The sequence below is a fragment of the Oryx dammah genome, unplaced genomic scaffold, assembly GCF_014754425.2.
Source record: "Oryx dammah isolate SB20612 unplaced genomic scaffold, SCBI_Odam_1.1 HiC_scaffold_19, whole genome shotgun sequence".
NCBI lineage: Eukaryota > Metazoa > Chordata > Mammalia > Artiodactyla > Bovidae > Oryx > Oryx dammah.
The window spans coordinates 50068965-50141053 of record NW_024070203.1 but is presented as its reverse complement, the minus strand read 5'-3'; the positions used below and the strand labels follow the sequence as shown (position 1 = coordinate 50141053).

The 72089-nt window shown below is 37.9% G+C and overlaps 1 protein-coding gene across 2 annotated transcripts; it reads right to left on the bottom strand.

Annotated features, from left to right (window-relative positions):
• Window positions 1-28730: 28730 nt before the first annotated feature.
• Window positions 28731-64698, bottom strand: PI15 (peptidase inhibitor 15). 2 transcript variants are annotated; one of them, XM_040262072.1, is made up of 6 exons: window positions 64536-64698; window positions 63671-64010; window positions 39582-39700; window positions 38287-38419; window positions 38050-38165; window positions 28731-34825 (listed from the first exon to the last, which is right to left on the bottom strand). In XM_040262072.1, exons 2-6 carry the CDS (start codon window positions 63941-63943, stop codon window positions 34690-34692), a joined length of 777 nt encoding a protein of 258 aa, XP_040118006.1. In that variant the 5' UTR covers window positions 63944-64010; window positions 64536-64698; the 3' UTR covers window positions 28731-34689. The 2 variants fall into 2 exon arrangements, with proteins under 2 accessions (XP_040118006.1, XP_040118005.1); XM_040262071.1 differs by having other exon boundaries at window positions 63671-63983.
• Window positions 64699-72089: the final 7391 nt, after the last annotated feature.

Here is a 72089-nt window from a genome sequence, read left to right as displayed (position 1 = left end):
AAACAGTGTCAGACTTTATTATTTTAGGCTCCAAAATCACTGCAGATGGTGACTTCAGCCATGAAATTAAAAGACGCTTACTCCTTGGAAGAAAAGTTATGACCAACCTAGATATTATATTCAAAAGCAGAGACATTACTTTGCTGACTAAGGTCTGTCTAGTCAAGATTATGGTTTTTCCAGTGGTCATGTATGGATGTGAGAGTTGGACTGTGAAGAAGGCTGAGCACCAAAGAATTGATGCTTTTGAACTGTGGTGTTGGAGAAGACTCTTGAGAGTCCCTTGGACTGCAAGGAGATCCAACCAGTCCATTCTGAAGGAGATCAACCCTGGGATTTCTTTGGAAGGAATGATGCTAAAGCTAAAGCTCCAGTACTATGGCCACCTCATGCAAAGAGTTGACTCATTGGAAAAGACTCTGATGCTGGGAGGGATTGGTGTCAGGAGGAGAAGGGGAGACAGAGGATGAGATGGCTGGATGGCATCACGGACTCGATGGATGTGAGTCTGAGTGAACTCCGGGAGATGGTGATGGACAGGGAGGCCTGCTGTGCTGCAATTCATGGGGTCGCAAAGAGTCAGACACGGCTGAGTGACTGAACTGAACTGAACTGAACTGAACTGAACAACCATAAATTAACCAAGCAACTATGAAATTGAGAAGTAATCAGTTATGAGTGAGAAAGCTCTGTGTATAGGCTTTATTCTCCCTAATTATAAGCAGTGGACTTAAGATGCATGTTAATTTCCCAGCTGTGGTGCAAGGAAAGAGAAAAGGGAGATGAGAGGCATAAGGGGCTAGTAAAACATCACTACCATTGTGATACACACTGTCACACACACACATACACAAATATAATTGTGTAATTCACAAAGAACAAATAAGACATAAAAATGAGCATTTTTCTAGTTACTGTATTAAAGGTGACTCAAGAGGACATTTGGGCTTCCTAGGTCGTGCTAATGGTAAAGAACCCATCTCCCATACAGCATACATAAGAGACTAAAGTTCAATCTCAGGGTTGGGAAGATCCCCCGGAGGAGGGCATGGCAACGAATCCAGTATTCTTGCCTGGAGAATCCCATGGACGGAGGAGCCTGGTGGGCTACAGTCCATAGGGTCCCAAAGAGTCAGACATGACTGAAGCCACTTAGCATGCAGGCCCTCAAGATGACATTTAAATAATAAGTATCTATTACAAAGTAGAGAAGGCATTTTGAAAAATATTTGGGCTGTTTCTTACAAAAATAAACATGCTCTGATCATACAACCCAGTAATCACACTCCTAGATATTTGAAACTTATCCATGTAAGAAGCTACACACAAATGTTTATAGCAGCTTTATTCATAGGTGCCAAAAGTTGGAAGCAACCAAGATATATTTCACTAGGTAACTTTATACTTCTTTTGGCCATATTGCATAGTATTTGGGATCTTAGTTCTCCAATCAGGGATTGAATTCACGCCCTCTGCATTGGAAGCACAGAGTCTTAACCACTGGACTGCCAGGGAAGTCTCCACTAAGTAACTAAGATGATGTTAACAAAGGCCTGAGAGGTATCTCTTTGATTATTAAGAAAGATAGGCATCAAACCAGAATATGTTGAACACTTAGAACCTGACATTACTGTTGAGTCTCTAAGTATGAAAAAATATATTTATTTTCTACACATTTTTAGGCATTTTAAAGGAATATTTTTTTATTTCTTAATCCATTAGTTTTTTAAAGAGCTTGGTTTTAGACAGTTAAGATACCTTACAACTGCCTACATTTCAGGTAATGAAACTGAAAAAGTGAGTGTTAGTAGCTCAGTCGTGTTCAACTCTTTGTGACCCCATGTACTGTAGTCCTCCAGGCTCTCTGTCCATGCAATTCTCCAGGCAAGAATACTGGAGTGGGTTAACATTCCCTTCTCCAGGGGATGGATCTTCCTGTCTCAGGGATCTAACCTGGTCTCCTGCATTGCAGGCAGATTCTTTACCATCTGAGGCACCATATTTCTCGTGGATGGGTACACAAATATCTTGTATGAAAATTCTGCTTTTATATACTTGAAAAATGAATGTTTTCATTATTTCATAATCAAAATACACTATGGGTTGCAGATTCAAACAAGGCCATATGGTCCATTGATAGAGTCCTCCAACAATGCCACTATAAAGCCCAATAGTCTACTGGCTTTCCAGTTTTAGAAGCCACTTTTTTTTTTTTTAAACTGGAGGATAATTAATTTACAATGTTGTGGCAATCTCTGCCATACATCAATGTGAATCAGTCATAATTGTATACATGTATACATATACATATATACATCCTCTCGCACTTGAGCCTCCCACCCCCATCCCACCTCTCTAGGTCATCACAGAGGGCCAGCTGAGCTCCCCGTGTTGTAGAGCAGCTTCCCACTAGCTATCTGTTTTACACATGATAGCATATATGTGTCAATTCTCTCAGTTCATCCCACCATCTCCATCCCCCGCTGTGTCCACAAGTCCATTCTATGTGTCTGCCTTTCCATTTCTCCTCTGTAAATAGTATCTTCAGTACTGGTTTTCTAGATTCCATATATATACACATAAATATGGGATATTTGTTTTTCTCTTTCTAACTTACTTCACTCTGTATAATAGGCTCTAGGTTCATCCACCTCACTACAGTTGACTCAAAGGTGTTCCTTTTTATGTAGAAGCCACTTTAGCTTTGTTAAATGTTAGAAGATATCTTGATCCTTGCTCTTTGGATGTGGTTAGATGTCAGTACATGACTTCCTCAGAGGGAAAACGGCTTTTGGCCATAAGATAACTCTTACCAAAGTCTTGATGAGTTAAACGTAAATGAATCAGGAATGTATTATATTTCCCTTGAACTACACAGGGATTTAAAAATTAAGGGAAAAAATCTTGGCAAAATGTGTTAGGAGGATCTGCCAAACCCCAAACATTTGATATTCTCAGAATCCGAACTGCCACCAGTTGTGCTGGTCCTTAAGTTTTACACAGTCTGACATTTACTCATGGAATCTGGTAGAACAGTAGTGAAGATTTGCGGGGAAGTGGGTTACAAACTAATTTCCATTTAGTCTGTAAAACTGTGTTTTTTTGTAATCAGCTATTTAACAAAATCTAAATCTGCATTCAGAGCAACAGATTTTCATTCTGACCTGGGTTCACACGCTGCTTCTTACAGTTAGCAGCTGTTTGACCTTACCACAGAGTGACTTAACATCTCCGTGACTCAAATTTCTTATCTTTAAAATGAACATAATTATACAATAGTGTTGTTTAGTTGCTCAGCAGTGTCCAACTCTTTTGCAACCACATGAGCTGTAGTATGCTAGGCTTCTCTGTCCATGGGACTTCCCAGGCAAGAATATTGGAGTGAGTTACCATTTCCTATTCCAGGGGATCTTCCCGACCCAGGTTTTGAACCCACGTCTCCTGCACTGGCAGGCAGATTCTTTACCAGTGAGCAAGAAGGAAGCCTGTACAATGTTATCTACATATATAATATATTTAAGAGCCTAGGAACATAAGAAGTATTCAATAAATATTAACAACTATCAGACATCACAACTGCTATGGTTATTGAAGACAAGCCACTTAAAAACTTTTCTTTCTTAGTTCCAGGGTTTTCCCTAGTAGCTCAAATAGTAAAGAGCCTGTCTCCAATGCAGGAGACCTGGGTTCAATCCCTGGGTCAGGAAGATCCCCTGGAGAAAGGAATGGCAACCTACTCCAATATTCTTGCCTGGAGAATTCCATGAGCAGAGGAGCCTGGCAGGCTATGTATAGTCCATAGGGTCACAAAGAGTCAGACACAACTGAGAGACTAACACTTGTCTTAATTTCTACTGAAATTATAGAAATTAAACATCCAGACTCTAGTTATGGTGTATGGTTTGAAGCCCTAATCCAGTTTTATTCTAAATTCTTCAGTTCCTTATCTCCACTGTATATTGACACTTTTCTGAGAGGTTGCTCTACCTTCTGTCTGCAGAGGAGGAGGTGTAGGCAGTTGGAATCAGGCACTGTTCCTCTGCTGGGCCATCTCATGGTTTACACTATTGCAACAGCTCATTCCTGGTTTCTTCTAGTGTTCTTTCTGGGATGAGGGGTGCCATCACAAAACCTCCTCCTCTCCAATTCTTGACATCACCAATAGAAACATCAGTACCAGAAAGAAAGTCAAAATCTTATCTTGAGGTGGTAGCTTTTCCTTGAGATGGTTCTCAAGACTGACCTTTTATCATTCATGCATTGAATCATCAAATATGTATTGAGGATGTAACAAATGGTTTGATCTATTTCAGAAACCACACTTCATGAAACACAGGAAAGTTATTGTATCATTGCCATTCAAAATGAGTGATCTAGTGAGGAGATGGCAAGTGGCAAGTGCTCCCTTAGTCATGCTGATTCTTTGTGATCCCATGGATGGTAGGCGTCCAGGCTCCTCTGTCCATGGGATCCTCCAGGCAAGAATACTGGAGTGGGTTGCATGCCCTCCTCCAGGGGGCCTTCCTGACCCAGGAATTGAACCCACGTCCCCTGCATCTCCTCCATTGGCAGGTGGGCTCTTTACCACTGAGCCACCTGGGAAGGTGATGGATCCATAAATCTTGATGTCACGGTGCAGACTACCTCTAAATGGACTGAGGCGAACAGAACATAGTGCTGGAGAAGAGGACAGTGAAGGTGCGAGCTTTTTGAAAACTGAAGGGATCCAGAAAGGCCCTGGGAGAGGTGAAACTTGAAAGCTAAATCATGTCAAATCAGACAGATATTAAATGGATTAAGGAAGGAAGCAAGGACATTCTGAGAGTCCAGAAGAAGCAAGCTGAGAATAAAGTCAGGGAGTTTACATGTGACAGTAATAAGACATAGCTGGAAAGAGTAGAGTAAGAAAGTGTACATTCATGTTTTCTGAGGATGGTCTGCATATAGGGTATATCTATCTATCTATCTATCTATCTATCTATCTATCTATATATATATGTATATAAAGGGCTCAATGCTTGAGCCGTTGAGAAAGCATCTGCCAACAAAAGAGGAGACACAGGAAATGTGGATTTGATCTCTGAGTTGGCAAGATCCTCTGGAGGAGGCATGGCAACCCTCTCCAGTATTCTTGCCTGCAGAATCTCATGGACAGATGAGCTTGGCGGGCTACAATCCATGGGGTCCCAAAGAACCAGACATGACTGAGTACACACACATACATGCACACACACACATACATGCACACACACACACACACACACAACTTCCTAGTGAAATTGAATGTTTAAGACTCTTAATTTTGATGCTCTGATAGTCTGATCATTGACCTCAACTGTTCTGACATTTGTCACCCAGGGTACAGGGGTATTATGTGCAAACAAACTCCAAATGATCTATCTGACACACTGCAGTTCCCAAATTCAGTATATACTGCAAATACTGACTCCCTCCTGCTTCCTTCTCTTAAACTTCAAATACAGAGAATTTGCAAAAATGATCCTTGGCCCTTTCACAACTCTGGTTTCCAAAACATTTCTTAAACCCTATGAAAATGAATCTCTCGTTAACTATTTCATGTAGTTTCTGAAAGTTTGCTGATTTGAATTAAATTTTTATGGATCTCTTCTCACTAGGACACAATCAAGCCAGAAATTTTGCAATATTTGCAATTAAATGCAGAGAGGGAGCAAATGAAAAAAGTGGCTAAGGTCAGTTGGATATTGCCAACATTTCTAGGAGAAAGAATCTACTTTTATTAATGAAGAAGTGACATATGTCAATTGATTAATAAAAATCAGTGACATGTATCACTTGATTAATAAAAATGCTCTTTAAAATTTTAGTGAGATAAATCAAAGTTGAAGAAATAATTGTTTTTTTAATTTAAACTTTTTATTTTGTATTGAAGTATAGCCTGTTAACAATGTTGTGATAGTTTCAGATGGACAGCAAAGGGACTCAGTGATACATATACATGTATCTATTCTCTCCTGAACTCCCCTCCCATCCTGGCTGCCATATAACATTGAGCTGAGAACCCTGTGCTATGTAGTACAACTTTGTTGATTAGTCATTTTAAATATAGCAGATTGTACATGTTGATCCCAAACTCCCTAATCGTCTCTTTTCCCCATCCTTCCACCTGGCAACCATAGGTATGTGCTCTAGAAGAAATTTTAACAAAGATTTTTCAAAGGTTTGCAAAAGTCCAAGAAGAATTGTATCACTAATCAAAAGAATGTGTTCTGTTAACTTTGCAAATGCATTTGTACACGTTATTCCTTAGTTCTGGAATGCCCTTCCCTTTAACTGGTGAAGTTCTTATCATTTGCAATTCATTTTATTATCTACCTTTTCTTCTCTGATAGCACGCCCATCTATAATTCAGTACAATTCTATGTTCTCATAAAACACTGAGATTTCCTCTGTTAAGGATGTTTTAAATCAGAAACATAACAACTGAAATCTGACTTTCTCTTCACCTCTATTCTTCATCACTGGTGGACAGTTTGTCTTGAAATCTGTATGTTTCTTAGCTACATGATAAGGGAGTCTTATTAGAGAGTCACCAATCTTTCCAGGCAGATATGGAAGTTTTAGGATTGGAAATTATGACCACCATCTTTAGACTGAGATATAGGTTGAGATGTAATATGGTCTTTAAGTAGAGATCACAAACGGATTATAAAAGCAACGAATCCAAGGGGAATAAATTAATTAATTTACACATGCATGCAATCAATCCTTCAGCCTTCATTTAGTTACCCATACATTGAGATGTGTCAATCAGCAGAATTAAAGTTATTATAATCACTTAAAAATTATCTAAACATATAATTTAGGAGAGTAGAATTGCCTGTCATTAAAGAATTTGAGAATTTTGGTCAGAGTTCTCATGGAAAATCTGAGATCACTGAACAGAGATGAGGCATCTACAATGAAAACATAAAAATAATATTTTAATAATTTGCTCAAGATGAAAAAGAACATTGCTCTTTCAGGCTTCCAGTAGTTTTTCTCACTGGCAGGATTTTTACTAAGAATCTTGCAAGTCAGGTTCAATAATGTCCCATAAAAAGGAAGAAACTGACATTATATTTTTTAGTTTTCATTTATTCTCTTCTGAGATTTTTGGCTAAAGTTGAATTATAGAGTATTGAGTTGTTCTTACTATCACTTTTTAAGTAAGGTTATCAGACTATGAAGCCTTACTGAAATTTAAATCGTTAGATCTAAGACATTGGAGGATTCACCCCATTGATTCAACCACTTGTTTAAGATTATAATTCCTTTTCCTCCCTAATGATACTGACCATGTCAAATTGGTCCCTGACTAGTGGCTTTCTATCTGGTGTTGTTAGTGCAAATAGAATGAGACCTAGTTGAGTTAAGAAGCAAAAGAAAGCTTTACCCTTAAAAAAAAAAAACACTAATTTTTATTGGATATAGTTGCTTTACAATATTGTTAGTTTCTACTGCACAGTAAAAGTGAATCAGCTATACGTATACATGTATCCCCTCTGTTTTGGATTTTCTTCCCATTTAGGGTCACCATTGAGTGGAGTCGCCTGAGCTATACAGAAGATTCTCAATAGTTATGTTTTATGCATGTGTGCTAAGTCATTTCAATCCTGTCTGACTCTGTGACCCTGTAGACTATAGCCCACTGGGCTCCTCTGTCCATGGGATTCGCCAGGCAAGAATGCTGGAGTGGGTTGCTATGTCCTCCTTCAGGGTTTTCCCAGCCCAGGGATGGAACCTGCATCTTTTGTGGTTCCCGCACTGCAGGCTGATTCTTAACACTGTCACCAAGGAAGCCCCATCTATGTCATCCGTGCTATCAAACATGTATATGTGTTCATTCCAATCTTTCAATTCATTGAACCCTCCCTTTTTCTCCACTTGGTGTCTCTATTTGTTCTGTATATCTGTGTCTCTATTTCTGTTTTGCAAATAAAATCATCTATACCATATATGTGGAATCCAGAAAGCTTTCTTCTTGGATTAAAGATTGAAGAAGTGTGGCCTTATGTTCTAGAGCAGTAGCCCACAACATTTTTTGGCACCAGGGACCAGTTTCATGAAAGGCAGTTGTTCCACAGACCAGGGTTGCGATGGGGGTGGTTTGGGATGATTCAACTGTGCTACGTCAATTGTGACTTTATTTCTATCATTATTACACCAGGCTTCACTTGTGCCTCAGCTGGTAAAGAATCCACCTGCAGTGTGGGAGACCTGGGCTCAATCTCCCGTCTGGAAGATTCCCTGGAGAAGGCAATGGCAACCTGCTCCAGTACTTTTGTCTGGAGAATTCCATGGACAGAGCAGCAGGACAGGCAGCAGTCCATGGAATCGCAGAGTTGGACATACATGAGTGTGCGACTAACTTTCACTTCCACGACTCCACCTCAGGTCATCAAGCATTAGATTTCAGAGGTTGGGAACCCCTACTCTAGAGCACACACTTCCCGCTCTCCCTGGCGAGGCTGCTTTATACTGTCTTTTCATCCCGAGAGGGGGCGGAGTTCTTGCGAGCACTGCCGTGCTGCCCAAGGCTCCAGATCTCAGTGCTGGGCACGTTGTCTCTGCACGTGACCCGCCACTGCTATCTTGACTTGAGTGCCGTGTGCAGCGCTTCTGCACACAACCCGCAAAGCTGAGGTGCTGACACGGCCACTTCCAACCTTCAGCGCCAGTCTGAAGTGCCAGATTCAAGGTCTCTGCATATGACTCCCAGTGAGTAAGTGACATTCAGCTGAGCACAAAGGAAAACAAAAAAGACAATTTTATTACTCAAAGTCTGTTTTTACTCCCAGGGAATTGTTAACAGGCTTTGCTGGTGACACTAACTTTGAAAAATTATTAGAATCTTTTATTTTTTCAAAATTAATTGCGTTTACTAGACTAATTATAAGGTCTTCTCTTGATAAAACAGGTTTCCCAGGTAGCTCAAACGGTAAAGAATCTGCTTGCAGTGTAAGAGACCCGAGTTTGCTCGCTGGATTGGAAGGTCCCCTGAAGGAGGGCATGGCAACCCTCTCCAGTATTCTTGCCTGGAGAATTCCATGGATTGAGGAGCCTAGCGGGCTACAGTCCATAGTGTTGCAGAGTCAGACAGGACTGAGCAACTAACACTTTCACTTTCACTTGGCCATTAGCTAGTTTCTGTATAATTGATATACATAAGGTTTTGCTAGTGACATTAACTTTGCAAAATTATTAGAATTTTTATTTTTTTTTCAAAATTAATTGACAGTTTACTAAACTAATTATAAGGTCTTCTTTTGATAAAACATGAACATAAATAGTACCATAAAACTCCCTGGATTGAAAAACTACTGAAAATATATTCTTTTCTTGTTTGGCTTTTTTTCACTCAGCATAATTATTTTGAGATTCATCCTTGTTATGAATATCATGTATACCATATAATTTATTTACATAAAACTCTACCAAAATACACACAGAAAGCCAATTATAGGCTGCCTAGGAACAAGAAGTTCAGAGGAACCCAGGATAGAGAAGCAGAGGGAATTTTGGGAGCAATGGATGCAGAAGTTCCTTATCTTGATCATGCTGAGTATATTATATATAGATGTCATTGTTGTTCAGTCACTAAATCATATCTGACTCTTTGCAACCCCATGGACTGCAGCACACCAGGCTTGCCTGTCCTTCACTATCTCCTGGAGTTGGCTCAAACTTGTCCATCGAGTCGGTGATGCCATCCATCCATCTCATCCTCTGTCGTCCCCTTCTTTTGCCTTCAATCTTTCCCAGCATCAGGGTCTTTTCCAAGGAGTCGGCTCTTCGCATCAGGTGGCCCAAGTATTGGAGCTTTAGTTTCAGCATCAGTCCTTCCAATGAATATTCAGGGTTGATTTCCTTTAGGTGTATTCATATGCTAAATCATCTGCCCTGTAATTTAATTCTGTGGTTTATTGTATGCTAATTACAGCACCAAAAAAGCTATTAGAATACTGTTTAAAACATGAAAAAAGTTTTCACACTTTTTTAGATAAATTGCACCAATACTTCTTATGGTTCAAGTTCATTAAATTCATTAATGGTGATCTTGTTTTTAAAAATTTCACCTCCCAGAACCTATAAAAACAATAAAATGCAATAGTCAAAGTTTTCACTATTATATATGAGCAAACATGCATCCAAATGACAAAACCTCAGTCCAATTTATGGCTCATTTTTGAGCCATACCTATCATCTGAGCCAATATGGAAGCCATAGCTAATTGTATCCATACTTTGGAAAACATTTTTCAAGAGCAAGATTTAAATGTTGAATGAAATAGTCTAAGTTAAAAAAAAAGTGTCCAGTGGCTCTATGTAAAGTAACTATGTCATAATGGTAGTTAAGTAATATTTTTCACTTTTCCTTCTCAGCTGTGATAATGGAATTATCATAGCATATTTAGTATATATTTTAGTTATCTTTTTGGTATATGTGAACTGGCTCAGACAGTAAAGAATCTGCCTGCAATGCAGGAGACCCAGGTTTGATCCTTGGGTCGGGAAGATCCCTTGGAGAGGGGAGTGGCAACCCACTCCAGTATTCTTGCCTAGAGAATTCCATGGACAGAGGAGCCTGGCCAGGCTACTGTCCGTGGAGTCGCAGAGTTGGACAAGACTGCGCAGCTGCTAACGCTGCTAAACTCCTATTAGATTCTGTCCTTGTAAAGTGCAGGGCGTGGGTGCTCAGTCATTTCAGTTGTGTCCCATTCTTTTTGACCTGATGTTGTAGCCTGCCAGGCTCCACTGTTCATGGGATTCTCCAGGCAAGAATACTGGCGTGGGTTGCAGTTTCCTCCTCCTTTGGATCTTCCCAACCCAGGGATTGAAACTGCATCTTCTGCAGCTCCTGCATTGCAGGAGAATTCTTTACCGCTGAACCGTCAAGCAAGTCCCTTATGCTTGCTGTGCATGTGTGCAAAATTGCTTCAGTCTTGTCTGACTTTTTGCGACCCCATGGACTGTAGCCCACAAGGTTCCTCTGTCCATGGGATTTTCCCGGCAAGAATACTGGAGTCGGTTGCCTTTTCCTTCTCCATGGAATCTCCCCAATGAGATGAGTGTGGAAATGAGGTGCATTTCCACACTTAGGGAAGAACTTGCATTGATTATAGTCTGGCACCATCAATCCCAGTTTTTCCTGGGTCAGGAATAGAAGTTCATTTGACAGTGGATCATACTCTACATAGTGACTTAGGTCTACTGCAGTGTGACATTGAATTTAAATTCAAGCTCAAGTGTAACAAAGTTAGAATTTGAAATTCAAAAAATCAACAAGATCATCAAATATTAAATCAATATAGAGCTATTTGAGAAAAAGCCGATTAAACAGTGTTCTGAGGTTTTTCTGAATATCTACATTTTTTCTCCAATTTCCCTCAAAGAAGCAAGTATAACATGTATGTGTCTTTTTGAAATTTTTGATGGTCTTGCAGCATTTCAATATTCATTCAATATATATCAATATCTATCTGTCTAAAACTTAGTCTCTATTCTCATTAAATTTGCTATCCTGGGGAGGAAATAGACCAAAAACTGTTAACTAGCAAATTACTAAAATAGTAATAAATTGTGCTGTGAGGGAAAAAATAAGAGCAAATATAGAAAGTAGGCAGAAACAACTTTAGAAAGCAAGGCCAAGACGGGTCTAATTGACAAGGTACTGCTTAAGTGGGGTTCTGAACGATAAATGGTAATTCATGCAAAAGTCTGGGAAAAGAATTCCAAGTTCACTGGATATAAATACAAAGGGAGATATAAAGCCAGCATACCAATTAAAAGAGAAATACACAGGAATATACAGAAACTGTGAATAAGGCATTTCACATTCTGGTACTTAGAAGTGCATCTATTTATTAGTGGTAGCTTGAACCAAAAAGCAAAGCAGAAAAGGAAAGATATAAGCATCTGAATGCAGAGTTCCAGAGAATAGCAAGAAGAGATAAGAAAGCCTTCTTCAGTGATCAATGCAAAGAAATAGAGAAAAACAACAGAATGGGAAAGACTAGAGATCTCTTCAAGAAAATTAGAGATACCAAGGGAACATTTCATGCAAAGATGGGCTCGATAAAGGACAGAAATTGTCTGGACCTAACAGAAGCAGAAGATATTAAGAAGAGGTGGCAAGAATACACAGAAGAACTGTACAAAAAAGATCTTCACGACCCAGATAATCATGATGGTGTGATCACTAATCTAGAGCCAGAGATCCTGGAATGTGAAGTCAAGCGGGCCTTAGAAAGCATCGCTACGAACAAAGTTAGTGGAGGTGATGGAATTCCAGTTGAGCTATTTCAAATCCTGAAAGATGATGCTGTGAAAGTGCTGCACTCAATATGCCAGCAAATTTGGAAAACTCAGCAGTGGCCACAGGACTGGAAAAGGTTAGTTTTCATTCCAATCCCAAAGAAAGGCAATGCCAAAAAATGCTCAAACTACCACACAATTGCACTCATCTCACATGCTAGTAAAGTAATGCTCAAAATTCTCCAAGCCAGACTTCAGCAGTACGTGAACCCTGAACTTCCTGATGTTCAAGCTGGTTTTAGAAAGTCAGAGGAACCAGAGATCAAATTGCCAACATCCGCTGGATCATGGAAAAAGAAAGAGAGTTCCAGAAAAACATCTATTTCTGCTTTATTGACTATGCCAAAGCCTTTGACTGTGTGGATCACAATAAACTGTGGACAATTCTGAGAGAGATGGGAATACCAGACCACCTAACTTGCCTTTTGAGAAACCTGTATGCAGGTCAGGAAGCAACAGTTAGAACTGGACATGGAACAACAGACTGGTTCCAAATAGGAAAAGGAGTGCATCAAGGCTGTATATTGTCACCCTGCTTATTTAACTTCTATGCAGAGTACATCATGAGAAACACTGGACTGGAAGAAACACAAGCTGGAGTCAAGATTGCCAGGAGAAATATGAATAACCTCAGATATGCAGATGATACCACCCTTATGGCAGAAAGTGAAGAGGAACTCAAAAGCCTCTTGATGAAAGTGAAAGAGGAGAGTGAAAAAGTTGGCCTAAAGCTCAATATTCAGAAAATGAAGATCATGGCATCCGGTCCCATCACTTCATGGGAAATAGATGGGGAAACAGTGGAAACAGTGTCAGACTTTATTATTTTGGGCTCCAAAATCACTGCAGATGGTGATTGTAGCCATGAAATTAAAAGATGCTTACTCCTTGGAAGAAAAGTTATGATCAACCTAGATAGCATATTCAAAAGCAGAGACATTACTTTGCCGACTAAGGTCCGTCTAGTCAAGGCTATGGTTTTTCCTGTGGCCATGTATGGATATGAAAGTTGGAATATGAAGAAGGCTGAGCGCCGAAGAATTGATGCTTTTGAACTGTGGTGTTGGAGAAGACTCTTGAGAGTCCCTTGGACTGCAAGGAGATCCAACCAGTCCATTCTGAAGGAGATCAACCCTGGGATTTCTTTGGAAGGAATGATGCTAAAGCTGAAACTCCAGTACTTTGGTCACCTCATGTGAAGAGTTGACTCATTGGAAAAGACTCTGATGCTGGGAGGGATTGGGGGCAGGAGGAAAAGGGGACAACAGAGGATGGAATGGCTGGATGGCATCACTGACTCGATGGACGTGAGTCTGAGTGAAATCCGGGAGTTGGTGATGGACAGAGAGGCCTGCTGTGCTGCGATTCATGGGGTCGCAAAGAGTCGGACACGACTGAGCGACTGAACTGAACTGAACTGAGCCAAAAAGGGTGCAGAATCAATATGAGAGTTCAATTTTGATTGTATGTATATGGTTTCACATATTTTTTTTCCAATTGATGATAGCTATAGTCATAAAATGGCTAGAGTTCAGAGATGGGATGTTTTTCAGAGTGAGACAGAAGAACCCAGTCAAAGGGGACCTAAGAACAAAGGGACAATCCATGAGAAAAGATGAGTTCAGATACTAGAGAAATGGAATATCAAGGACCTAGACTAATCAGTAGTATTATAGAAGTTAACCTATTATAGGCATAAGTTTCTTTGTTGTCTTCTTGCCTAGGTAGAAGACCTCAGACTTTAAGTAATAGTCTGTGTGTTAACTGACCAAATCTGAGAATCATGCAGTTAAAAACTAAAGAGCAGCTAACAGTATAGGGTACCAATGCAGAGGTTAGTCAATGTGTAAACGTATTTTGAGACCCACCATGTGCCAGGCAATGGATTACTTCCTTTGTGGCTATCTCCTCAGATAAGCCAGTGGAGGGACAAAGGTACCCCTTAGACTCCTCTTGACTATTCCTCCCCAAACTGGGCTCTTATAAATGGGAAGATAAGTAGGCACAGAAACTACTTTACTTGCAAATAAACTACAACAACATTGTACAAAACTTGTGCTTTCTGTCAGTTAGATCCTCCTGAATGGATCTTAGCCAAAATTTTGAGAGTATAGAACAGTGAAAGAACAAAGATGCATAAGAGCATTTGATGGTGCCAGAACAAGAGGTCATCACGGTGTCTCATAAATCTTTCTCTTATCTCAACCCATATTCCAGAAATCTCCAGTCTATTCTTCTATCACCTTGTCCTGCTGTAGGGGTTGAATCTATGTGGAAAAAAGGACAATGCATTCAAGAAGACAGCTTTTCCCACTTATAGAGAAAATAAGTGTGGCTGACCCCTCTGGAAACACTGCCCTGATTCTTCTTTATCCACAACATCCAAAGAGGCTATGTTTTGTGCTATTATAAGCTGAAATTGCACAAAGTGCCACAAAGATATCCCTGAGATAGTTGTATGTGCAAAAAGACAGACGATGAGGACAGGGTATTATTTGTAGTGTGTGGAAAATCTCACATATGTACTCCTTAGGAACAATTTGCCAAGACTGACAATAACACCAAATGAAAAGGGAGATTGGGATAATCAAAACAATACTCCACTCAGGGCCTGAGCTCCACTTCAGCATCACATTTAAGCTTAGAAACAGAGCAAATCATTTATGCACTGAAACCCTTTTCCAATCACTGTTTCAATAAAGTAAATGTATCCTTAAAGGACATGAAGAGCTCATGAAATTTTAGAGTAAATGCTGTCCAGTTTTCCATTCACTGTGATACAGAAAGTGAGGAAAAGGGGGCTAATATATTAAAATCAGGTGAGCCCACAGACATAGTTGCCATGGGAGGCTGAGGGAAAGTTCCTTGCTCTTTAGGTTCTCAAATAATTAATGGACTACCAATTTGAATGCAGACAAGCATTATATGCAGGGCAAATAAAGTGCAAACTTTTCCCCTCTAAGCTAGAAGCTGGTTTTCTACCTTTTGAAAAATTACTGAGTATGAGCAGGCACTAAGACCTCTGCTCAGGAACCAGCCAAACTGCAGGCCGTGGTTAGTAGAAATGCTTATTTGTTCTGGGAAGCAAAACTAGTGGGAGGAAAAAGGGCAACTTTTGAACAAAATACCAAAAAGAAACAGATCTGAGGAATCTGGTAAAACTGAAACTTTAAGTCCAAAAAAGATAATAATGACTGAATGGAAAATAATCTTCATACTCTCATATTTTAATTTAAAACATTGGAAATTCTTTTATGGTCTAAAATTGCTGCCATTGTAGTGTATAATTGTGTTCCATAGATAGTTGTTTCTTGGAGTTTTTTCTTCTCTTAACCTCAGGTTAACTGATCGCAGCAGAAGAATTAGTTGAGGGAATTTACTTCAAAGATCGTTGTTTCGAATGAGAGGCTGTCAACTCATAATGGTCTCCTTTTGGCTTCCAGTGGCAGAAGATCCTGTTATAAAGTAAGGAAGAAAACTAAGCATAGCATGAAGTGTCAGTTGCTCAGTTGTGTCCGACTTTTTGCAGCCCCATGGACTGCAGCCTGCCAGGCTCCTCTGTCCATGGAATTCTCCAGTCAAGAATATCAGAGTGGGTGTCATTCCCTCTGCAGAGAATCTTCCTGGCCGAGGAATTGAACTCAGGTCTCCCTCATTGCAGACAGATTCTTAACTGTCTCTGCCACCAGAGAAGTCCAAGCATAGGCAGGGCTACTTTGTAATATCAGCAGCTGAGCCCTGCCCGTGAGTGTCTATCCCAGCTACTGATGGGGTCACATTGGCTACGTTTTAGGGGAAATATCAGTGTAAACATGTGTCCACTCATAATCCTTGTCCAAAAGCACCATGTTCTCGTTTTGGAAAACCCAGTGGGAAAATGATATATACTATGAATTAAAACTAGAAAGATAGACTTTCTAGCTTGTTGCTCATACCTGATGGTGATTCCTTGATTGGATGTTTTTAAAACACCATGATGTGGTTATATATGTTAAGCATGAATTTTAATTTTTATCTAAAGCTCTGTCAATCCTCTATAGAAACGTTGCAGACATTTTTTTTTCAAAGTGAAAACCGTAATTGAAAGCGTAATTAAAATTATATCCACATTTTAAAGGGAATTAATGTTTTGTAACTTGAAGTAATGGCTATAAGGGCTTCCCTGGTGGCTCAGATGGTAAAGAATCTGCCTGCAATGTAGGAGACCCAGGTTCAATCCAAGGGTCTGGAAGATCCGCTGGAGAAAGGAATGGTTACCCACTCCAGTATTCTTGCTAATAGCAATAAAGGTATCTTGTGTGATTTCCTTTCATTGTTTCATGAACCATTTGCTTTATCAAAGTATTTATTTGAATTATTCATCAATATAAAATGTAGTATCTCTAATGCCTGTGCGCCTGCGTGCCCAGTGTGCCTTACTCTTTGCGATCCTATGGACTGTAGCCCGCGAGGCTCCTCTGTTCATGGGATTTTCTAGGCAAGAATACTGGACAGGGTTGCCATTTCCTTCTCCGTGGATCTTTCCTGCCCAAGGAATGCACCAGAATCTCCTGCATCTCCTGATTGGCAGGTGGAGTGTCTCTAAGGCAAGTCTCAAATTCAACTCTTTCTTTAAGTAAGGGTGAGTCTGAGATAACCAGTAGAAAAATTATATTTCATCATGTAACAACAATAAAGTATTCTAGAAAGAATGTTAACCTATTTGGTGGAACGGGAGTAATTATAATAGCTTTTTATTATAAAAATTTTACCTTACACATTTTTTGACTTTAATATTCCCCAACTCTGTCTACCCTTTGCACAACAGCAGACATCCAGTTAGTCTTTTGGAATTTCAATATAGCATTTAGCCAAAAAAACCTAAAGCCACCTAAATTTTATGCTATTGTACTTAAATTACATATTATTTCCATTTCTATGTTCTTATTGAAACCTGGTTAGTTTCAGCATTTACAGTTATAGATTGGGCAACTGTTTCTACTCTTTCGAAATTTTAGAATCAAAAAATATATTCAAAGCAACTGAAACCAAATTTTAGTTATGTGCTAAAGGTTTTTAAACTGACACAAATGCACTTTAATTATCATATTAAAGTATTGTGTATTGGGATTTTTTTCTCTACCATCAGTCCATGAAAGCTCAAATTACTGGACCATATAGCACTCTTTCAACCAGTGGAGAAAATCGCTCCTTGACAAGATTATTAAAAATTTGATGAGCTCTCTAAAAGGGAAAAGTGTGAACAGTAGAATTACCTACCAATATTGAAATGGAGAATGTAGGCAAGTTATGGTAATTTCATAAATGTTTTACAAAATTCAAATTGCAAAAATGAAAGATTTACTTTGACTTAGGAGGAGGAAAGTCAAAATGTAAAAGACATTTTATTCTACAAATAATACGAGTATGTAAGAAGTTAAATTATACATAGTGCCTAGTTTCAGGAAGGATCAAAAACATATCGATGCATAAGTATTTGATGATTTACTGTCAGATGGTGGATCCAAAAGCAAGATCATTTTTCTTGATGCAATTTTGGGTGAACACATGCAAAATCCATCTAAGACAGAGTTCCTTGGTTTTCTTCAAGTGCTTTCACATCTATAATCACTCATGTGTTTTTACTTATGATAATTATTGCTATTATTTATAACCAGTTATTTGATCTTTATTAGAAATAATGCCATTGTTCCATATTTATCAACTTTCCACTAATTTATTAGTAACCATGTCAAGAAATCTATATACAAAATTGAGTAGTGGTTGAGAACACAATCTGGAGTTAACTTGTCTGGGTTCAAATCCTGGCTTTGCCACTTACTGGCTGAAGAACCCCTTGCTCATGTTGTGTAACTGTTGGTTCAAATCCTATTCAGATTATGCAAAGTTACAACTCTTTCTAATAGTGTGGTAAAAGACATGCTTTGAAAACCCCTCATACTATTAAAATCCTGCATAGAAAACTTATTTGTCTTAATTCATTACTGAGCTGACACAAAAGGAAAAAATAATATGAGGAATGTTATAATAAAAGAGGAAGCAGGTTGTCTCATAGGGGACTTCGCCTAAAGCTGGACCCCATAGGTCAGTGTAAGAGACAAGTGAGAAATGAACCCACCACACAGAAGAGGACAGCTGAAAAACTTGCCTGACTTGATCTTGGCACTAGGTGATAAGAAAATAAAATCCTCCTTGAGAATTTGTAACCACAACCTAGCCCTTACAGGACAGATGTTTCTAGTCCAAATCCATTCTGTCTTTGTGGTTTGAAAAATCTGAATCAAGGAACTTCATTTAAAGTAGTTTCAGATTGGTAGTATCCCGGTGGGACTAACTGGAGTGAAGAAGCTCATCTTAGTGGGACTGGGCTTCAGCCCAGGCGTAATAATCTAGATAACCTTCCTGGTTGTGTGAGGTGGAGGGAAGGGAAAGAGAGCTTTGGCAACATCACCTCAAAAACAAACCAGTGAGAAATTCAGATATTCGAATTAGCAGATATAGAGTCTAAGATAACTATATTTAATTTCTTTAAGAAATAAAAGCCTATAAATACATAAAGGGAATAAGATGTTATAAACACTGACTAAGCAATTTTGAATAAAAACCAATTACATCTTGAAAAACAAAAATACAAAATATATCATCATTTTTTAGTATTATGTCTGTCTTTTTCTAATTGGTTTATTCAATAATTCTGGATATAAAAACTTTCAGAAGTGCATTATAGACTGTTTCTTCCAGTTCATGCTTTGCCTGTTCTTTTTTTAAATAATTGAAGTTGATTTACAGTATTATATTAATTTCAGGTATAAAACATAGTGTTTCAATATTTTAGATTATATTCCATTTAAAGTTTTTACAGTATAATAGCTGTATTTCCCTATGCTATACAATATATCCCCATAGGTTATATATTTGATACCTAGTAGTTTGTACCCCTAATCTCCACTAGCTATTTTGCCCCTCATTTCCTGTCTCCACCGGTAATCACTGGTTGTTCTCCATAAGTCTCTTTCTGTTTGTTATATATGTGTTTGTGTTAGTCACTCAGTCATGTCCGACTCTTTGTGACCCCATGGACTGTAGCCCACCAGGCTCCACTGTCCATGGAATTCTCCAGGCAAGAATACCGGAGTGGGTTGCCATTTCCTTCTCCAGGGGATCTTTCCAATCCAGGGATTGAAGCCCTGTCTCCTGCATTGCAGACAGATTCTTTACCATCTGAGCCATCTTGTTTTGTGTATATATATATATATATATACATACACACACATATATATATGTTTGTTTTATTATTTAGTTCCCACATATAAATGATAACATACTCTATTTGTCTTCCTTTGTCTGACATTTCACTAAGCATAGTACCTTCCAGGTCCTTCTGTGCTGTTTGTTGCAAGTGGGAAAATTTCCTTCTCTTTTATGGCTGAGTGTTATTGCATATTAAATACATATATATTGAGTAATAATATATAATTGAATAATAACTGAATAATATATGATATATATGATATATATTTAATTATTTATTCATTCATTTATTGATGGAGCCTTGGCTTGTTTCCATATCTTGGTTATTATAAGTAATGCTGCTATGAATATTAAGGTGCATGTATCTTTTCAAATTAGTGTTTTTGCTTTTTTCAGATGTATACCCAGGGGTGGAATTGCTGGATCATACAGTAGTTCTATTTTTAGCTTTTTGAGGAACTTGCATAGTGGATTCACCAATTTGTTGTACAGTCCCATCAATAGTGTTCAAAGGTTACCATTCTCTACATCCTTCTCAATATTTGTCATTTGTAGACTTTTTGCTGATAGCTATCCTGACAGCTGTGAAGTGGTATCTCGTGGCTTTGATTTTCAGACCTCTAATCATTAGTCATGTTAAGCATCTTTTCATGTGCTTTTTAGCCATCTGTATGTCTTCCTTGGAAAAGATGTCTATCCAAGTCTTTTGTCCATTTTTTAGTTGGATTGCCTTTTTTTTTTTGATATTGAGTTGTATGAGCTATTTATATATTTTGGGTTTTAAGCTTTTGATATCATTTGTAAATATTTTCTCCTATTTCATAGGTTAACTTTTCATCTTGTCGGTGATTCCATTGTGATGCAAAATATTTTAAGTTTAATTATGTCCCACATGTTTATTTTAACTTTTATTTCTTTTGCTTTACAAGACAGATCCATAAAAAAAATCTGACTGTGGTTTATGTCGGAGTGTTCTGCATATGTTCTCTTCTAGGAGCTTAATAGTTTCAGTCCTTACATTTAGGTCTTTAATCCATTTTGGGTTTATTTTCTATGTGGTGTGAGGAAATGTTCTAATGCCATTCTTTCATGTGTAGCTGTCCACCTTTTCCAGCACAATTTATTGAAGAGACTGTCTTTGTGCTTTGCCTTTTCATTCTCTTGATGCCATCTTTTGACAAGAAGGTCTTACTTTTGATGAAATTCAATTTCTGAATCTATCATTTTAGGTTCAACATTTGTTGGGCCCTGTTTAAGAAATGTTTGTCTACCCCAAAGTCATGAAGTTACTGTATTAGATTTTAGTCTAGAAAGTTTATTGTTATCCTTTCCACTTATGTGTCTATGAATCTATCTCAAATTAATTTTTGTGTATTGTGTAAGGTAGGGTTTAGTATGTTTTCAGATGGATTTCAGTTTGACAAGGAGCCACTTATAGAAAATATCAACCTTTCCCTAGTGAACTGAGGTGGTGACTATGTCATACATCAGGAACCATATATGTAAGAATTTATTTCTGGACACTCCATTCATTTTGATTTGTGTATCCTTATGCCAGAATCACTCTGACTTCAGAGTAGTTATAAAATTAGTCCTGAGATTGGGTAACGTATTTCCTCCATGTCATTGCTTCTGCATGCATTCAAGATTTTCTTGAGTATTCTGGATTTTTTGCTTTTTCATATAAATTTTCAATTCAACTGATAGACTTTCACAAAAAAAACACACACGGATTGCAATGAATTTGTAGATCAGTTTGAAGGGTATCGGCATCTTTAAAACATTAAGTTTTTCAATACATGAAAAAGACATGTACGTTTCAATCAATGATTGAATCAAACTTTGTTCAGCATTTGCTTTTTGTATATTATTTTTTACACTAAAGGTCTTACACATGTTTCATTAAATTTATAGCTACCAAGTAATTTGGTACAATTATAAGTAACTTTTTAAAATTTCATTTAGTTTTTGTTGCTAATAAGAAATTCTCACTGGCATTAATATATTATATATTATAATATGTTACATCTTAATATAATGGTATTTAATGGTATGTTGTTGTTGTTGCCCTCAATGGTATTTAAATACAACAGTTGAATAAGATATAACTATTTACATTATGAAGTTATATTTTGCCAAAAATCATTAAATTTACTTAAGGGGACCAACTCTTACAATCAGTTTCTAAATTTTTACTAAATAAAAATTACCTGTATCTGATTCAGCTTTAAAAATACTTCTTAGTAAACAGAAAGTATAGCAGGGGTCACATATGGTTGTCAGAGCTGAACCTTAAGAAGGCAGAATGACAGGGAATTGATGCCTTTGAACTGTGATGCTGGAGAATACTCCTGAGAGCCCCTCGGACAGCAAGGAGATCAAACCAGTCAATCCTAAGGGAAATCAACCCTGAATACTCGGTGGAAGGACTGATGCTGTAGCTGAAGCTCCATCCAGTATTTTGGTCATCTGATGTGAACAGACGGCTCATTAGAAAAGTTCCTGATGCTGGGGAAGATTGCGGGGAGAAGAGGGCGTCAGAGGATGAGATGGCTGGATGGCATCACCGATGCAATGGACATGACCTCGGGCAAACTTCGGGAGATGGTGAGGGACAAGGCGGCCTGGTGTGCTGCAGTCCATGGGGTTGCAGAGTCAGACATGACTGGGTGACTGAACAACAACAACGTAGCATTGAACCATTTTTAATATTCACAATTCTATGTCAATTATTCGAAGTCTTAATTAGTCAGTATTTATCTTCAACTTTATTCTGAAATATCTTTCAGAAAATTGCCACCCACTTGCCAGTACACCTGAAGAATGAATTGCATTACTTTCTCAAAGGTTGGGAAACCTAAAATCATTCACATAGTTTCTGTAACATGCCCTGACTGTCACTTCTGTATTTAATATAAGTAATGCAAGAGAAATACTAGATGTTCCTATGATATAAGCCTTCTAAATTCCTGTAAATTTTCAACAGAAGTGTGCTGCTACAGATAATTACAAGAGCGGCCTCTGTTGGTCACTCATGTACCTGCAGATCTGTGACTACAGCAGAAATACTGTGGCAATTGACTTGACCACTGCTACTGCTACTGCTAAGTCACTGCAGTTGTGCCCGATTCTGTGTGACCCCATAGACGGCAGCCCACGAGGCTCCCCCGTCCCTGGGATTCTCCAGGCAAGAACACTGGAGTGGGTTGCCATTTCCTTCTCCAATGAGTGAAAGTGAAAAGGGAAAGTGAAGTCGCTCAGTCGTGTCTGACCCTCAGGGACCCCATGGACTGCAGCCTACCAGGCTCCTCAACCATGGGATTTTCCAGACAAGAGTACTGGAGTGGGGTGCCATTCAAGTGCTATTGGTGCTCAGAAGAGACAGTACAAGGTTTCAACTGTGGGAAACCAAAGATCTCCAAACAAGGTAACATTAAAGCCATATGAGAAGAGTTTGTGTTATGAAGGACACACATATAACACACACACATACACATCCAGACAATGTAAGCCACCTAAGACCAGAAAGAAATGTTGGCAAGTGTAGGTTAGGATATGAGTGATTCCGTTAGAAAAGGTGTGTAAAACATAGCAGGAAAAAACTGTAAATATAAACCTTCTCCTCTGCATAAGAGAAGTTAAATGAAGGAAATGTTGTTTGCATTTATTTGATAATAGGTAAGATGCAAAGGAAAGTATTCTAACAGGGGAGTTAGTTACATGTCAAGGCTGGCCTCAGAAAGACTCATTTAGTAATAAATTTAATTTTATAAACTCAGTTTAGAACTTCATTATTTCTCATCTGAACCACTGAAGATCCCATTCTGTACTCTCCTTGGCCATTCTGTACTTCTCGTCTGGCCTCAGAACGCAAAGAGAAGAGATTTTAAAAATGGAATGAATTACTATTTTGGATGCAGCGGAAAAGTTGAAGAAAATAAGTGCTAGCTATTTTTCAATAACTGTATCACAGAAATCTTCCCCAGGCAGGTTCATCTGATGAAGAACAGACATCATTATTGTATTTCCTCACATTTCACCTCCTCAGTGAGGTCTTTCCGGACCATCATTGTCTAAAAACATCTCCATCCTCTCCCTCCTTCCCCTGTTTAATTTTCTTCATAATAATTATCTCCACTGGGATTTTAATTATGTATTTATTGGTCTGTTTATTTTTCCCCTTGTCACTGCAATGTAAGCTTCTGGTGTGCGGGACTTAGTCTGACATTTATCTTTAATAGTACCTGACATGTAAAAGGTGCCTGATAAATATTTGTGGAATAAATGAATTAAAAGACCTCAAGGATTAAGGCTAGGCTTTCCTGGTGACTCAGACGGTAAAAGAATCTGCCTGCAATGCAGGAGACTTGGGTTTGATCCCTGGATTGGGAAGATCCCATGGAGAAGGGAATGACTACCCACTCCAGTATTCTTGCCTGAAAAATTCCATGGACAGAGGAGCCTAGTGGGCTACAGTCCATGGGGTTGCAAAGAGTTGGACACGATTGCCTGACTAATACTTTTCTTTCAAGGATTAAGTGGATAACGAGTATCTGAAGTCAATGAATATAAATGGCATATTTATGATTCTGAGTAATGAGGGTCTAAAAAGTGATAAGACAGTGACTGTTGTGTTATCCTGGGCTTGGAAGAAGAATGGAAATACAAGAGAAAGAAAGGATAAATGTTCTCTCTGTCTCTCTGACTCTATATGGCTTATTCAAACATAGTAGCCAGAGAGGTCCTTCTGAATGTGTCAGATTATGACACTGTCAATGACTTTCCATTTCATTCAGAATAAAAACTAAAGCCCTTGCAATGGTCTGGCCCACTGAACCAAGGATTCCACGACCTCTTTGCCCTCCTTCCAATACTGCTTTCTTTCTTTACTCCATTGAGTCTGTGGACCAAGCAGGCTTCAGGGCTCCCTTCTTCCTCTGCCTGGAAACTTTTCCCACAAAGCTCCACATAGTATGTGCCCAGGAATAGATTCCACATGGCTATCTCTCTCAAATCTTTTACATCTTTGCTTAAATGTTACCATAGTTGGGCCTTTCCAGACCCCATATGTGAAACTGAGTCCCCTCCCTTCCCACATTTTCCATGCCTCATCCTGCCTGCTCTTTTCTCCGTAGCATTTATTGACCTCTGATAACGTTCCATGTCTTATGTATTTGCTCATTATTGATCCTCCTCTCCAGAATGTAAATTGCATGAGGCATGGATTTTTATCTCTTTTGTTCAGTGCATAGCTCCCAAAGAGTATGACGCATAGTTGAAAATAAAATACACCATGAAGAAACTGTGTGACTGTGCATAATTACAACATACAGGAATGAGCAGCCTATATAGGAGTTTGATGCATCAGTCAGACTTGCTTGGTTTTGATTTTTCACTCATGAATGTCTCTATCAGTGGTTTTTACTTAGGGGTATTACTCCACCCTTACACCTCCAGGAAGAATGTATACAGGTAATTTGGTTGTCACATTTTGGGAAAACTGGAGAAAATTCTAAAAGGCATTTTGTGTTTTGAGGATTCAGGCATGGTAAATGCCTATTGTGAATGGGAGTCCCTCAGGACAAAATATTTTCCCACCCAAGTGTCAACATCATTTCTATTGAGAAGCACTACTGAAAAATCATGTTTCCTTATCCATAAAGATAACAAAGGTCTACCTGTTACTATTATGAGGCTGCTTTTTAATAACTGGGAAAAATATTAAAATACATAGACATTATATTTTATGAATTATTTATAATTTACCTGAAAGCATTAATATAAATATTATTTATATCATAATTATACTATATAATATGATGTCATTTTGTTTTCTATCTCCAAAAAGGTATCTCATGTTCTTAGATTTTTCTTTTCTATATGACTGTTTCAATTGGTTTAATGTCTTAAGTTCATGAATCCAGTTGAAATAGAATTCTTACTCCCTCTGTGTTATGTGCTCAGCACCTCACTAAAGCTACAGGGAAAAGACCCAGATTTCAAACATAGAAATCAATTCTATTATTTCCTGATTTGATTCAAATGGAATCACTGAGCAAATGCAGCCCTTCACATACTTCTCACTTGTTCTTTTTTTTTTTTTTTTTCCCCTCTCTGGCCTACCCTCATTCTACAGCACAAATAATGGAGGAAAGACTGAAGAACTCCTTGCTCTTTTCTCAAAATCTGCATAATTTGCCTCATTCTTCTTCAAATAAAAATGAAGTCTTATCTATTTCTGCAGTGTAGTGGTTGCCACATTCATTTGACATATGAGGGTGAAATCAGGGGCCAACATAAAAATGTTTCTTCAAGCAATCCATATCTTAAGTTAACCATTTAGACTGCATGGACCTATTCTTCAAAAGACATTAATTCTGATTTTAGCTTCAGACTTTTAAAAAAGTCATTTAAAGGATAAAAAATACTGCTTTTCTGAGAAAATAGGGTTCTTTAATTGTTTATGTGGTAAACTAATTGTGTTAGCACATACTCTCTAGGGATAGAGAACCCATGGATCCCTTGTCATATTTAAGAACACCATGAAAAAATTATAGTGATGGCAAAAATAATGATTTTTTTTTTGTTTATTCCTGATCAGGAAGAGTGTGCATGCAGTGCTTTACATAATTACTTCATTTAACCTTTACAACTGCATTCATTCATTGGTCTGCCTAACAAATATTTACTGGGCCCTTACCTACTCATTGGAAAAGACTCTGATGCTGGGAGGGATTGGGGGCAGGAGGAGAAGGGGAAGACGATGGCTGGATGGCATCATCAACTTGATGGACGTGAGTCTGAGTGAACTCTGGGAGTTGGTGATGGACAGGGAGGCCTGGCGTGCTGCGATTCATGGGGTTGCAAAGAGTCAGACACGACTGGGTGACTGAACTGAACTGAAATGAACCTAGGGTCTGGACATACATCAATAAATACAGCAATAAATAAGCAAGTTTCCTTCCTTCAAGAGGCTTACATTCTGGTGGGAGAGATATGGAGGGCAGAAAAGTGTCAATTGGAAGGGGGCCCATGTTGAAGTGAGAGAGAAAGAAATCCTTGTGTCTGTCTGGCAGAATAATGTCCCAGTCTGTTTGTAGAACAAGAGAAAAGTTTGAGATGGGGATGAACTTGGCAAAAGGGAAGAAGAGAAGTCGGTGCACAGTGAGCTGCAGGGAGAATAGGAAAGAAGGATGTTGGAGAAAGAGGTAGAAGCCAGCCAAGCCATAAGTGGTGATAAAGCAATGTGGTTTATTAAATGCTTGGGGATGTCTTTGGAAGGTGTTTTGTAGGAAAGTCATTAGATGTGCTTTATTTTCAAAAAGAGCAATGCAGATGCCATATTGTGGTGGGCTTATCAGAGAGAAAGGTGGAAGCAGAGAAACATGCTGGGAAGCTGCCAGCCTTGAGACCTGTTTCCTCCAAACTGTTTGGTTGTGCACCCTTGTTTGTAGAAAGTTCTGGATCTTGCATCCCACTATATACAATATAAACATACCACATGCTAATAGACACTAGACAGTTTTCTAGGCACTAGTATGTGTGCACTATGACACAGAGATAAGTAACATATTTAAACAAATGTAGGAACCAGAAATCAAATGGCCAACATTCGCTGTATCACGGAGAAAGCAAAGGAATTCCAGAAAAACTCTACTTCTGCTTTATTGATGACACTGAAGCCTTTGATTGTGTGGATCACAACAAACTGTGGAAAATTCTTAAAGAGATGGGAATGCCTGATCACTTTACCTGTCTCCTGAGAAATCTCTATGTGGATCAAGAAGCAACAGTTAGAACTGAGCATGGAACAACTGGTTCAGAATTAGGAAAGAGTACAACAAAATTGCGTCCTGTCGCCCTGTTTATTAATAACTTAGATGCAGAGTACATCACGCGACATGCTGGGCTGGATGAATCATGTATCACAAGCTGCAAGTAAGATTGCTGGGAGAAATAACCACCTCAGATGTGCAGATGATACTATTTTAATGGCAGAAAGTGAAGAGGACCTAAAGAGCCTCTTCATGAGGGTGAAAGAGGGAAGTGGGAAACCTGGTTTAAAATTCATTATTCAAAAAACTAAGATCATAGCATCTGGTCCCACCACTTCAAGGCAAATAGAAGGGTAAAAAGGGGAAGCAGTGACAGATTTTATTTTCTTAGACTCCGAAATCTCTGTGGATGTTGACTGTGGCCATAAAATTAACACACTTGCTTCTTGGAAGGAAAGCTAGGACAAACCTAGACAGCATATTAAGAAGCAGAGACATCACTTTGCTGACAGAGGTCCAAATAGTCTAAGCTATGGTTTTCCCAGTATTCATGTATGGATGTGAGTGTTGGACCATAAGGAAGGTTGAGTGCTGAAAATTTGATGCCTTCAAACTGTGGTGCTGGAGAAAACTCCTGAGAGTCCCTTGGACTTCAAGGAGATCAAACCAGTCAATCCTAAAGGAAATCAACCTGAATAATCATTGAAAGGACTGATGCTGAAGCCTAAGCTCAAATACTTTGACCACCTGATGAGAAGAGCCAACTCATTGGAAAAGACTCTGATGCTGGGAAAGATTGAGGGCAAGAGGAGAAGGGGGTGGCAGAGGATGAGATGAGTAGATAGCTTCACTGACTCGATGAACCTGAGTTAGAGCAAACTCCGGGAGATAGTGAAGGGCAGGGAAGCCTGGCATGTTACTGTTCAGGTTGCAGACTTAGCAACTGAACATCAACGGTGAACTGGCCTGGGAGCTCTCCCGTCTCACCAGAGGGAAAATTTGCCTGCTGCAAGGCAGAACCATCTGTAAAACACCAGCCTTCTTGGTCCAACTAGTGACCAGACATGGTGCATCCCCCACAGGAATGCCTATGGTTTCTCTTCTTACCCTCAGTATGAAACATGGAAATATTTATGTTTAACTACTGCAGTTTTTCTCAGCCAGAACTTCTTAACATAGTGTTCTGCTCCTCTTTCTCCATGGAAATGTCTTTTGCATTGGGGTCTCAAAATATTTTGTGGAATTAAATAAAAAAAGAAAGGAAGAAGGAAGGAAGGAGGCAGGGAAGGCAAGAAAGTTTTACTATTGTAAAACTATTGAAAATCAGGAAATGAGTTCATTATGAATTAAAATCTTAAACACAAAACAATTCATTATAATATTTTATTGAAGGAAAAATAATATAGTGGGGCTTAAAAAGCTACACTTGTTATGCTTTATAAAGTCAGAGGTTTACACAGGTTTAATGTATGTACACATTCATGACATTATATCACAACATCAAAGGCACCTTTTACTACCACAGTATTAGGTAACGAATAAAAAATATCAAATCTTTTAAAAAATCTAAAATGATACAATCAATTTTAGGATTATGTACATATTTGAAACATTCAGATATTTTTAAACATGTTCTATGTGCATCACAATTATCTCTAATTCTCAAAGTATTATGGTACCAAAATTCTGTTTGTCAAATAACAAAGCACAAGATACTGTAATCTATAACCAAGCACCAGTTAAAATCAGGGTTAAATGCTCCATCAATTAGTTTGACTTCTAACACATGCAAAGTGAAGTGGGTACTTAAGAATTGAAGGTAACCATTGCAAAACTTTTAGGGTCTCCATTTTTTTTGTCTTTAATTAGTTGATTTCTTTGAGAAAATGGGGAGAACTGGATGACTTTGATCAATGTTTTCCTAGTGGTTTTATGGAATCCTAGGCCTCAGAAGAAACTTTCAAGGCACTGGAGAAGGTTTAGTCCACGTTATGCATATTATATATTGGAGCTTTGTGTAGGATTGAGATCATACAAAGAGTTTATTGCTTTAAAATAAATTTGAAAATACTAACATGGGAAACTGCTTTAAAATATATTTCATTTGGTTATGCTAACACAGTTTAAGAAATATCTTTGTTGAAACAGATTATCACACTTAGTCAACTGCACAACTCAAGTGAAAGGTTATCTAAAAATGTTGCTTTCATTAGTTACAGAGGATATAATCCTAAATTTTTATGTATATTTTTAAGTCCAGAAGGAATTTGAATAGAACAATAAAATGTCATCATTAGCTCAATAGTATGACCAAAGAGCATTATCAAATTATAGATCAACAAGTAAAAATGGAGAGAGAATCTTTTGATATATGAAATTGTTTCAATATATAAAAATAAATGATCACTTCTGAAAGTGAAACACATAGTTCTGTTCACTAGTTTTACCTCTCACCGTATTTATGATGTAAAAAAATTAAAAATATATTTTATTAATACCTAGTTCAAAAAAGAACACTGTTAATAAGCACCTCAGGACTAGAATGCCATAAAAAATTATTATTTAGGAAAATGGATATCAAGATATATGTATTACCCTCCTAGAAAATTATGTAAATAGAATCAAGCATATTTAATTGCATCAGAGTTACAGAGTATCCAAGAATTTAATATTATGCAACTTAATTTTTTATTGAACTGAAGAAATGGTTTTATTGGCAGGCCAAGTTGCCATCAAGAATTTGTTCTTACAACCACCAGAGGGTGCCAGTGCCTGAAGCACAGTTGGTGTAGGTGTACTCTAGTTGATAACTTGAATTTTACATTCCAAGTTTAAAAATGCTTTTTAAAAAGATAGATAACTTCTAAGAAATATATTTACATTCTGTAACACCCAAATAATGTTGGATTATTATATAAAAATAGAGCGCACTGGCTTATTTTGGTTAAGATTCATTTAACAGGATGTTATTAATATTTCTAAATCAGGAATTGAAAGGACATCATTTGTAACTATGAATAAAAAGAGACTTTTTAATCTACTAACACTAACAATTCATTTAGCACCACATATATAGCACCAGATTAGATACTGATAGTTCACACTTACTAAAAACCTTAATTGCAAAGAAACTTCAAAATTAAAGCAAGTATATGGTGGTTGTAATGAATTTTCAGCACCATTAATGAGTGAACTGTGTTGACTGGCCTCTCATAAGTCAAAGTTAAAGGATGACAGAATTTTAAAAAATCATTTTGCATGTGTTTAAATGTCTTCCCTCACACATATAACAATACAAAAAAAAAGCAAATATAAAACAAAGATAATATTAGACGTTGACAGAAATCTATTTTAGTCTCCCTAAACACTTCCATAGGAAACGGCTTTCTTCCATCCAAGACTGGTGTCCTGTGCTACTGCAGAACATTGGGAATGTTGTTATACAAGGGGGAGAAAACAGACCCCAGTTGAAGCATGACTTTTCCTTCCTGAATACATTCAAATGATCTGTTTAACTTATGTATTCACTTAATAAGCAGGATATGAACACAGAACACTTGAACTGGCCTAAAGCGATTCATGGGGTCACAAAGAGTCAGGCACGACTGAGTACTAAACTGAAATATGTTTTTGATTGCTTATGTAGATGTTATAAGTTGATCTAACACAAGCATATACTAATGAGGAAAATATATATTGCTTCAATTCAAATATTCTGAGTAAATTATACTGATTGAATTTTCCCTACTGTTTGGTCAGCTCTGTGCTAAAACTTCATGGAACTTTCAAATGAGTATTTCCACAAAAGTTTCAAATGAACTGCCAAGTGAACTTGGTAGGGAAGTCCTAACAGACCACGGAAGTGATGCTGCTTAGACTACTGGACAGGAAAAAACAAAACATGATAAACAATGAAAATTGTTTCTGCCACATTTTAAAAGCAAACTTACCTACCATAACCAGGAACATTAAGAGTGTGCCTACACAACTCAAATACAACTCTGTAAAGGAATCCATCAGTTTAATAGATCAACTTGTAATTTTTCCAGTCTTTTGATGACATGGAAGCCAAAAGAATTGATGCTATGACAGAATTTTTAAAAAATTTTTCTACTGAATAAAGGATGTAATGAAAAATCCATACCAAAGATAAAATTCAATGCTGTAGAATATGTATGCCAATCACCATTTCGAATGAAACCTATTGACATGAAAACCTCAATACTATTTAAAGCTGCTCTCATGAAATAGCTTATGCCCAGACCCTTTTTCCCTCTGGGAGTTACAGTGAGAAATAGCTATCCTAGCACCATTGTTGCATGCTGTGAAAAGTATGACACTCTGGGTTGATTCAAGCAAATGTTCATTTGGTTTAGCCTAGAAAATAAAACATTTCACATGGCCACTTTATATTACTAACTTTAAGAAGCACAGATAGAATAACAAATATACCCGTTACATTTTCAGCTCAGTTGTTAAGTTATAAATAAACTTATATTTGGAAAGGACTGTTGTGTACAAGTTTATGAGTATGTCGTTCCTAGTCTTAATCTGATATATTTGGTGCTTTATCTGGATTGTTGATGCACTCAAAGCTTTGTATTTAAGACATTTTTTGTCTTAATGAAACATGGAAAGGTGAGGTTCCTCTAATTCTTGCAATACTAGACTGTTGAGTTAATTCTAAAAACCCATTCATATAAAAACTTATTACACTATAGCCATTATAAAAGAAGCTGGTATAAACACACAAAGATAAGACAGAATTTCTGCCAAAGAGGAGCTCATGAAAGACTTAATTTTATCTCAAATAAAAGCTTCACAACATTAACGATAATTTTAATATTCATGATTTTCTATTAATATGGTAATTTTACCTTCAAATGAACTTCTGTGAATCACATGGCAAATATCATTATTCTTTTTGAGACCTGAGAAATAAAGCCACACAAGTAAACCAGCAATAGGATGGAACTGATTATAGCCTTTTTTTGGTTTAATAGTTATTTTACTACTTCTGTAGAACTAGTTTAGGAAACTCAAGAAAGACTATCTAGATAAAGCAAACAAAAATCCCACTAATGAGCTTTCTCTCCAATTGCCTGTGTATATTAGCTAAAAGTTGATTTGAGACCTGACTCTTCCTGTTATTTCTGTTCTTCATATTAGTCTCCAAAAATACTTATTTTTAATAAAGACTATATATGTTCCCACAAAAGCAAAGTTGTTTGATAGGAAAACATTTGGTCAGATTCAGTATGTGAAAGAAATCTGGCCAATTATTTGTCATCATGAAAACCTGAGCTCCAGATGCTGGATAATCCCCCATTGGATTTAATTAACTATCTGTCATGTTTCAATGAATCTACACTAAAAAACTGCAAATGTGTAGGGAATTTTAAACAAGTAGCTTCCTTCTGTTATTTGTACTCTGGAACTAACTGTGTTTACTGATTCTGTAATTCTACTGCAGCATTATATAACTTGAACCACACACACACACACATGCACACGCACACATGCATGTGTAAAATGTAATGTGTTAAGTGTCTTGATCCATGTGTTGAATTTCTCCTCTCTGAAAGTGATTTGAAAATAAATATTTCCAAAATCACATGAGTGAAATTTTCACAGTGATGTGCTTTCCACCATGCTTCACTTTTGGGGCTTCCCAGTTTGTTCAGTGGTAAAGAATCCACCTGCGAATGCAGGAGACACAGGAGATGCAAGTTCAGTCCCTAATTCAGGAAGATCCCCTGGAGAAGGAAACGGCAGCCCACTCCAGTATTCTTGCCTGCAGAATCCTATGGACAAAGGAGGCTGGTGGGCTACAGTCCACAGGGTTGCAAAGAGTCAGACAGCACTGAAGCGACTTCGCATGCACACACGCAAACTTAATGGAGAACTGAAAGGTATTCTTCTACTTAGATATGGTAATAAAATTTGGTAATTAGTGCTTAGAAAATCATCTGAAGAGGCCCCTTTCACAAAATCATAGCTGTCTGTGGTGTGTAACATGAGATTTTCCACATGATGCTCAAGGATCATCACGCTGAATAGACTGGAGAGCAGGAAATATCCTTGGCACCTGCGTGTTTCTTTCTGGTATCCCTCACCTCCTGCTCACAGGCTTCAAGGTGTATTAAACCTTCAGGCTATGCCTTTCTGAGGCTCTCCGTGTGTGTTTGTGTGTGTGCACGTGTGCACAGTAACCCTATTTCCGTGGGTTTGCATGCCTGTCTCCTGAATCTTACTTCTCTTGGACCTCGTCAGTTCACTTAGGTCTTGCTTTCCACCTTCCAAATCAACTATTTACACTCACAGTTGTTCATTCTTCCCTGCCTCATTTAGTTCCAAGTACTATAGCTACATTTTCATGCTAACCAGGAGACTTATATTACATGGTGTGGCCTATCACCTATGTGAACATCGTTGGATTCACTTCCTCAAATTTACATGAAAAATCAATTTGTTAACAAATAACATTTTTACAGCAGATATTGAGTTAGCCAAAAAGTTCATTTCCCCATAACATCACAGAAAAATCCGAACAAACTTTTTGGACAACCCAATAATTACGCTGCATTATTTCCTGAATATTTTTGTGAGCTTCTTGAAGACAGGAATTATGTCTTATTATCCTTGCATGATCAGAACATAACTAGCAGAGTGCCTTGCCCATCATAGCCACTCCACACATGATTACTGGTACAATAAAAGAGGTTAAGCAAAATAAATGTCTTCAACCTTTCATAAATTGAGAATATCTTTTGGTGGACCCAAATAAAATACTTCCATAATGAAATCTGTGGTTCTTAATTATTATATCTAGATATCATGGAGTTTTATTAGTAGTTTGCAAATGATCAGTTTTGGGATATTAAAGAAATGGGTGCAGGAGATGTCCTACCACCTAACATATTGTTTCGAATAGGATTTTTAAAAAATTCCTCCAAGTTAACTACAAAATCAAATTATCTATGTATTACATCATCTATGTATGTGTATTTATAGGCCAAATATATGTTCTATTTGTTAGGAATGTAACATAATTTCTTTGGAAAACAAGCTTTGGAATTGGATGCATCAACTATGTCAATACTACATACACAGTATTTTAATTTAGACTTAGAGGTCAGAAAATAGAAATGGATGTTTGATTACCTCAAAGGATTAAACAGACATACAAGATAAACACTAATCTTTACAATGAATAATAAAAGGAAAACAAGATTATGATAAAATATGTATAATATGTGCAAAACTCAATATATATATATGCCTATGATTCCCAGAAACCATTATATTTCCTGGAGGAAAAGATAAACTTATTTAAACCAATACAGGTAGTTTGACGTTACGCCTGGAAAGCAGAGATTGTCAGTACAAGACCCTCCATAACTTGGAGGGCAAGCTGAACATGGTACCCCTACTTTATATGGTGCTTCTCCGATCCAGTTGCCCCTAGGAAAAAAAAAGAAGAGAGCATAAGTGTTACTTGCTCATTTTTAAAAATCTAATTGTCCTTAAGCACATGATCACACATTGACGTGTGATGACATTTTCAGAAGTGTGTCATTTTTAGAAAAGCACTGAAAGTTACACGCATTTCTTATTTCTGTAGCAATTTATTCTATATATCTTACTTTAAAAATACTTTCTTTCTGAGTAAGTTAATATCATGTTAATTTACAATAATTTACAATGCACAGTGACATTATTAGTCAACCCACATCTGACTTGATGCTCTATCCATCACCACAGCTGCCTCTTTCTTACTGCAGCTTTCCAGAACACATACGCTATGTCCTCCTAAATGTATTTTTTAAAAACTCATGTTAATGCTATTATAAAGATAGTAAAATATATACAAATACATACATATGTATATATATATATATATATATATACACATATATAAGGGTGTATGTGCTCAGTCGCTCAATTGTGTTCAGTTCTTTAGGACCCCATGGACTGTAGCCCACTAGGCTCCTCAGTCCATGAGATTTTCCAGGAAAACTGGAATAGGTTGTCATTTCCTTCTCCAGGGGATCTTCCCGATCCAGGGATCAAACCCTCCTCTCTTATGTTTCTTGCATTGGCAAGTGGGTTTTTTTTACCACTAGGGCCACCTGGGAAGCCCATATACAGTATATATACAATTTGGGGAGGCTTAGAAATGGTGACATGAGCAAGAAGTTGTCATAAGCACAAAAAATAGGTTTTAAGAGTTCAAAGGATTTCTTTCTAAAGTTGAATAGTTTAGATTCTCAGTATTCATAAAATGAGACACGGAAAACTCAGTAAGAGAATAATGGTTTACTGTGAAGAAGGCTGAGCACCGAAGAATTGATGCTTTTGAACTGTGGTGTTGGAGAAGACTCTTGAGAGTCCCTTGGACTGCAAGGAGATCCAACCAGTCCATTCTAGGGGAGATCAGTCCTGGGATTTCTTTGGAAGGAATAATGTTAAAGCTAAAACTCCAGTACTTTGGACACCTCATTGGAAGAGTTGACTCACTGGAAAAGACTCTGATTCTGGGAGGGATTGGGGGCAGGAGGAGAAGGGAACGACAGAGGATGAGATGGCTGGATGGCATCACTGACTCGATGGACATGAGTTTGAGTGAACTCCGGGAGTTGGTGATGGACAGGGAGGCCTGGCGTGCTGCAATTCATGGGGTCGCAAAGAGTCGGACACGACTGAGCGACTGAACTGAACTGAACTGAACTGAAGCAGCCACTAAAGATGATTCCAAAACAGTTTCCCATATGTAAACTCACAGTTATAATTTTTTAGCAATACTGTTAATTTTTTGAAATAATGCTGAACACATTTAACTGAATGTTGTCAATATTTTCCTTCATCTTGATGGCCATAATGATACACCAAATTCAGCATTTAGGATAAAAATAGTCACAATGTCTTACTGTTACTAAGCTCTTTTAGCTCTGATGGAGGAAGCAATGAATTTATTTACAGTAGCATGGTGATTATAACTACAGTACTAACATAACCACAGAGCCAGAAGTGTGAAGGAAACTGAATGGTCAGGAGAAAATGTGGTGTGTTGAAGTCAGGGTTGAAGATAAAACAACAGTGGAAAAGCTAAAATATTGAGCCATTGGGGAAGCCCCATATTCAATAGTAAATCAGTCAATGGAAAAACATATTTTAATTTTTATCCTTTCAGGCTAATTCATTTTCATTCTCTCATTTCTCTCTCTTTCTCTTCAACCCCTCTCCCGCCCCCCCACCACCACCCAACCCTGTGTTTCATTTTTCCCTGAAAAACAGGTAGGCTTGAGATAACTTCATGTTGGTATTCAACTATCAGTCAGAATTTTTAAACTTTCTTCACTGCCTGTTTCAAAAAATGGTTCTCTGTCACAGCAAATACACCATACTAACACAATATCTTAATCTCTTAGACATAAAACAATCAGACATCTCATCAATAATATTGCAAAAATCCCATCATTGGCCAAAAACAGAATAGCCAAATGAATGTAATAAAAGCCTCTTTCACTAGAGAACTGCCTGGCCTATTTATGTCAGAAAGAAGAGTTAGAGTCTTAATAGGGAAATATAAGGTGCATAACTGAAAATATCAAACAAATGCACAGTTTTAATGCTTTTCATGATGCAGTCACATTTTACTTTCCAAATCTTACTATTCTAATAACTGTGGAGAGGGGACCATTGGGAAAATCGCTATTTTTCTAACTTTGCAAAAACACTGCCCCTGGCATAAGACCATATAAATGAGTAATGCAGTTATTTGTGAAACGTTTTCTCATTCCCTCCCCATACTGGCAAAGCTGGAGAAAAATCTTTGTTTGGGACTTACTTTGGAAGACACCAGGCGTGTCATAAATCCTTTGCACATTTTAGTATTTACTCCAAAAGGGAAAAGACTCATGTATAAATACTGGAACACTTTATCCAAAGAGTCATTGTTATCAAAAAGGCATTTTATCAAATGTTAACAAATGTTTGTTTATCCTCATAATACAAAATAATGCTCATAAATATAAAATACAACTATATTTTACAATATCTGATCAATTTTCACAATATGAAATATACAATTTTATGTGTGCCACAGGATGAAATTACTAAATTTTTATACTGAAGTTTAAATAATGGCACAGCTTTCATTAAAAAGATGTCATAGCATTTAAATTTTCCCTTCTGATTCTGAATGCCTCCTTAACCACCTATGGAAAAAATAAACTGTGATTTTAATTCTACCCTTAAAAGAAAGAAGAAGGGCTTGTTTTCTTTTCCTAGTGAAAAAGTTAAGCCAACATTCTAGGAATGATTGATGAGAATACTGTGGTGTTGATAAATTCCCTAGAAGATCCTTGCCTGAGACTTTTATATAAGCTATCAAAAGCCTAGAAGCATATTTTTATTTTATAATTACCAGGTCTAAAGAAAGATGAGGAGGAGAATTTAGTGAATCTTCAAATCACAAATTGTCTTGCCCCAAATTTTAATCTAGAATCCTTGTGAAATCTTTCAGCTTTTAACTTTTCTAATATATGAGAAGATGGAAGATTTGAGGATCTGAGCTTGTTAGTTAAGTCTTACTCATATTATTTACCTGTTAAAAATATCTATCAGACTGAAGATATTTAACATCATTAAGGATTTCAGGAAGTAGAAGCCAACCAGATACTTACTTTGGGGCATAGTTGCATACCAAATAAACTGCACGGCGCCATACAGCTCCCCAAACATTCATGTTTTGACAAGTATGAATTGCACATCCTATTCGATTGGAGGTGGCCCAAACCATCTGAGAAAATAAACCGATATATCATTATTAGAATCAGGAGTTAAGAAAACGCAGGTTCACCAAAATAGAAAGAGCATTTTTTAAAAAAAGAATAAATCAGAACTGAACAAGACAAAATAACCTGTGTATAATGTGTGCACATGGGGCCAAAACATCTCATAGGACATCGGGGATTGCAATCCTGGGGATATGGAAAGGCATAGTCTTTCACTTCATCATACCATGGCTTGACCAACTGGAGAATAGAGCGGTATCTAAATATCAAGAAACACAATGAGAACTCGCAGTACAACGGTGGCAATATATAGTGGGCTCACATTAAATTACAAGTTAATTGTTCTTTTGCAGGCTATTAATGGCAAATCAAGAGCATATCCACCCCTTCACAATAACCATCACCACCCAGCAGAATCCTCTATTCCTCCCAGTAGAGCCAAATATGATAATGTTCAGGCCTGGAGCAAGTGATCCTGTATTTGTTTAAGTATGAGTCTGGTTGTTTCAAAAAGAGAAACGCAAATCTTTCAGGAATTATCATCTTTACCTTGTTTTTACCAATGTCAGAAATGTCTTCCACTAGAATCTTATACATAATTAAAAAATAGATTAAAAAAAAAAACTGTGATACTAGACTCAGAGTGTTTTTTCCCCTTAAAGTTGTATCATTTTAATTTAATGAGAATATACCCAATTTTTCTCCCCTGTATGGAAGGGAATGAGTCTTTGAATGTTGGATGATGACCTCTCACAGTGTAGAAAAATTATCCTGTTGCTGGAAGCAGCTTTATTCACAGTTGCATATACTTGCATATACATATATGTGCATATGTATATATACATATATGTGTAAATACATTGAATTTGTATAACACATATGTAGGAATATGCAAACATGGGAAAGCTGCATACACAATAATGGCTTCTGCCACTATCAAGGGATTTTTCTGAGCTAGAAGAGAGAGGATAAGGATACAACCTGATTCTTTCAAAGATTCTGGGAGATTAGTGTAGAATTCACTTTTCACTTTCATGCATTGGAGAAGGAAATGGCAACCCACTCCAGTGCTCTTGCCTAGAGAATCCCGGGGACAGGGGAGGCTGGTGGGCTGCCATCTATGGGGTCACACAGAGTTGGACATGACTGAAGCAACTTAGCAGCAGCAGCAGCAGTGTAGCATAAATTAAGGGATGGTGTCCCAAGGGTGAAAGCTGGGGGGTTTTTTAGGTTCTTTTAAAAATTTAAATAATTTTTGAAGACATCTAAAACAGTCATAGGCCAAGCATCAGTGACTGACATATAGTGAGTTCTCAATAAATACTTGTAGATATTACTTGAAATTGGTGCTCCTAACACTTGGAGTCCATAGGCAATAAAAAGTTATCTGGATAAACAGTATCAGTGAAACTATTTCTTACCTTCCAGTTCGTACAGATAGATTTTGACCTAAAAATCTCAATAAGTAAGAAGGTCCGTGGTCCCAAATGCAGGTAGCTGCCCAAGCCTCTGCAGACTTTGCAAGATTTTCATCCCAAACCTGTGTAAGGGAAAAAAACCCTTCAGCTTACTGGGTTTGCTAGTAACAAACAAAAAAGAGGCAAGAAAGGATGCTACCATTTCCTAAAGTTCTTTCTCTTCTACTTCCTGACTAAAAGAAAGAGCAAGATTAGACCATTGTTATTTAAAGTTCTACAATACAGCATGGTTATTCCTCACAAATCTTTATTGTTTCACCAGTGTCATCTAGACCCAAAGTCCAGACAAAATATCGTGTCTAGATGGAACTTGGAGACAACTACTGACCACTAAAGTCAAATGATTTCCCTGGAGTTTATTCAGAGCTATTAATATATCTCAAAAATTAATATGATCAAATTTATTCAAATAATGAACCAAAACTGACAATGTGTAATATTATAACTTTTATTGAGATAGAATTGATATGTAACAATATATGTTTCAAGTGTACAACTTAATGATTTTTATATATGTATATATTGTGAAATTATCATCACAAGAAGTCTAATTAACATTCATCAGCACAAATTTCTTTTCTTGTGAAGAGAACTTTTAAATTCTATTTTTTAGCAACATTCAAATATATAATACAGTACTATAAATAGAGTCACCATACTGTATATTACATCCCCAGGAATTATTTTATAACTGAAACTTTGTACCTTTCACCCACCCCCACCTCATCTCTGGCAACCACCTATCTGTTCTCTAGATCTATGAGTTCAGTGTTGTTTTCGTTGTCGCTGTTTTTAGATTTCACATTTATGTGACATCATATGTTGTCTTTTTCTGATTTATTTCACTTAGTATAATGCCTTTAAGTTCCATCGATGCTGTAACAATGGCAAGATTTCCTTGTTTCTTATAGCTGAATAATATGCCATTTATCCCCTTATCTGTTGATGATAATTTAGGCTGCTTCCATGTCTTGGGTATTGTAAACAGTGCCACTATGAACACTGGGGTGAATGTATCCTTTTGAGTTAGTATTTTAGTTTCCTTCAGATGAATACCTAGAGGTAGAATTGCTATATCATATAATAGTTCTATTTTTATTTTGGGGGAGACATTCTATATTGTTTTCCGCAGTGTTGGCACCAATTTCCATTTCCATCTACAGTACACAAGACTCCCTTTTCTCCATATCCTCTCCAACATTTTTTATGTCTTGAGTCTTTGACAATAGCCATCCTAACAGGTATGAGATGATGTCTCATTGTAGGTTGGATTTGCATTTATGCCAACTTTTAAAGGTCAAACTACATTGTGTCATTTGAATATTTTATAGTAATGATAATATTAGAATTGTCATGAACTGGAAACATAGATGTATTTAATATAGCAATGAATTTAACTGAAAGGAAATTAATTTAGTGACTTTGAAATAAAATAGGAAAAACAATAACTGATGAACCCTTCAAGAGACACTTTCATCCTAGGAAACCATGGCACCCACCCTCAAAAAAGATTTGTTAGTTCAAAAATTGTCTTAAATTAGAAAAATGAAGTTATGTTACATAAATCTGTCTAGAATTATACTAAAATATATTCACTCACAAAGTTATGTAAACTATCGAGAGAGGATCTGGAGTAATTCTATGGTGACAGTGGCCACATCTCCACTGTCTATGTAGAAAGAAAGATCATTCAGAAAGAACTTTCTTTTAATTATCTAGAATATAATCTTCCCATTTAAGGATTAAGTTAAATATGGCAAGATAACACATAATACCCTTTTAATACTTTGGCTACCTGATGGGAAGAGCCAACTCATTTGAAAAGATGCTGATGCTGGGAAAGATTGAGGGCAGGAGGAGAAGGGGACGACAGAGGATGAGATGATTGGATGGCATCATCGACTCAATGGACATGAGTTAGCAAACTCTGAGAGATAGTGAAGGGCAGGGAATCTTGATGTGCTGCTATTCATTGGGTGGCAAAGAGTCAGACATGATTTAGTGACTGAAAAACAACCTTTTAATAGATGAGTAATCAATGTTACAGACTACCTGATGAACTATGGATGGAGGCTCGTGACATTGTACTGAAGGCTCGTGACATTGTACTGGAGGCAGTGATCAAGACCATCCCCAAGAAAAAGAAATGCAAAAAGGCAAAATGGCTGCCTGAGGAGGACTTACAAATAGGTGCGAAAAGAAGAGAAGTGAAAAACACAGGAGGAAAGGAAAGATATACCTATTTGAATGCAGAGTTCCAACAAATAGCAAGGAGAGATAAGAAAGCCTTCCTCAGTAATCAGTGCAAAGAAATAGAAGAAAACAATAGAATGGGAAAGACTAGAGATCCCTTCAAGAAAATTAAGAGATACCAAGGGAAAATTTTATGCAAAGATGGGCTCAATAAAGGACAGAAATGGTATGGACCTAACAGAAGCAAAAGATACTAAGAAGAGGTGGCAAGAATACACAGAAGAACTGTACAAAAAAGATATTCATGACCCAGATAATCACAATGGTGTGATCACTCACCTAGAGTCAGAATTTCTGGAATGTGAAGTCAAGTGGGCCTTAGAAAGCATCACTATGAACAAAGTTAGTGGAGGTGATGGAATTCCAGTGGAGCTGTTTCAAATCCGGAAAGATGATGCTGTGAAAGTGCTGCACTCAATATCCCAGCAAATTTGGAAAACTCAGCAGTGGCCACAGGACTGGAAAAGGTCAGTTTTCATTCCAATCCCAAAGAAAGGCAATGCCAAAGAATACTCAAACTACTGCACAATTGCACTCATCTCACATGCTAGTAAAGGAATGCTCAAAATTCTCCAAGCCAGGCTTCAACAATACGTGAACCCTGAACTTCCTGATGTTCAAGCTGGATTTAGAAAAGGCAGAGAAACCAAAGATCAAATTGCCAACATCAGCTGGAACATCAAAAAAGCAAGAGAGTTCAAGAAAAACATCTCCTGCTTTATTGACTATGCCAAAGCCTTTGTGTGGATCACAATAAACTGTGGAAAATTCTGAGAGAGATGGGAATACCAGACCACTTGACCTGCTTCTTGAGAAATCTGTATGCAGGTCAGGAAGCAACAGTTAAAACTGGATATGGAACAACAGACTGGTTCCAGATTGGGAAAGGGGTACGTCACCCTGCTTATTTAACTTATATGCAGAGTACATCAGGAGAAACGCTGGGCTGGAGGAAGCACAAGCTGGAATCAAGACTGCCAGGAGAAATATCAATAACCTCAGATATGCAGATGATACCACCCTTATGGCAGAAAGCAAAGAACTAAAGAGCTTCTTGATGAAAGTGAAAGAGGAGAGTGAAAAAGTTGGCTTAAAACTCAAGATTCAGAAAACTAAGATCATGGCATCCAGTCCCATCACTTCATGGCAAATAGATGGGGGAAAAGTGAAAACAGAGGCAGACTTTATTTTGGGGGGCTCCAAAATCACTGCAGAATGGTGACTGCAGCTTTGAAATTAAAAGATGCTACCCCTTGGAAGGAAAGTTGTGACCAACCTAGACAGCATATTTAAAAAGCAGAGAGATTACTTTGCCAACAAAGGTCCATCTAGTCAAGGCTATGGTTTTTCCAGTAGTCTATGGATGTGAGAGTTGGACTGTAAAGAAAGCTGAGCGCTGAAGAATTGATGCTTTTGAACTGTGGTGTTGGAGAAGACTCTTGAGAGTCCCTTGGACTGCAAGGAGATCCAACCAGTCCATCCTAAAGGAGATCAGTCTTGAGTGTTCATTGGAAGGACTGATGTTGAAGCTGAAACTCCAGTAGTTTGGCCACCTGATGCAAAGAACTGACTCATTTGAAAAGACCCTGATGCTGGAAAAGATTGAAGGTGGGAGGAGAAGGGGACAACAGAGGATGAGATGGTTGGATGACATCACTGACTCAATGGACATGAATTTCAGTAGACTCCAGGAGTTGGTGATGAATAGGGAACCCTGGCATGCTAGAGTCCATAAGGTCACAAAGAGCTGGACGTGACTGAACTGAACTGAATCTATGTTAAGGGCTCCCTAGGCGGCTTGGTGCTAAATAATCTGTCTGCCAGTGCAGGAGATGCAGGTTCAATCCCTGGGTCAGGAAGATCCCCTGCAAAAGTAAATGTCAACCCAACCCCGCATTCTTACCTGGGAAATCCTAAGGACAGAGGGGCCTGACAGGCTACAGTCCATGGGGTTGCAAAAGAATTGGAGACAACTTAGTGACTAAACACATACATACAATCAATGTTAAATATGGTATATTAAATGGAACACATTCATTCTATAATATTTTAATAAAAAGTTAGTGTCTGTTTTTTATGTGCTTGGTTTTTCAATGAATTGATATAACATTCTTTTACAATTATGAAAAATATTTTGTATTATGTTTTTCACAGTTATTTAGCTCTGTAAATTATTATAAAGACCCTGATGCTGGGAAAGATTGAAGGCAGGAGAAGGGGATGACAGAGGATGAGATGGTTGGATGGCATCACCGAAGCAATGGACATGAGTTTGAGTAGGCTCCAGGAGTTGGTGATGAACAGGGAAGCCTGGTGTGCTGCAGTCCATGAGGTCGCAAAGAGTTGGACATGATTGAGCAACTGAACTGAACTGATAAATTATTACTTCAAACTTCTTTGTTTTATCTGCAAAAATCTGCACAAAAGTATCAATAATACAAAATAAATTTATATTGAAAATCATAGTATTCTAGGACTGAAATTAACTTTTAAAAGTAATTTGTTTCTCTAATAAAGGATTCAAGTATTTATTCTTCTGATATTTTTAATGAAATATGAATTTATAAAATTTGGATTACAGTTCATCAAAATGCAAAATAGCATAATTACCTCACAAATGAATTATAAATGGAATAGCATCAACAAATTATGTCCCATGAACTAATTATAATGAATTTTGGGGAAAAAAACACATCTAAGTATTATTTACACATTGAAGTATAGTGAATAATAACTGCCAAAAACACAGTTTTTCTGTGTTTTTATACAGTCATTTAAGAAATAATCTTTCTTACAGTCTTTCTTTTTAAAGTTTTTTCATGTGGACAATTTTTTTTTTTAGTCTTTATTGGATTTGTTGTAATATTGCTTCTGTTTTATGTTAGGATTTTTTTGGCCTTGAGGCATGTGGAAGCTTAACTCCCTGAGAGAGATTGAACCCATGTTCCCTATAGTGTGGAAGGTGGAGTCTTAACCACTGGACTGCCAGGAAAGTCCCTTTCTTATAGTCTTGTCTAAAATATCAGAACTACATAGCACAAATAATACTGAAAAAGAAAACATTCTGCATTCTAATTTTAAGTCTACTGTTAAGACCATCTGCAACTGAGGACATATCAGTTATTCTGTCTCCCAGTTAGTTATAGACATATAACTGCCTCCCAGTTAACTCATCTATAAATAAGGAGATTAGATGAAGCCATCTCTACAGTCTCTTTCCTCTTCAGCATCTTATGATTTAATATACCTGAGTAGCCCCAGCATCAGGACCAAGAAGATCTATTATATTGGCCTATGAGTTTTCAGTTCTAGCCTTTTCTACACCACAGAAAAAATAAAGCTATATTCTTCACAAAATAATTTAAAATATTTAGGTAGTGAACAAATTTAATTTAGCATATAATAATTCTATGTGCTTACTTCACATACTTAAAATGTATATATCAAAGAGATAAACCAAAGAGTTAATGCCTCAAAAATAACTTACATGAGCACCATTTTTAAATTATTATAAAGGATTTTAATAGGAAGACCAGGTATTTGGCATTACTGATGCCTACATTTTTATATGTTTCTATGTACAGATGTCATAATTAAAAGTTTTGAGATGATAGTTGTTAGGGAAGAGGGATAACCATGTTTTTTCATGTTTGCTTTTAGGGATGGGAAGGATTTCTGTCTGCCCCTAAAGGAAGATGCTGGAGAGCCTGGCAGACTGGCCAGGTCCCACACAGAAAATGGGGTCACTTTGCCTTCCCATGGGAGATTAATCATCTATCTGAGGCCCGCTGCAGAGATGCCCACCTCTCACATTCATTCTGAGAGAAATGAAGAACCATGTCTTCAACTTAGGAACTACTTATCTACTGTATTTTGCTGTCTCTTTGTCCATTGGTTACAACTCCCAAGAGAATATGGGTAAGCAATGTATCCCTTCAATCTACATTGGCGGTTAAATTTATTAATATAATGAGAGGTCTTTGAGTTTTGAAAACAGCAAATCAAGATAGCCTCTTTCCTATCCAGAGGCTCTAAACTGTGATTAATGTTGTCGGTTTAATCATATGAAAGAATTCTAACAACTTATATAAGTTTCAGGAATGAAGTTGTAATCATCTAAGCATTTGAGTAATATGTACATTTCTGGATGCTAAATGGGTAATCAATCTGCTGAATTTCATTAAGCATCTGTGATATTTATTTGAAATAATTTTAGTATCATACCCTACAAATGTTGCAAAAGAAAAAAAAAGGTCACAAGTGTGCACTTTTTTAACATTCTATGAAATAACTAGCAAATATGCAATATGTGATTATCAGGTGTTAAACCAAATGCCTGATATTTATTTAGCTTTTATGGAGCCAGCCTCAAATTCTGTATTTCTAGGTCTTGTCCCTCTGAAAGTGAATGTATCAGTCTCTTGGCATTGTCTGACTCTTTGTGACCCATGGACTGTAGACCACCAGGCTCCTCTGTCGATGGAATTCTCCAGGCAAGAATACTGAAGTGGGTTGCCATGCCCTCCTCCGGGGGATCTTCCTGACCCAGGGATTAAACTTGGGTCTCCCGCATTGCAGGCATTTTCTTTACCATCTGTGCCACCAGGGGAAACCTTTGTTCCTCTAAATGGATAAAATAATGTCATAGATAACTGAGTTGCCAACACTTAAACTGTTATCTTGCCTTCTAAAAATGAGGCAAAAATTAAGAAAATTATGCATGGAGACACAAAAACATTTACAGGAGCTAGTAGAAGTTAGATATTATGGTTAAATAATTCACAAAGTAAAGATGGCTTGAAACGGTGTCAGAGCATGCACAAGCCTGTATGTACGGGCACTACTGCCCTGCATGGCTTTCTTCCATTCTTTGTGTTACAAGCTATTTAGTTGGTCAGCTTGTAAATTGATTGATATAGCTTTGAACTAAAATGTTTACCATAAGCTACTGTGCTTATAAATAAATTTAGCACCTTGTTTGTGGAAACCACATAGTCTGATTAAGCCATGAGAGACATCCAGAATTCAAATTGATGTTATTTAATTGCTAGAAGAGTGTGGCTCCAAGAGATAGGAGAGACGTGAAAAGAATGCAGATCCTCATCAGTCCAGGGGTCTTCAGAGCTTGGGGCAAAGAAATACATAATTGAGTCAAAGAATATCTCAGCATGAGACACTGACTTTCATAAACAGGAGAATTAGAGAATGATATGATCCAGCCCAAAGATGGGGTTGTTTTATAAGCCATTTCCTTAAGTTTTGGTACTCATGACACAGTGGCCACCAGGACATCCGAAGCTCCCTCCTTAAACCCCAGTCATTATTGCTGTACAATAAGAAATGGAGACCAACTGAAAGACAACCCTAAAAATTACTTCGGAATGTATACCCAACATTGTTTGAGATGACATACTATTTTTTTTCAAGTGGGTAACATATTTTAATTCCAAGCATAAGAATTAAATGTAGAAGCATTTGAAAGAGTTAAGTATAAATTGCTAAAAAGAATAACTATTTCTGGGTAAGGAACCTATACATATTTGATATTATTTATAGTGGTTAAAAGAATGTGGCAACAGGTTATTAAAGCAACTGGTTAGCCTTGTAATTGCAATATAAAATGTATTCATGAATAATTATTTATATTTGTGGTTTTAAGTTAAAAATTGTAAGACTATCTTGATATAATTTTTAAACAGTATTACAAAATTTAGAACTTAAAAGTCACTGAATGTCCTAGCCTCTTAAGACTTTTAAATACATAGAAATGATTTTCAATAAACCAAGTGAAATACTAAAGGTCAAATATGTTAAATCTATAAATGTAGCTTAAAATTTAAATTAATTAGATTTGTAAATAGTAACAAACATTAAACAAGTGTGTTTGCCAAAACTTGCTAGATTTATGCATAGAACAAAAATATGTATAAGTGAAGCTAAAGTAGAAAACCATAAATATTAAATTTGAAAATGACCTCTTAAAAAACCTGTTCTGCACATGGAAACCGTCTTCAAAGACATAAAATACTAAAAATAAAAATATCACACTGAATTTTTGAAGACATATTTCTAAATCAGTTATTGTCAAGAATACTATGATAGCAACAACACTGGAAACAGTATGGTATGTCCTACAGATACTTGTTTTCTTGGACTTTTAAGCAGTTATTTCTCATATATTTAGATAAAACATAAAGGCAGTTTAGATAGAGAAGCTTTTGGTGTTTAAAAATAATTCAGCTGGGGTTCTTTGTTCTTTTCCTGGGTTAGATTGGGAAAGGAGAGGTGACTTACAGAAGTGAGGAAGAGCCATTGGAAAGATATTAAGTGATGAAAAATTATTTTCCCTGAGGGCGGCCAAAAGCTTTTAAAAAACACTTCATGGGCATGGTTGCGGTTCTAAGTTGATGGGTTTATTCCCCTTAGGTGGAAATGCTTGTGAGGCGGCCAATAAAGGAAACTGCGACCAAGTCTTAAGAATGAGCCTTGATAAACCTGGAGAGGGTGGAGTGGGCAGAGGAAGAGAAAAGGCTTTCACGTGGGGAATTTTTGGCACTAGTTAAATTAATTAAATGCTATTAAACTGATTGAACTTTAAAAGAGAAGTAGTTAAAGGAACTTGATTTTTAAAAAATTCCCTCTAGCCTCAAAGGTGAACACAGATATGGGATGGCATTATAACATAAAATATCAAAGTGGGGTCCTGAGTGTTTTTTAAGTGTTTAAACAAGGATAATAAGGACTTTCCTCAGGTAAGATGAATGCTACCTTTCACATAGGTTGGGAAGGTAAATTTCTATGAAGAGATAATGTAAAAGTATACTTTTTTAGAAGAACTCTGAGGCGATCATTGGCAGCAGCATAAATTTCTTAAAAACTAACAAAAAAGGCCTTTTCTTGACCCCTCTTCATCTTCAGATTCCAATATATCATTCCTCTTCTTCCTCTCACAATGAAATTTCTTGAGTGTTAACAGAGAATTCTCGATTTTTGCTCTCCCACACTCAAGCCCACACCCAAAGGCAGGTTTCCCTCTGTGTCCACTCTACTCAAACTGATCTCATCAATATCATCAATGTCCTTTCCCAGTCACCATCTTATATGGTTAATCAGCAGCCTTTTAGACTATCTAGCCACTGCTCCTTCTGGACTCACTTCCATTCCTTGGTTTCATGACCCTACACTTGCCTTGTTTTTCTCTGACTGCTGTGTCTCCGTATCTTTGCTGCTGCTTCCTCATCTCCCTTACCACTACATGCTGAAGGATTCCCAGGGCTCAAGCCATGTCCCTCTCTGTCTCGCTTTCTGTCTCTCTCCACCTCTCTTCCCTGTTTCATCTACACGCACTGCTTAGCTAATCACATCCAGTCTCATGCATTGAAATACTATTTATAAGCTAGTGGTATTATCCCAAATTATATCTTTATCCTTCTCCACTGAATTCCAAACTAATCTATCCATCTACCCACTTTAAATCTTTACTTAACAAGCCCAAAATTGAGTTCCAATATTCTCAATCCTACCACTACTCCCTACTCCCTAACCAACCCAGGCAGTCTTCCTCCCATCAGTGAATGGCGTAACCCTATTTCTTTCAGTTCAGGGGTCACCAAATCTGAACCATTGCTTGCTTATATATTATCTATGCTGTTTCTGTGTTATAGTGGCAGCATAGACCACAAGGGCTACAAAGTTAAACATATTTATCTTCCAGTCCTTTACAGAAAAAGTTTACCAACTGCTGTTATAGTTGCTCAGGCTGAAAAATCCATAGCTGTCTTTACTCTTTGTTTGCTTAATAATCTTTATATGCTCCGTCAGCAAATCTTGTTGATCTTACCATCAAGATCCTGTCTATCCAGATTATACCCACTGATTATTACCATTATTGGCAGCACCTTGAGTGAAGCCCCCATCATTTTGTTATCTGAATTATTGAAAAAGACTCCTAGCTCAGAGAATGTTTCATATACGTAAAACCTTAATATATAAATTAATGAAGGCATGGATAAAATAAAAATATTCAGAATTTGAGGTAAGACTACTTAAACAGGATTGGTGATTAGGAAATAAAGGAAGGAATTTTTCAGTGCTTTAATTTATGCATGGCTTATTCTATACTTCAGTCAAGTGCTTTGAAAATGCCAAAGTGCTGTTTAAATATAATCAACCTCAGTGATTGGTTTCAGGGTTGTTCTAGTAATGAAAATGAGTAAAGAAATGTTAGGTATAAGATGAAAAAGTACAACTGTTGCTTGACATCTGGACGATTATTTGAAAGAGAAAGAGACTTGGAAATGAGTGAATTTTCCTATACCCAAAGATGCTATTCTTTTTAACCGGATGCTGACACGTAGAGAGAGGGCATAATGGCTGTAAATGTTGCAGCTTTCCAAGATAATGTAGAAATCCTGATGTGTATATGAAATGTACCCACCTCTGTGCTGCACTTAGTCACTAAGTTGTGTTCAACTCTGGGATCCCATGGACTGTTGCCCGACAGGCTCCTCTGTCCATGGGGATTTTCCAGGCAAGAATAATGGAGTGGGTTGCCATGCCCTCCTTCAGGTGACCCTCCCAACTCAGGGATTAAACCCAGGCCTCCCACATTGCAGGTGGATTCTTGTTCCCAAATAGCTTTTTTAAATGTAAAATTCTCTACAGTTCAACTGTTGCAGAGCAAGTTAAACATGACTACTAATTGGAATGGTTGATGGGCCTATAGTTTGTGAACTCCAATGGGAATTATCATTGTCACCAACACACTTCTGTAGATAAGTGATCTTAGTACACATGAATGGTGGCAAGAAACAATCACCTTGGAGATATCTTGGCCCCAAACCTCCTTATACCAAACTTCCCAGATGGGGATGCTGTTTTTTTTATCAACAGTGGAAAATGTAAGAAATGCAAATTTCCAGATCAACCAATAGTATTAGTTGCTCAGTCATGTCCAACTCTTTGCAACTTCATGGACTGTAGCCCACCAGGCTCCTCTGTCCATGGGATTTCCCAGGCAAGAATACTGGAGTGGGTTGCCATTTCCTTCTCCAGGGAATCTTCCCAACCCAGGGAATGAAACCAGATCTCCCACATTGCAGGCAGACACTGTACTGTCTGAGCCAAGATTCATTAATCTAGGCAGCTAGTAATTGAGTATTTATTGGGAGGCACTGGGTATTGTGAATTCAACAGTCAGCAAGACTGATATGGACTCTGCCTTATAGTTTAGGGAAGAGATAGACAAGTTAAAGAATTACTTGTTGTTTAGTTTCTAAGTTGTGTCCAACTCTTTTTAACTCCATGGACTGTAGCCTGCCAGGCTCCTCTGTCCATGGAATTCTCCAGGCAAGAATACTAGAGTGGGTTGCCATTTCCTATTACAGGGGATCTTCCCGACCCAGAGATTGAATCTACATCTCCTGTGTCTCCTGCATTGACAGACAGATTCTTTACCACTAAGCCACCTGGGAAGCCCTACCAAACAAATAAGTGAAAAATCATAAATTACAATACATTATATAAATTAATTAGTATGTAATATAATATATTACCCATTATCCATATACAATGTATGTTATAAAGCCACTTCCAAAAAATGTGCTACTTAAAAGTCTGCTTCTTTAGAAGCATCCTTAGTCAATCATGTATATTCCCAAATAAGTGTCATTCCACACTGCAGACATCTGTAGCTCACCCACAGTGACCACAGGATGTCTTATGAAAATGAGTGCTGAGTGAGTATTCAAGTGAAATTTTGTGATAATATAGAAATTATCACTGGAATAATTCTTTTGGTTTAACATATTCATTCTTCTAGTATATAGTCTCTTGATAAATAAATGGATATTTGAACCACAAAATATTTTTCTCAGCTCAGTTTTATGTCCTAAATCATGATCTCAGATATTTTCTCTCACCTGGGAAATCACTCCAGGGTCTCCAATGGAAACTTTTTGAAAAAGCAGATCCCCAGCCCAATCCTGGACCCAGTGAATCAACATTTCCGAGTTGGAGACCTTGAATGTGTGCTTACAAAGTTGTTCTGTGTTCTTCCGGTTAGAAATGATAGTTTAAAGTGTATTCAGTGGAGTGTCATTCTGATTGACGAGGACTTTGGGCCTCCCCTCTTCTATCCCACTCCTACTCACTGCACCCTGCTCCTGCACCCCCATACACACACCACAGAAGAGGTTTGGGAAAAGGGGGACATTTCTAGAAGTTAGTTTTCATTTAAAAGGACTTAGAACAGTGTCCTTCCTCTCTTTGCAACTCCATGGACTGTATAGTCCATGGAATTCTCCAGGCCAGAATACTAAAGTGGATAGCCTTTCCCTTCTCTGGGGGATCTTCCCAACCCAGGGATCGAACCCAGGTCTCCCACATTGCAGGTGGACTCTTTACCAACTGAGCCATAAGGGAAGCCCAAGAATACTGGAGTGAGTATCCTATCCCTTCTCCAGCAGATCTTCCTCACCCAGGAATCGAACTGGGGTCTCTCGCACTGCAGGTGGATTCTTTACCAACTGAGCTATGAGGGAAGCCCTCCTTCCACTAGGCTCTTAGACGTTATTAATCCAAGATTTGATTAAAAAAATAAATAAATAAACATAGCCTTTCATCAGGAAAATGACTGGTTGTCACTGATACTGACTGCTAAACTCTGTGAGGCGGTTTGCTCTGTACCTTCATGAAAGACAGAATTACGAATGAGAGAGGTAAGGAAACCATCCTGTTTGCTGCTATGCAAATAAGACAACATCATTCATTCTGAGCATGACAGTTCCAGGAGGAGGGAACATAGTCCGTGGTGACACGGATATGAACAGAGAGAACAGATGAGGCTCATGTGGCTTATTCGGAATCAAAGGGAACTCTAAATGCCTTTATTAAATGATATATCAGAAGTGACACACACATAACATTCTGAGAGTCCAAAATCTTAGAACAGATAAACAATTTTAAAGGTAAGGCGATCCTTTTCCATGATGATAATGTTGATTCTGTATTTAAAAGACACAATTAATCTAAGCAATCTGGTTCGTGAGAATATGAGATGACTCAGCAGGAGCATGTTCTACCTCATCTGCCAGCCTAATGTGAAAGGATGCAATGCAGCCACAGAAGCAGAATGAATGAAGACTGACTTGTCATCACTACTCTGTGCCGGTCAGGTCATGTCACTTCTAAGCACCTCACTGCCAGAAGAGCACACAACATTGTGAAGCAACTATACTCCAGTAAAAACTAATTTAAAAATAAGTAAACAAAAAGAAAGTCAACCGTCATGAAAAAGGCCAACTATTTATTCAGACATGTTTATTATGCAAATAGATACATCTCTTACAGAAAAAATAGAGAACACACATGTTGGAACCCAACCAAGGACAACAGCCTAGTAAAAGGCATTCCTTGCTCAGAGCCAAGCTGCTTGCAGACCCCAAGATGATCTAACTGGCAGCATTCCTGTGTGTATGTGTAACGTAAGGGGTGGAGGGGAGCGAGGGAGGCTTGATTTTCCATTTCCTTAACGGCACAACTTTTTACCTTTTCCAGGATTTTCAAAAGGCAAACATCTTTATGCCACCTTCCCTATGCTGGCCGTACTCTGGGTGAAAGAGATAGTGTGTATAGGTATTTAGCACAAAAAGGCTGGAGGGTTAGAGAGAGCTAGGTGATTGGGGGTCAAGGTCTAATGCATGGATGCTCATAGCCTTCAAAGACTTGAAACACTCATAATACAGTTTTCCTATGTGGCTGCCAAGGTTAGAAAGAGTACAGGAAGCAAGGTTTGATTCCACATGAAGAAATACTTTCTAATATTCAGTGATGTCCTCAGATAAAATGCATGTGGAGACATTCCCAAGCCAGTGGGCTCAAGAGCAGGAGATGAACACATGGAGGGGAGTGTGTACTGTATAGCCTCTTAAAGCATGGGCTTTGCTGTCAGGCAGAACTGCGCTCTCATCATTTTGGTTTACTTGCTCTGTGACCTTGGGAAAGCTACTTACGCTGTCCAAACTTCAAATTTCCTGTCTCTAAATGAAGAAAATTGTTCCCATTTCACAAGACTGCTCTGAAGGTTAGGCGAGATAGTGACTAAAAAGAATTTAGCACAGTTTTAGCAGGGCAGGTTGTACAGAATGGTAAATATTATTATCGGAAGACCAGACACTGGAAGAGTTGTGGTCTATGAGCTAGAAAGCTGCCTAAAATGGGAGACAAGGTGAGGTGCATTTTCAATCATGATATCTGGCAGCCTGAAGTTTAAGAGACATCAAACTTTAAATTTAGCAAGCAATCAGATAAGGTGAAAACAGATAAACCCTGAAGCAACTAACTAATCAGAAACAGAATTGTGTGTAGATAATAAGGAACTCGCTTCCAGGAAAATAACATCAAACAGTGGAAGATAAAACTTAGAGAATGTTTCAAAGTTTTAAAATGTAATAACTCCCTTCCTTAAATCCCTCTTTATCATATGATTTATCTTTAAATTTTAAGACCACTTATTGATGGGTTCTAGCAATAGTCCTCCTTTTGCAGGAAGTTAATACCTACCAGCTATCATTTAATACTGTGCTTATATGCCAGGAAGACATTTTCATGTGTGGTTAATTTTTTTTACCAACTCAGTGTTACAGTCATCTAAAATCTGACTTCTTTGTTAAACTGTCTTATGATACTCACGTAAACCCTGTATCTTGCTATTGCCCACTTAGTTAGAATTCAAATGCCTTTCCGCCTACCTACTGCTTGCTGAAAACATGCTCTCCCTGGAATGCAGAGGCAGATTGGGTAGAACACTCATATTTAATGAAATTATGAAATGTGAATTTGATGCACTTTGTAGGATAAAAAAAAAGATTGTGCCCTTAAGCAACATTTCTGGACTGTTTCAGTTGGGAGTATGTGATGTGAAATTTTAAGAGTCATGAAAAGTCTAGTCTAAACACACAACTTTGGGGGCATTCTTCAATATTTGTGTCAAAAAATATGCTTTTGTGTCAAAAAATCTATCTGATTTTAGACACAATGGGTAACATGGACTGGAAACATTCAAATCGTATCCCTCCAAACCTCAGTCCATGATGTATTTTATGCCAGACATTTCTCTTGACCACTTTAAACTGTTAGTCTTTATCTTCCCTGACTTTCTCCCACACCGTTCTTTAGAAATTCTCATAGACAATTAAACATCTCAAGTCCATAACTATTTAATGGTCATTGACTAACTATTAAATCATTTTCAGATACATTAAATTCAGAACACTAGACTAGCCAGACTAGTCAACTTCTATTTTTCTGAAGTCCTTTGATTAATTTCCCCCCAAAACCTTATGCTGAGTAAGTCAGAAAGACTAGATGGATCTGGCGCTATCCAGCCCTCCGAAATAGATTTGGATTCATGTTGATTTAAGGCTCAGCACTGATTCTAAAAAATAAAATAAATAAATAAATAAAGATACATGAAACTTTCTTGCAAAAATTCTTGAGTAGATTCCCAGACATAAAATCATCCATCCATGCTGTCTCCATGACACTACCCTACCCCCATTATGTAAAGTGGTCCATTCTGATTACCAAAGCATAACTCCCATCCCAAATTCTTTGTTTTGAAAGAATGTTCCCTCCCACACACTAGCTACTATTTTCAACCTCTCTAGATGTGCATCCTGGATGACAAAACTTCAGCTACCTAATGACTGCCAGAAACCTGCACTTTATTTTGTTTTCTCCAACTCAGGGAAACTTAATTGTCTTAGTCAAAAACAGAGGTATCCTCCATGGCTGCCCCCCAGTATAAACCGTCATGCCACTTCTTCATATAAATCCCTCACCCCTACTGATTCAAGGCCCAAATTCATTTTGTCCCTATGACTTTAAGCATCACTAAGGCCAATTCTCCCTCCCCCAGGCGATTATAATGGTCTCTTGAGTATGCTGTTACTTCTGCCTCTCTCCAATCCCTCTTTCAACCTAAAGCCAGAATGACCCTTCTGAAAGGCAAATTAATTCCATAACTTAAAACCCTCAACCACTTGCCTTGATCTTTGAATAAAATTCAAATTTCTGCTTACCTTCCCAGCCCCATCAAATATCACTTTTTCTTTTATCCTCTACGTCCAAGCCACACTGAATTTTATCCTTCAAAGTATGTTCACCTTCTCAGAACACCCTTCCTCACCTACCACCCATTGCCTTTTTCCAACTCCTGCCTGCACAACTTTTATTTATTTTCATATTTAATATTTGAAATCATTTCCTCTTGGAAGTCTTCCCTGCCTCTCTAGCCCAGTCCAAGTTTGGGCTAGGTATGTGCCTTGTGATCCCAAAGTACCCTTTATTTATTCTACTTTAGCACTCAGCTTGCTGCTTTGCCCACTTGCTTGTCTGTTTTCACAGTACTTCCTATAAAAAAGTGTCTTTTTGCTCCCCATTGAATCCCTCAGCCTGTCAGGCACATAAACACATATTGCGGATGAGGGACTGAATACTGAGTGACTCCTGCCCAGCAGAGTGGAGCGCCATACTTACATGCTCTTTACATGGAATGCCCAGCAAAAGTTAGAAGATGTCATTCAGTTGTTCCACAGGTTTTGACTGAGTGTTCTCTATGGGACGGAAATGATTCTAGGTTCTATAAACAGTCAAAAGGCAAAAGGAGAAGGGAGCAGCAGAGGATGAAGTGTTTAGATAGAATCACCGACTCAATGGACATGAATCTGAGCAAACCTCAGGAGGTGGTGAAGGGCAGAGGAGGCTGGCATGCTATAGTCCATGGGGTCGCAAAGAGTCAGACACAACTTAGCGACTGAACAACACCAACGAATAGCAGAAATATAATAAAATCATTTCCTATACCATGGCATGTGCTCAAATATTATTTGCCACCGGAAAAAGCAATGTTGAGTACTAGGAAATATGGTCCACACATATGTAGCCTATGTGTGATTCTAAGCTCTTCTACCAAGCATGATGAGGCTCTGAATCACATCATGATAACGTTTTCACATTTGCACTTCTTGGAGCCTGTATTTAAAACAATCACAAACAAAAATGTCCTTGCCTTCAGCTAGCTACACAAGTGGAGAGCTGAACATTCATATATAAGCAATATTAACTTAGAAATGCTACACAACATGCACCTGGGGAGAAAATTCCTGTAAAATGTGCCTGGTCTTCATTTGAAGCCAAGACACTTAAAAGGTTCTACATGTAGGAGAACAGGAATGTGGACTTTCAAATGTGCTGGAGAAATGCCTTCCTGTCAGCAGTCTTTCTCACTTCCCTGTTGGCTGGCAACATTCTCAGGAGGCTTTCTAGTGGTCAGAAAAGCATTCATTGAAAAAAAAAGATTGGTTAGACACATCAAGTTACTCATGTTTATAAAGGGGAAATTGAGTTATCCTTCCCAAATGAGAGAAAATGTGCCATCTAGTACAGTATATGATTTCATTAAAAAAAAAAAAGATAAGGATAGACATCACAGATGTTTAGTCAACTATTGAATAAAGGGAAAAAAGTCATTTATATCATCTACATTTTCTTCCACATGAAGCCCAAATAAACAAAACTTGAGTTTTTCCTTATTCTCAAGACATAAATTACTGTAGGCCAGTACTTTATTGTGCTGTTTCTGAGGACAGATTAATCTCTTCTCCATTCACTCATTTGAGTCATGCTTTCTGTAACTTTACCACCTGCTGTGACTTGGAAACTAGTATTTTTCTCTTCTCCAGAAAAATATGGGAAGACTTATTCCCTTAGCTCTGCAAGTAATATTTGCAGGCACCAAACAAACAAAATTGGCCATATTATCAATTTAGCAACTTTGGCTTCTTGAAATTACATTATGCTTTTTTTAGTTTTAAGGTTTTAGCTCATATCCGTCATTATCTTCATGCTGTCCCCTACCTGTCTTTCCACCATTCTCCGCCATCTATGAAGACTGCTCCCTGGTGGCTCAGTGGTAAAGAATTTACCTGCTAAGGCAGGATACACAGGTTCGATCCCTGGGTCAGGAAAATCCCCTGGAGAAGGAGACGGTAGCCCACTCCAGTATTCTTCTTGCTTAGGAAATCCCATGGACAGAAGAGCCTGGCAGATTACAGACCATGGGGTTGCAAAAGAATCCTACGCCACTTAGTGACTAAAACAGCAACAAAGGAGAAGCCAGACACCTACATCTGCACACTTTGACAGGTATGAACAGCTAATGGAAGTAGTTCATAGGCACAGCTCCTCCTTACGTTTGCTGAAAGAATGGCCCCACTGATTCAATGGTTGCTAATTCTTGGCTGATCTTCACAGCCAATCTAAACTCCCTCAATTGCCAGGTGCCACCTTTCTCTGCACCTTTAACCCGGATATAAGGTCTCCATGGCCTCCCTAATTGCTCTTGTATTAAGTGATCCTCAGTCTGTTTTCAAAATCCTTGACAACATGGATAATGTGTTATGCTTTATCTCTCCTGGTGATTTTGTTCATGTATTGATTTACTTACTGTAACAGTCAATCCTGCCCCTTCCTGAGCATCTATTTCAAATACTCTTCCTCCAAAGAGCCTCATGATTTTGCAACTATAGATTACCTCTTCTTTCTGTGACTTCTCCATGGTATTTTGGTATTTGTCTGTACTGTTTTATTACATCAATCTTACACAGCAGTGTCTTACACTGGTGGCTCAGAGGTTAAAGTGTCTGCCTGGAATGCGGGAGACCCGGGTTGGGAAGATCCCCTGGAGAAGGAAATGGCAACCCACTCCAGTACTCTTGCCTGGAGAATCCCGTGGAGGGAGGAGCCTGGTAGGCTACAGTCCATGGGGTCGCAGAGTCAGACACGACTGAGCGACTTCATTTCACTTCACTTTGTATTGCGTCTTACAGTGTGCTTAGGGTTTTCTTTTTTTTTTTCTCCCTGCTTGTTTTTCCTGTTTTGTTTACACTTTAAATACAAAGATTTCTGTTATCTTTGGCTGTTATCCTCTCACAAAAGGACTTCACATTTTAAAAAATTCATTCAATTGACTTAAATTCAAGAAATATCCTACAAATTTTACTCCATGTGTGAGTCTTGTAATCTTATTCTTTTAAGGATGATTCGTATTCTGAGAAACTAGTGTGGTTTGTGGTTTAGAGTCATAGTTTAAGTTGCCCTTAGGAAGAATGAGAAACAGCTGGTGTCCAAGAAGCTCTGGAAATTTGTCAAGAAACTAATTGTAGAATAGAAGCCAAGAGTTTGAATTGCATATCTTAAACTCTATCTATTATTTTTTGACAGGATACAGTGTTTGGAAAATTAAATATTTCTAAGTACATGCTTTTCACTAAAATCATGGCCAATATACCCAAAGAAAATATTATACACTATAATATGAATGTCACCAATCTCATGTTCAAATTGTGTCCACTTAATTGAATCAAGCATATATGAACATAATCAAGTACTTGAAGAAGATAAAATCAGTTAATTTAAGGGGATTTCTTTTTTCAAATTTTGAAAAGCTTTTGTATTTTAGGTGCACAAGATAAAATATTATTATAAATGATGAGTGAACTTCAATTATAAATAATAATATCAAAATTGATCCAAGTTATAAACATATAACAATTCATAGTGATTTCAAATAAATTCACCAAATAATGCTTGATTACTGTTTGTACACAAGAAATTTCCCAAGAAAATAAAAGCTTAAAATTAGGAAGTTTGCAGGAAATACACAAATAACTATAAATTGGATCTGATTTTGATGAGAGCAGTATGATAGACATAATAGGTTACAGTGACTCAAAGGAGAGATCAAATATGGCTGTGAATATAGGAAGCGTCAATAAAGAACAAATCATTCTTAAAGAAGACAGGAGATTTGGGTTTGATTCCTGGGTCGGTAAGATCCCCTGAAGAAGGAAATGGCAACCCATTCCAGTATTCTTACCTGGGAAACCCCATGGACAGAGGAGCCTGGTAAGCTACAGTGTGTGGGGTTGCAAAGAGAAGGACACAGCTGAGTGCACACAAGCTAAGGAGAAGACAGTAGAAGGTGAGGAGATAGCACGGGAAAAGTCTTAGAAGAGTTGTGAATCAAAGTGATTTCAGATCAGGCTGGTGCAATTAGAGAGGGACTTGAGCTGAAGAACATCCTCTGTGAGGGTCCCACGGTGCTATCACCCACCGAGGGGGACATTTGGAACAGAGTTTGGAGCAACAGTGAGATAAGTATCCTCAGTTTCTGAGGCCTATATTTGAGGTTAGGAATGGAATGTACTTCCAAATTGTCCACAATCCAAAGCAATGTTAAACAAATTAAAAGTAGCTGTGTTCAACTGAGATTTGTATTTTTCACCTGACCTGGGGGTTAAAGTCGATTACATTCCTGCTCTGACCTCAAAGTTTTACTTCCCTCAAAGTTTCTCTGAGTCTGCATGAGGGATCCAGTGAATTATTTCAGCTGGCCCATTTATTCATAGAGACTTTTGTTGTTATTTAGTTGCTAAGTCATGTCTGATTGTTTTGCGACTCCATGGACTGTAGCCCACCAGGCTCTTCTGCTCATGGGATTTTCCAGGCAAGAGTACTGGAGTGGGTTGCCATTTCCTTCTCCAGGGGATCTTCCCAACCCAAGGATCAAGCCCACGTCTCCTGTGTTGGCAGTGGATTCTTTAACACTGAGCCACCTGGGTAACCCCACAGAGACAGGAATTCACTAAACTGACCATGTTTTTCTAACTGAACTAATCTACTCCCCTTCCCCCCAACCTTAGGGGCTTTACTCAGGCTCTTCCTTCTGTCTGGAAGAGTCTTCCCTCATCTATCCATGTGGCTCCCTCCCTCCCCTTACTCTCGGACATTCTAAGGGAGCCCTTCATGATTACACTATGAAATATCCAAACCTCAACCTGCTTTATTTTTCTTCATAAACTTATCACTTTCTGACATACTATGTAATTTGTTGATCTTGTTTATTGTCTGAATCCTCACCCAGGGGCCAAGGAGTATCTATTTTATTCACAAATTTATCCTGGGTGTTTAGAATAGTGTCTCACATATAGTAAATATTCAATAAACAGTGAGTGAATAAATATATGTGTGATGAACTGTATGGAGTATTTACATGGCAATCTGAGACAGTGTTACTTTATAGTATAGTACTATACTACTGTTTTTCATTCTTTACTAAGTGAAGAGGAAGTGGAAGTGGAAGTGTTAGTTTCTCAGTTGTGTCTGACTCTTTGTACCCCTTTGGTAGACTATAGCCCACCAGGCTCCTCTGTCCATGGAATTCTTCAGGCAAGAATACTGGGGTGAGTTGCCATTCCCTTCTCCAGAGGATCTTCCCAATCCAGGGATCGAACCTGGGTCTCCTGCATTGCAGGCAGATTCTTTACCATCTGAGGCACCAGGGGCACCCTTACTACGTGGAGGACGATTTATAAAGCATTTACCATGCAACTAGCATTGTATCTGGTTCTTACAAAATGAATCATATATAGTGGCTCCCATAGTTCAAAAGCAAATAATAATAAAGGGATGTCAAACAGAATACGAAAACTATATGATTTCAGCTGGCGCCATAAAGGAGGAAACAGACATCCTAGCACCTCCAGTAGTTCCCCCAATGTAGTATTTGCTCAATCTAACAAATGGAAAGATGCCCCCCAAGACAAGCATAGGCTTTGAAATTGCACAGACCTAAATTATAATTCCGGTGATACTATTCATTTTCCAAACCACCTTTGCCTAGTCATTAACTTTTCTGGGCCTAAATGATCTCATTTGTAAAATGAGGATCATAATCTTACCCTCATAGGGAGACTGTGAGCTATCAAATGAGATCATCTATGGAAACAACCAAATCTTCGGCTTATAGAAGCAGTTTAATAATTGCATGTGGAATCAATTTGTGATCAGTGGGGGAAAACATAACTGGAAAAATATGGCTTTTAAAAATGCATTTCCACTGTGTTGTACCTTACATATTATTCATGATCATCCCTCTTGAAATAATAAATTACACTACATATTGACTGGCTATTGTATAAATTGTTGTTCCCATTTTACAGAGAAGGAAGTTCAGTCTTATGTATATTAAGCAACTTGCACAAGGCCACAAAACAAGCAGCACAGTTAGGATTTCAACAAAGATGAGTTTCTCTCCAAAGCCAGTTCATTTGTCTTGATCCTCTCCTTAGTCTGCATAGTGATGTGATCACCATCAAGCAGTACTCCCTAAACCTGCAGTCTGGAGAGCATACGTTTCTGAGCTTGCACAGAATCTTATGTATCATAAAATGTATGATGCTTGAAAACACTTTTATTCCTCTCCTTTCTATATCTGGACATCACTTCTAGAAACACCTGTTCAATGTGAGTAACTGCTCCTATTTTTAGATCTTGAACAGGTTTTCACTGGGCACGTTTCTCAGTAAGTTTGCAGGCACCCATAAAAACTAATGTTTCTTGAACATTATTTTTCTGTAGGATCTAGTCTAATTGTTCTACCCCTCAGCTCATACATTCCCCATAATAATCCCTTGTGGCAGATAATACTTTTATCCTCACGTTAGAGATGATGAAAATAAAACAGAATTAGGTAATGAACTCATTCAACTTATAATTTCAGGACTGAGGTTCAAACCCAGGCATTTAGATTTCGGGCTCCACAGTCTTAATTATGAGACTATATTGCCCCTCACACACAAGGAATGATATCTTCTTTTCCACTTTCATTAAGAAATCCTAGAAAAATGCCTTTGAGTAAAGTCTGAATCATACTTCTATGAACCATGACTCTCTTGCATTTGGCAAGTCTTTATTTTTCTTGTGACAATGATATCTACAATTAAAAAGCTTGATTAAATAAAAGAAAGAAATTTAAAAACTGATAGAAATCCCTAAATTTAGGTCAGCACTTATAAAAAGTTGTTAGTGATACCACCTCCCCCACCCCAGCTTAGAAATACCATATTGGTGGTCTTCATTGCTTTAAACAGGATCCAAGCTGTGCTCTTGGGAGGTGCTGGAAGTTTAACCATAACCTTGTATAAATTCAAAACCAAATATTAAGAAACTTTAAAAAGACATCTACTCTTTTAATATCAACTTAAAAAAAACTTTCTAAGTAAAACAATTTAAACACAGAGAGCCTATTTTTTGTTTTGTGTTTTGTTTTGTTTTTAAGAGAGAGCAAAGAATGTGTTCAAGGCAAGTTGGAACAGTGCACAAATGTGCTGGCTTCGCTGTTATCTGAACGACAAAGCATTAAATCACAGGGAGGAAAAAGTCAGCATGTTCTCTGAGAATACAAATAGATTAGTGTCAGAAGCAGCTTTGTCCAAGAAAGGGAAGAGACACCTACCCAGAGAATAAATCATGCACACAAAACCTATAATTTAAAAAAATTATTTTCAAGAAATATTTTAGTTGATAAATATGACTATTAGACCAACAAAGCACAGAAAAAGTTCCCTGTGACTTTTTTTTTTTTTAAGGAGGACCTTCCAAATGTGATCAGTCATCATACCCCACTCTATCTCTTTCTCATATAAGACCTGTTTCATCAAGGGTTATGGAACTCCCACAAAAATATTAGATAGTTTCTCTCCCTTTTAATTCTATGATAGAACAGTCTTCAATTTACCAGGCACTTCAGAACCTTCCCTAAGATAAAAGGTACAAAAAGCCCCATATCCTTTAACACACAAACTCTAAATCCTCTCAACGTACACCTTAAACAAAGCGTCCTCCCTCAGAATTCAAAGAAAACACATTTCTCTTACCATATATTCCATGTTTGCTGCTGGTGGGAACACTTTGCCCCGAACTTGGTTATGATAATCAAGAATGGCGATCATGTCATTCTGCGAAATGTAGCGCTTCCGCCTGGTTTTGGGGATATCCGCAGAGTCTAGTTGTGCTTCCAGGGCTGCTTCAATATCAGTGAAATTATTGGTTGGCGGGGATGAGTCAGTGGAATTGAGTAAGACGACTGCACTGGCTTCACAGAGAAGGGAGAGCAGGAGTGCACTGCTGATGGCAGAGACTGCTATCATTTTGAGAGGTGGAGAGGAAGAGGCCACGAGTTTACTCTGCCTTAAAGCAGAAAAGTAGAGTTAGGCTCTAGGAAAGGAAAAAACAAAACAAAACCACAATAGGGCCAGAGGGTATGAATTTACAAAATCAGTGCTTGATTTGACTGTCTTCAAAAAGTCCAAACAAATGTTGAAGCCAAGCCTAGGAGACAACCTATAGTGGTCTCTATACATTTTACTTGGTGTTATGAGGCAACCCCCTAAGAGGAACTTCCTATAGCTAGAGAAAAATAAACAGCATGGCTACTCACTCGAAACTGAATGTGAGCCATCTACCCCAAATGCCTGAGTCACAGAATGCATTACTGCATATTTATTTTCAGAGGGAAAACTTAAGGAATTGAAACTCATCTTGAGAGTGAAAGGAAAACTGCATCACAGGTAATAACAGAGAATGTGCTGATAATGTCCCCCAAACATATATGGACACCAAGTAATAGAATAGATACCAAAAAAAGTTATAATAACCCAATCTCACTTCTAAAAAAGTAAAAATGTGAGCTACTTTCAAAGCAATGCATGCAAAATAAACTTGTTGAGCTAAATAGCTTACCTCTGCACAAAGCCAAAATGAATATAGTATTCTTCCAAAAATGTAAAGTTCTTTGCTAGGTTGTAGCATGAACTCTTGTGAGAGGAGTGTGTCTTATTACAAATCTCAGAGAGCAAAACTCTACAAGGTTTGAGTGCTGCTGGCTACAGGAGCAGCTAACAGCTTTTATATGTCACAGTCTGCAGCAGTCCAGAAAGGGCAGTCTTTCTTAGGGTCTCTCCTAGCCAAAATCAAAGGGGAGGGGTTTTGGATAGAAAAAACAGTGATTGGGTGGCAACCTTTTTATGTGGGTGGTGAGGAAATTGAGTCACACCCACAGCTTACCAAGTACAAACCATAAAAGACAAGCCTTTTTTTCTCTGGGCTTCCACCTTTTCTGAGTGGTTAATTTTCCTCATTTAATGCTTTCTAGTTCCTGGTTCCCATACAAAAAGGAGAAAAAAAAAAGGGACTGTGAGTTCTTGAAAACACAGAAGGTTGAGTAACAAGCAGTACATTTCTTTTAAAAACAGTAAATGACATGGGAGCTGAAAAGAGCAAGCTGATATTAAATCAAAAGAACAGCTCACAGAGTTAATCTGGGTGGCCACAAATATGATTCAAAAGAGATGCCAGGCAAGTCGGTAGTAGCCAGACTATAGCATATGATATTAGGATAATAGATGCTCAAGTGGTTGTACTTTTCTGTCTCCATGTGGCTTTATTTCTCTAATTTATATATTTAGCCTCTCTCTATCTCTTTCTCTTGTTTCACTCTCTCTCCCTTTTTTCCTTTCTCTATAGAGCGAGGCAACAAATTACCTGCCTTTTATCTATCTTGCATATAATACAAAGAGAGACGCTCATGACAAATGACAGCAGCCAAGATAACATCTGTTTCAGGTTTAGAAGCATATAGTTGAAATTTTAAGCTAAGAGTAGCTTAGCTTCTCAGGAAACATATTGGAGGGCACAGCTTAGAGGCCATGAAGAATTGAAATGCAGCAGTAGCTGCTGCCAACAGTCAGTAGTGCCTTCTTAGAAAGATGCCATTGGAGCAAAATCTATGTCTGGCGAGACAAGAGCCAAGAATGTGACTATTAAGGCTATTTGTTTTAAAAAGACCCTCACAAATACCCTGTGTCATGATAACATTAACAAAATGCGGGCCATTCAGTCCATGGCAACAGGAATCTTGTAAACCGCACATTATTCAGTTAAGAAATCTGCTTGACATACACTGACTAGTCTACTTTGCCAACGTGTGTTGTCTCCTGCATGTTTCAGCAGGAGGAGTACGATGTGAACTTATATTTGTCAGAAATGATGGTCATGTGGTAAGAAGCACACCAAGACTGTGAGCCAAGTTTCCTGGGCTATACTCCCAGTTGGGTCTCTTAACAGTATGTGTGGCCTGATGCACATAGTTTAACTCTTCATGGGTGCATCTAAAAATGGGAGAGCAAAGGTGTGCATCCAGTGGTGAGATGAACTTCATCACATTCCTTACGAGAGCAGTACAGTGTTAGAAACTGGAAGTGCTTCTGAAGTTCAAAATTCAGCGGTGAGATATAGTCTTTGATGTTGATAGCATGAGTCAAAGTTCAGGCTTTGCTCTATGTTGGTATTAAGTTCCTAAGTAAATTTGAGTAATTTGAGAAGACTTTAAGGTGCAATACTAAAAGCAGTAAATAGGAATTAACATGGCAAAGTTGAAAAGACGAGAACATCTGAAACGAGCACAGAAGGTGAGAGCAGGAATAGTATGAAACATCAGAGCAGCTTCAGGAAATGCTCATGACTGCTCCCAGCTGCAGAAGTTTAACAACTGGAGCTGTCCAGCTAGGATCTCACCCCTACAGAAAGTGCTCGTGGCACCTTGACTGAATCTCAAAGATGCTGTGTTAAGGATTCCTAAATCAAAGAGGAGGTTAAGCAACATATTTTCTGTGGGCCATCCAACTCAAAGACTCCCAAGACCTTTTCAGAAATTAGTACCACCAATGATTAGCCTATCCTTTTCAACATATCTCTTATAGCTATCTGGCAAAGAGGAAGATAAAGAACTTTCAATGCCTAAGTCCCCCGATGGCTCATTGGTAACCAATCCACCTGCAATGAAGGAGATATAGGAGTCATGGGTTCAATTCCTTGGTGGGGAAGACCCCTGGAGGAGGAAACGGCAGCCCACTCCAGTATTCTTGCCTGGAAAATCCTACAGACAGAGGAGCCTTGTGGGCTACAGACCATAGGGTGACAAAGAGTCAGACATGACTGAGCATGCATGTACCCACACAATGCCTAAGTAGCAGACAGGAGATTTTCTTTCTCCGGGGTGACTGAGTTCTTGCTTAGAATCTCATAAAAATCAATCATTGCTTTCAAGGTTACTTCTTTGTCATGTATACAAAGAGCTATTGTTCATCCATTGAAGTTTGACTTGAGGTACTTCCACAGGGATAAAAATGTGTCCTTTGAAAAACTTGTCTGAACCGTAAATGGGTTTCCTATAAGAGAAAGCGGAAGGAGAAAGAGAAAGAAGGAATTTCTGAGATGGACCTAAGCATGCCCAATTACATGAGGACAGAGCTGATAGTTGCTTAATTCTGAGACCCTAAGGCATGTCAATGATTTCAGATGTCTTTCAACACACATGAATTACATTGTGGAATTCAGACTATTAAGAGAACCCACAAGGCTATGGAATCATAAAAGAAGAGACCTGTAGGAAGAGAGTTAGAATTCTGCTTCCAAGCAGATGTTATTGCCAGAAGTATTTGAAATGCTTTGGAAGTAATTTTAATTTTAAAATACTTGCAAAATTAAGAGGCATATGTCCAAGTTGTCAGTAAAAGAACTACTAATGAACAACTAACAATGAGGTGGTTCTTTATGGAGCTCTTCTTGAAAAAAGATCATTGATGTGTTTAGAAACCTTTAAGGGAATGCTTGCCAACACAGACAGAAATGGAATGCACTTATATTACTGAGAATAAACACATATACAATTGGCAGCAACTATTGTCTACCTTGAAACCTGTGCAAAAATGGTTGCTGTTTTAAAATTGAAATCAGATATATTATGTGTCCCCAAATGGCACAACTGCTTAAGCACTTTGAGTAAGTGTGTGGGGGTACAGATACACATATGGCTTTAGTATAAAACATTTCTAATTAAAATGTATTCCATGGACTAGTAGCATTGACATCACAGGGAGCTTGTTAGAAACGCAGGATCTGGGGCTCAATCCAAGACCTGTTGAGTTAGAATCTGCACTTTATCAGGATCCTCAGGTGACTCATACACTCAAAGTCTCAGAAGTACTATCTAAATTACTTTTTCCAGACACACAGAGGCTCAACCCACTATACACATACTCACTGAATAAACTGTTTTAAAAATCCATTTATGCTCACTGAATAAACTGTTTTAAAAATCCATTTATGTATAATAGTAACATGGGGAGAATCAAAGATAGATATAGACAAGTATGTTTAAAAAGGCGAACACAAGTCAACTTCTACTTTATCAGGAGAAAAAGTTGACTAGGAAAAACTAAGTAGAGTGTCTTCACAAAGAAATCATTTAGTAGTGGTTAGGGTCTTTTTAACATTGCTATACTAACCCTATTTGTTATTTAATACATATTAATTTATCACAAGGTAGTTGAAATAAATGACTGCACTATACACGAGTTTTGTAAATTATGACCTGCCATATATAAATAGAAATTATAGCTTTATTCTATCCTCCCCAGGACAGAACCCCAAATCACCCTTTCCTTATTCATTCTCACCTTGCATTGCATATCCACTAGCTTTACAAAACATGTGGATTTTTTTATCCCTGAAAGGTCTTGCCAGTATATTCCCCTCTTATCATTATTATGTCTGCTTGAAGTTAATTCCACAGTCTTTGCCTAGTATTACTCTGGTGTCACTCCTACTGTTCATTATCAACTTTGCCTTCTTAAAAATTGAACTGAATCATTTCACCCATTTGCGTGCAACTCTCTCTTTGTTCTCATTGCCCACAGAATCAAGTTTAAGTGACTTGATCTGCCTCACCAGGGTCTTGAGAATATAAATCAGTTTACCTTTTTAGCTTTATTTTCTTCAACCAATGGTTTCTGTTTCTGTACCCTGGCTGCATTTTATGTCCCAACTACACTTAACCACTGTTGTTGTTGTTTTTTCCTTTCCTGTTGGCTTCAGTAAGTTAATGCTGTGTGACTCTGCCATGAATAATTATATATACATAATATGGACAATGAATAGTGTTATCAAAAGGAAGAAAGAAGTGTGAATTTATATGTTTATAGGGAAGGAGGTTGGGGCTTGAAGGAGAGCTAAGCATTCGCTTTCTATTACAGTAAATGTGTAACATCAACTACTGCAAAACAAGTTATTCCAAAGCTTAGATATTAAAACAACAGTAAATATTTATGGTCTCATACAGTTTCTGTGGGTCAGGAATTTGAGAATACCTTAGTTATTGTTCTAGCTCAGGGTTTCTCATGAAGTTTTAGTCAAAATGTTGGGACTAAATGTAGTCAAATGTGGCTGGAAGACTTAAATGGGGCTGGAGGATTAACATCCAAAGGAGCTCATCCACTTGGCTGGCAGGTTGGTGCTATTGGCAGGAGGCCAGCATGTATGGACCTCACCACATGGACCACTGCACAGAGCTGCCTGAATGTCCTCACAGCATTGAAGCTGGTTTCCGCATAGTGAGTGATCCCTGAGTGAGCAAGGTAGAAGATCCAGTGTGTTTTACAACCTATCTATGGCACTCCCACACCATTTCGATGATGCCCTGCTGCTTACATGAGCCACTCAGACCTCTTCAAGGATGAAGGAGACTATACAAGACCCTGACCCAGTAGATGAGAATTATTGAGGGTTGTCTTGAAGGCTAGCTACCACAGGAAAATTTTGGAAAATATCTATTTATTTTAATCAAGGAGTATGTATATTAATTGAAAATATGGAGTAAACTATCAAGAGGAAACTATTAAAAGTGGTGAATGTGGGAAGCAACCTAAATGTCCATCAACAGATGAACGGAAAAATAAGTGGTTCATACATACAATAGAATATTGCTCGGCCGTAAAAAAAAATGAAATAGTGCCATTTACAGCAGCATAAACATGGAGATCATTATACTAAGTGAAGCAAGTCAGACAGAGAAAGACAAATATTACATTTTATCACTTATATGTGGAATCTAAAAAAATGGTACAGATGAATTTATTTAAAAAACAGAAGCAGACCCACAGACATAGAAAACTTACAGTTTTCAAACTTATGGTTACTAAAGGTGAAAGGTAGGGGGGGCGGGGAGGGATAAATTAGGAGTTTGAGATTAACATATGAAAAGTGAGAGTGCTAGTCTCTCAGTCATGTCCAACTCTTTGGGATCCCATGGACAGTAGCCCACTGGGCTCCTCTGTCTATGGAATTCCAGGCAAGAATACTGGAGTGGGTAGCCATTCCCTTCTCCAGGGTATCTTCCCAAACCAGGGACTGAAACCAGGTCTCTTACTTTGCAGGCAGATTCTTTACTGTCTAAGCCACTAGGGAAGTTCACTATATATTAAATAGATCATCAACAAGGACCTACCATACAGCAGAGGGAACTCCACTCAATATGCTATAGTAACGGATATGGGAAAAGAATATAAAAAGGATTGGATGTGTGTGTAACAGAACTACTTTGCTATATGCTTGGAACAAACATGACATTATAAATCAACTATACCTCAATATAAAAGAAAAATTAAATTAAAAAATAATAAGAGAGGTGAAAGTGGTTGCTTCTGGGGAGCAGAAATATACCAGAAGTGAGGTACTGAGACTAATGTATTTTTATTTTAACTTTATAGAACTATTAGACTTTTTTAAAGTATATACATTTATAACCTAAAGTAAACATTAATTGATTAATACAAATTAATTTGGTAAAGAGTGCAGATTAAAGTATATCTACTGAGCAAATAAACAGATGACAAAAGTGAAGATGGAGATCAAAGTGAAACCACATTTGAGTTTGCTGGGCTCTCTCTCTGGATTTGGTTGTGTTACAGGAGCTTCTAACTTACTGAACCCCTTTATCTTGATAACTTAGTAGTGCCACTCCTCAAATACCTTGCCTGTAGGTCCTTGTCTACCTTCTTATCTGAGTTTGAGGCCGTGTTTTTGTCTGTCTTTGTTTTAATGCAGAAAATGAGTCCCTGAAAAAACATATATGTAGTAGTTGCTACTGTGCATGTTTCATGGCCCTGGATAAAGAGGAGGCAACAGTAACTCTCATCTCAGGGATTGTGGTGTCATTTTAAGGCAAAGTGTGTGAACACTAGTCCTTGGTTTCTCTAGTTAGTGAGTTAGTTCAGTCACTCAGTCGTGTCTGACTCTTTGCAACCCCATGAATCGCAGCACGCCAGGCCTCCCTGTCCATCACCATCTCCCGGAGTTCACTCAAACTCACGTCCATCGAGTCCGTGATGCCATCCAGCCATCTCATCCTCTGTCATCCCCTTCTTCTCCTGCCCCCAATCCCTCCCAGCATCAGAGTCTTTTCCAATGAGTCAACTCTTCACATGAGGTGGCCAAAGTACTGGAGTTTCAGCTTTAGCATCATTCCTTCCAAAGAAATCCCAGGGCTCATCTCCTTCAGAATGGACTGGTTGGATCTCCTTGCAGTCCAAGGGACTCTCAAGAGTCTTCTCTGACACCACAGTTCAAAAGCATCAATTCTTTGGTGCTCAGCCTTCTTCACAGACCAACTCTCGCATCCATACGTGACCACTGGAAAAACCATAGCCTCGACTAGACGGACCCTTGTTGGCAAAGTAATGTCTCTGGTTTTGAATATGCTATCTAGGTTGGTCATAACTTTTCTTCCAAGGAGTAAGCGTCTTTTAATTTCATGGCTGCAGTCACCATCAGCAGTGATTTTGGAGCCCCCCAAAATTAAAGTCTGACACTGTTTCCACTGTTTCCCCATCTCTTTCCCATGAAGTGAGTGATGGCTTCTCTAGGGTCAGTACAAAAGGAAGGCACCCCTTCATTTTTTAATCAATCCTTGAAATGGGTGCATATTTTTCTCTACATCCTCTAGATATCCTTCAGAAATCTTGAGTAATAATCTCAAGATTTTTAAGCCCAAAGTGTCTGGTGAATCAAAAAGAATATCATAGCTTGGCTATACTACATCAATTTAGAGACTTGGAAAGCCACATGGGAAGCCCTAGGGTATGAGCACTGGTTATTTAATGAAAGAAAAAAATGACTTGAATATTTGGATCATCCAGAAATTGTGTGCTTATCATATAGAGATGAAAAACTCTTAAACTTCTATTCTATTCTCTCTCTCTCTCTCTATATATATATATATATATATATATATATTTCTCCCTAATGTTTAAGATAAAGTTGATTCTAGAAAAAAAAGAACAGCACAGTGACTCAATGGCAGGCCATTTATTTCCATGTGCCAAGAATATATCAAAATAAAGGCCAGAAGGTCTGTCTGTGCTGTGGGTCAAGTACACTGAGAGATTTTAATGTACTTAT

Coding starts and splice junctions, on each gene's coding strand:
- PI15 (XM_040262072.1), bottom strand. CDS start 63,943: ATGATAGCAGTCTCTGCCATCAGCAGTGCACTCCTGCTCTCCCTTCTC. Junction 38,420..39,581: donor CTATCTGTACGAACTGGAAG/GTAAGAAATAGT, acceptor CTTGATATTTAG/ATACCGCTCTATTCTCCAGT. Junction 38,166..38,286: donor TGTGCACACATTATACACAG/GTTATTTTGTCT, acceptor TTATTTTCTCAG/ATGGTTTGGGCCACCTCCAA.